General features: G+C 43.8%; 2 protein-coding genes across 4 annotated transcripts; both read right to left on the bottom strand.

The window, feature by feature from the left end:
* Nucleotides 1–4,630: 4,630 nt before the first annotated feature.
* On the bottom strand, nucleotides 4,631–5,828 carry LOC146275281 (uncharacterized). The gene is made up of 2 exons (XM_084703705.1): nucleotides 5,200–5,828; nucleotides 4,631–4,885 (listed from the first exon to the last, which is right to left on the bottom strand). The coding sequence occupies exons 1-2, from the start codon at nucleotides 5,826–5,828 to the stop codon at nucleotides 4,870–4,872; spliced, it is 645 nt and encodes a 214-aa protein (XP_084559831.1). The 3' UTR covers nucleotides 4,631–4,869.
* Nucleotides 5,829–7,303: 1,475 nt separating this feature from the next.
* Nucleotides 7,304–38,645, bottom strand: acvr2ba (activin A receptor type 2Ba). 3 transcript variants are annotated; one of them, XR_014766281.1, is made up of 12 exons: nucleotides 38,228–38,645; nucleotides 21,401–21,608; nucleotides 17,184–17,296; nucleotides 16,940–17,088; nucleotides 16,194–16,337; nucleotides 15,933–16,076; nucleotides 15,641–15,789; nucleotides 15,240–15,354; nucleotides 14,973–15,111; nucleotides 13,936–14,066; nucleotides 12,261–13,793; nucleotides 7,304–12,140 (listed from the first exon to the last, which is right to left on the bottom strand). XR_014766281.1 is itself a non-coding variant. In XM_084702808.1 (11 exons), exons 1-11 carry the CDS (start codon nucleotides 38,277–38,279, stop codon nucleotides 13,599–13,601), a joined length of 1,539 nt encoding a protein of 512 aa, XP_084558934.1. In that variant the 5' UTR covers nucleotides 38,280–38,645; the 3' UTR covers nucleotides 7,304–13,598. The 3 variants fall into 3 exon arrangements, 2 of the variants coding, with proteins under 2 accessions (XP_084558934.1, XP_084558935.1); XM_084702808.1 differs by having other exon boundaries at nucleotides 7,304–13,793; XM_084702809.1 differs by having other exon boundaries at nucleotides 7,304–13,793; nucleotides 17,190–17,296.
* Between the last annotated feature and the right edge of the window lie 22,670 nt (nucleotides 38,646–61,315).

The following is a 61,315-nucleotide window of genomic DNA, read 5'->3' as shown; positions in this document are numbered from 1 at the left end:
CACCTCTGGGTCTCCTATTGGAAGTTTGATAGTCTCCTTTGTAGGAAGATTTATCTCCTTTTCCCACAAGAACTGGCGGCCTGTAAGCCAATTGGATGACAACAGTTCATTCACTGTTGTGCCTCTTGACGCCATGTCAGCAGGGTTTTCACTGGTAGGTACGTAAAACCATTGTTGTGGTGTGGTATTATTGCGGATCTTTTGCACTCTGTTAGCAACGAACGTGTGGAAGCGTCTTGCGTCATTACTGATATATCCCAGAGTGACCTTTGAGTCAGTCCAAAATAATTCCTCTACGTTGCCATAAAGTAGCTCTTCCTTTAGCATGTTGCTTACTGTGACCGATACTGTAGCTGCAGTCAGTTCTAAATTCTAAGTTCTAAGAACTAAGTTCTTGGAATTGTGGTGACCTTTGTTGGAGAGACACGTGCCTTGCCCATAACAAAGCTACAGTGCACGTCATTGTTTTTGTGTATCAGTCTTAAATAAGTACATTGTCCATATCCTGCTGTGCTTGCGTCGGAAAAGTGATGCAATTCCTTATTCACTACATCTCCAAAGGTTGTAGGAACGTAACATCTATTTATTTGGAACTGTTTTAAATTGTTCAAATCTCCTTTCCAGCTCTCCCACCGTGGTTTGAGATGATCAGGTAGCGGGTCGTCCCAGTCTGTTCCTTGACGACACATTTCTTGGAGGATTCCTTTGCCATGGAGAATGTAAGGAGCAACGAATCCCAAGGGGTCGTATATTGCTGCGACTGTGGATAATATGCTGCGTCTGGTTGGGGGTTGGTCTTTTGCTGTGATGTTGAAGGTGAAACAATCCTTTTCTATGTTCCAATAGATGCCGAGTGCTCTTTCTGTTAGTGTCTCACTAAACGTCAAATCCTTTGTTTTGGTGTCTGTTGCATGCTCTGATGCTGGAATGCTGTTAAGAACAACACTGTTGTTAGACACAAACTTGTGTAATCTCAATCCACCCTTTGCACATAGTTCGCGTGCTTACTTTGCTAGTTGTACAGCCTCTTTCACTGTCTCCACACTTGTTACTCCGTCGTCGACATAGAAGTCTCTGGCGATGAACTGTGAACCTAAAGGATACTCAAGGCTGTATTCTTTGGCTAAGTGTTTAAATCCATAGTTTGCACAACCAGGCGACGAAACGGCACCAAAGAGATGTACTGTCATTCTGTATGTTCGTGGTGGTTTAGTCACGTCACCGTTTTTCCACCATAAGAACCGTAAGTAGTTGCGATCATTTGCATTGACTTTGAACTGGTGAAACATTTTTTCAATGTCGCACATTAAAGCTAATTGATGTTGCCGAAAGCGTAAAAGTACACCAGTTAAGTTGTTAATCATGTCAGGGCCGTTGAGTAAATGTTCGTTCAGACAGGTACCTTTGTGCTTAGCTGAGCAATCGAACACCACACGCAGCCTCTCTGGTTTCTTTGGATGATAGATGCCGTGGTGCGGTATGTACCATGTCTCGCCTGCTGATCCATTATCATCAGTCTCCTCTGCATCACCTCTTTCGATGATGTCATTCATGTATGTGACGTAGTCTTTTTTGTATTTCTCATCACGCGTGAGTTTTCTTTTGAGCTGATTGAGTCGGTTCTCCGCAAGTTGTCTGTTATCTGGCAATTGTGGCCTTTCTTTAAAGGGCAATGGCATTTTGTAGTGTCTATGCTCAGTTTGTGTTATGCCTTGCTCTAGTTTCTCGAGGAACATGAGATCGTCCTGAGACACAGTTTATAATTTTCTTCATTCTCTTTGAAATCCCTTTCTAGAGCATGCACTGCATCCATAGGAGTGGATGGAGGTATTTCCTTGACAGTTACTCTGTGACAGAGACTACTTGTTGTGTCTGTTTCGTTGCAAGGCATTGAGTTACCAACTATGCTCCATCCTAGATCAGTGTGGATAGCATATGGCTCATTGTCTTTGCCTAGGAGTACTTGTTTGGGTGCTAACGCTCTGGGACAAGTATAACCGATAAGAACACTTACTTCACAATTGAGGAGTGGAGGGACGTCATCTACAATGGGTAACAAATGACTCCACAGTTTGGCTGTTTCACATGTTGGTATGTGTCCTCTGTTTGCAGGTATGTAATCCTTTGTGTAAGCAGTGGGGAGCCTTATCACTGTTGCTGAATTGTAACCTCTCACAAGAAGATCACACACCTTTCCGCTGCTTACGACTGCATTTTTTCCCATCATTGTGGTCAGTTTGAGTTTTACTGGGCACACATCTGCCTGCAGTTCACGTGTTACATCCTGATCAATAAAGACTGTGTCACTCTGAGTGTCCAGTAACGCATAGACTAGTTTCTCTTTTTGTGGGTTAGTAGCAGTCGACACCCACACTGGAACTATCATTGAGGTACTGACTATGTGCTCTGCTCTAGCAACATTCAGTGACATGGCTATTGCTGTTTCAGGTGAGTAATCTTGGATGGCATTGTTTGTACTCACATGACCTTGTGTATTTCTTTGCAGGCCGCTACTGTAGTTTTCGTCGTGAAGACAGGTTGGGTGTCTTTTCGAGCAAGTTTCACAAGTGAGGCGGCGTCTGCAGTCCTTGGCATTATGCCCTTGTTTTAAACAGCCATAACAAAGTCTATTGTCTTTTACATGTTTCTTTCTGATGTCTAGGGTCATCTGCAGAAAAGTTGGGCACTTGATGAGTGGATGTGTCTCTTGACACAACATACATGAAGAGCCGCTGTATGTTTTAGTCTTCGACTGTTTGTCGCCTTGTTCCATTGCGTTTGTGTTAAACACACTTGCTTTGTTCCTTTTGATTTCCTTTGTATTCCTTCTATCACCATTTGTTTCAGTTGAATGAAGTGCATGAATGGAGGTGACTGGGTTGCACGCAACTTCTGCTTCTAACGAGAGGAAGGAGGCAAATTCACTGAAGCTGGGAAACTCACCACCGTTCATGAGTGTCTTTGTCACATGTCTGTTCCATCTTGCATTCATCCAGTCTGGTAGTTTGTGCAACAGTCTCTGATTTTCTTCGCAGTCGTTGAGTATTTGCAGTCCCTTTACATGAGGTATAGCAAGCATGCATGCATTTACAAAGTCTGCAAAGTTCCTTGGTCCATCCGCATCTTTAGATTGTATTTTTGGCCAATTGGACAGTTTTTCTCTAAATGCCCTTTGCATCACGAATGGCTGGCCGTACCTTTGGTTCAGTTTTTCCCAGGCGTCTCTATATGCCTCTTCATCATTTCTAAAGAAAGTCCCTTCAAGGCATTTTCTAGCTGGGCCGGTCACATACCTTTTAAGATAGTATAGTTTATCTGCTGATGAGATGCCATTGTTCAATAAGTGACATGAAAGTGGATTTCCATTCATTAAACTTTATCGGTTCACCACTAAACGTTGTTGGTTCTGGTGTGGGAAGTCTGTTTATTCTGATGCTGTCTTGTACAGCTTGTGCAAGCTGTATGACACTAGGGGAAGATGTCGGTGTAATCTGACTGTGTGTGCGCTCTGGGCTCACCTGTTCACTTTTAACTGACTGTGCAACATCTAACTGTGATAACTCTCTGTTGTAGGCTTCCAACCTGGCACAAGCTCCTTCCACATCCTTCTCAGCCTTTAAGCGTTCCAGCTCTGATGTTTGGATTGCCATTTGTTTCTTGTGCTCCTCTTCTAGAGCCTTGATCTTTTCCCTTTGTCTTTGTTCCTCTTGTGCGATCTTGTACTCCGCTTCTCTTGCTGCAAGTTCAGCTGCTGCTTCAGCTCGTTTTGAAGCAAGGAATGAAGATGAAGAATGTTGGCTGTGATCTGGTGCTGCGGTTGAGCCATATATGGACTGGGCATAATCATGCTGTAATAGTCCACGTAAACGTTTTCTTACACACTCTGCATCAAAATCATCTATACCACTTAACCTTTCCAGAATGATTTTCATAATGTCCTGTGTCACTGCTAAACATGCATCAGTTTTTCTTCTTATATCAGAGGAAGGTGCCATGTGACTTCTCACATCATTATAAAGTTTTAACAGATCATTTCTCCTTTGTTCCAGTACGTCTGCAAGATCTGCCATTTCCTTTTCTGGGATGTCCAACTTTAGCCTTTCTCTTATTACACGCACTTGCTCCTTCCATTGCTCATATAGAGTTAATAGCCTTTTTTCCTTTTTACTTGTTACTTCTTTCTGATAAGTTGCCATTTTTTCAGTTGGTGCTTTGACTCTTTCAGAACGTCTTGATATTGCTAATGTGCTATGGACCTTGTTTAGCAACTCACTCAATATTTGTTCTTTACTTGTGATTGCATCCTTTATGTCTTGTCTATTCTCACTTTCGTTTGGAAGCGAGTCTTTTAAGACATTTAATTCTTCTTGCAAACTTGTAATCTGATCCTCAATATCCGTTAGATTTTCAGCTTCTAATTCCTCCATTTTGACTTTATTTTACTTACACGTTCGACTGTTATATTCTCTGACCAGCTTCTGCCATTTGCTGAACGTTGCGGGTATTGCCGTGAAACCTTGAGCCCTCGTGGTGCCGCAAAACGGCGGCGGTCAAGCTCTTACTGTAGCATCCAATCGAACTGAGAAGGCCAGAACTGATGGTTAAACAAACTTTTATTCTTTCTGTCCTTGTCGTTCAACCAACGTAAGAGCTAGACAAGAACAAATAAATCGTAATTACCATTTGGTACATTTTCTCTGTATTTCTAGCTAGATCTTACATTAGCAAAACCGTATTAGCATACGTTCCATACATTACACATTTCAAATTGCTCAAACGACATACATTTATATCACAAACCGCACAACTGAACCAACTCCCTCTGGGTACAGCCAGTGGACAGGTATGTCAGTAAGAGGAAGAGCTCATCTATTGGCAGCAGTTTCTGGGGGAAGGTGTTTAATGAGTGTTAGTTCAAAACCACCCTTTTATGAGGGGAATCTAAAATACAGTATTACAATTGAAGTAAGTTGTCTTGTCATACAAACTCAAGAATAACATTAAAAATCCCATGACATGCTGTTTTTGTATGCTTTTATATAGGCCTTAGTGGTCCCCTAATATCTGAAGTCTCTTTCCTGAAATTCAGCCTTGGAATTAAATAACCTGCTAAAGTGAACATTTTATGTCATGAGACCTTTAAGAAAAAAATAGGAAATAATCAGTTAATAGAAGATGTTGATATGATAACTAGCTAACCTGGTGTAAAATCTGATGTCTTCAGGAGACGAAGCAAACCGTTTCAGTCCAAAGTTGGAAAGATGATACGTTTGGACCTGCTCTCTCAGCGCCTCGAGTTCCCTCAACATATCCACATACTGCTCCCTGTCCACACATACGGTACCGCTGGCCCCATAGTCGTGGTCCACGACCATCGGGACCATGGCGGGTTTCTCGCTGTCCTCCTCTGGCTCTGCCGGGTCAGGTTCCAGACTTGGTGGTCGAGATCGGCGCTCCCAAACACCAGCCCGTGACTTACTGGTATATTTGTTCCACTCAAATAAAGAAGGAACAGAGCCTGCTGCCAAAACCCGTTTACCCTTAGCAGTAGTGACGTTTTCATGGTCTTCGAAATGTCGACTGCAAACCTTGGTGTGTTGGGTTACTGAAAATTCCACACTCCTTACTTTGTGCAGCCACCGCGCACAAAGGCAGGTGTCCTTCGGGAAGCAGTGGAAGGTCAAAAGGCTGTTATAACGACTTGAAGCCGAGCAAAGTGGTACACAACAGTGCTCCTTAGACCCATGCACAGTACCTTGGAACCTAAATGTATCACGTACATTATATTTATTTTTACTTTCTTTTTTCCGTACAACCGCAACACTCATCTTGTTGTTCGTTCACTAATGCGGATGAGGACAGGAAGTAAACCGGAAGCCGATTTGCCCTATTGCGGCTACAGCGGAAGTTCGTCAGTACGATTGTGCACAGAGCCTATATCACAACGTAATTGGTGCTTGCATTACGTCAGTCGTTGTTGGCTCAAGTCATTGGTCGGCTCCAGTCAACGCTCAAATATCATGGCAGCTGCAGCAGAGTCCGACTTGGTTCCGAAACCGGACTCCCCAAATACCCGAGGCTTCAAAAGTATGGGAATACTTCGACTTAACGCTAACCCAAACAGACACAAAAACACAAGCTCCGTGTGGGAAAATTATGTTTTTTTGACTATAATACACACACACATGCTCAACGAAGCATTTCAAAAGTTTGAAATTGAAGCACAAGTTGTATATCTGAACATAAAAAGGTAAAGTTGAGATATAATCAAGCTATTTACAAAGAGAGCAGGTCTATCCATATACACTGTTTTGTGCCAACAATAACTGTCCAAAATATTTCCAAAAATATTTTTTGGGTGAGGTTCCTTTTTTTCTCCACTAGATGTCAGACTTGGCTCATTTATAACTTTCTCTTTGACCTCCGTGGCAATTCCCCATGGCAATTCTCTTTATTCCCTGTATGTCAATAAAACATGTAAAAGATTCAAAAATCAAGATGTTCTAAGGCATTTGTACTACAGTGAAGTAGAATAGAATAATATAATAAGATAGACGAAAGCAATAAATGTTTTTCTCACCTCTTGGTGTCAACAACAAAATCTTGGTCGTCAATCTTTTTTTTTTTTGCTCTCATGTTGAAATAACAAGTCGACGGCATGTTGGATATCGTGTCCGCCTCATTTAAGTCCAAATGTACTCCTAAACTACTCATCTCCTCAAAAAACTTCGAAAACTAGTCATAATAAACCTAATCCGTTTTTTCTTAGACGTCTCTTTGTCCTCTCGCTTTCTCGTGCATCCTATAGCTATGAGTCAGCAGAATCACCCGTTTTTCTCCGTTTCATTTTTGGACAAAAAACGTTAAAAAAATATTCAAACACGCGCATAAAAGAGCGCTTTTTTACGCACTTTTTTAATGGAATTGAAATAATCGTATCTTAAGTTTTACTTGGCGTATTTACACAAATCAAACACTGAAATGTAGCTTCAGGTCTGCACTTCCGCATGAAATCGACGGCAGCCCTCTGAGTCACTTGGTTAACATGCTGCGTGGTTCCAAAGCCGACCAGCGCTCTGATCACGCCGGCGTGATCGCCGACTCGAGAGTCTTCGATAGCACTGCATTATACTTAATTATTATAGAGCCTATTTATATTAAGGAACTCTACACAGGTCGCGGGCCGGTCTGCGTTTCAAAGTCCCGGGCTGTTTTTCGGTCCCATCCGACCCTGCCAGTGGCGCTATGGTTAACAAGACCAAGTTCCCACTGACAAGCAAAAAGAGAACACGCAACAAAGATAGTACTTTAATAGTATTTTATTGTTTACTTTAATATACAAAAAGATAAAATTAAAATTCCTTTCTAGTATTTTTTTTCTGTACTTGTGGGGATGTGACTGTCTTCCACTGGGGAGGGACACTACATTCATGTTCTGGCACGGCGTGCTGTCGGGCTGCAGCCGCGCCCCCACCACTAAGCGGATGTAGCGCGACTCTGGAAGCAGAGCTCTAAGAAGACCACAGCATAAAGAATGGATGATCCACGGTGATGATCATGTGGTTGAAAAACACCCTCTCAACACCAATAAGGGTGTATGGGGGGTATTTTATATATATAAAACATTTTTTTTCATCGTCCTCTTAGATCGGAAGAGGTATTACTGTGAACCTTATCTCCTATCTGTAGACACCATCTTATACAGATTCTTTTTTTTTTTTTTCATATGTTTATCATAAACCAGTAGTACAAGTCTGTTCTAGCTACAATAGTGAAACATCTCATACAACAATTACATTTCACAACCCTACTTATTCTGGTGATAAAACCCCTTGAGAGGACAGAAGCCAGCTGAGACCCAGTAGCACAATCTGGTCTCCGCTGGGAGGGTTTGGAAGAAAAAAGACTCAATCAGTACTTTCAGTGTGTGTTCACGGTTTGGTTTGTCAATGCAGGGGCTGACAGCTCTTCAGAGAAGATAAAAAAACTAAACTAAACATTCATTATTGATATAGTAACAGAGCATGGTATGGATCAGGGTTACACTGCCAGACTAGGGGCAGGGATAAAAAGAGAAGTTGGGTTAGCATTAGCAGGTACCGCTTGGCATTCTGAATAAATGAATATCTCCGTAAAGAGAAGTTTTAATACTATATCAGGGCTCGGCTTATTGATACGGTCCTCAACATTGGACCACAACAAGGTACGAGGTAATTTGGTCAGTCCAGCACATAATAACACATTCACGACTAGAACAGACCATCAGACCATCTCTCTGAAAAGCTGAGACTTGGAAAGAGCAGTACACATAAAGATGAGAGACACGAGGGAGACACGAGAATGGCAGAGACCAAGAGTGATAGTGAAGTGGCGCAGATGGCGAAACTGAAGGTGATGTTCAACCAGATTACCAGTGTTGAGGAGCAACTCAGATGAATCTGCCTCTCTGACTAATAAAGATGGAAAGATATCTCAAATAGGTGTGACCATGCCTCTTCTCTGCCTGTCTGAGGGTTTAGTCTGTGACTAGATTCTCTTTCTCACAGATTAGATTATAATGCCAGGAGTGGGTGTGGCCTGAGTCGGGTATACTGGTGCAGGAGACCATATGACACACACACAGGAAGTGACAGAGGAAGCACTGGCAGTGATTTCCTGTCTCCAACCCCCAGAAGTTACCTTTCCACCACTAAACTTCAAACTAAAAGAAGAAAAAGGAGGATTGAGAGAAGGTGAAAGGAGGAAGTTTTCACATTGTCAAGGGGTGCATCATACATGAGAACAGCGAGAGGTCCCCTGTTGCTATGACAATAACGTACAAGAAATATAGTACTGTCTCTGACTGTTCTGCTTTAACAACACTGTTCCACAGTGGCTCAGAGGTAAACACTTAATTAAGTACCTGAATCAAAAGACGGCTAACAGCTTTGTGTTCACATCATGCAATGTTAGTCATGTTTATCAGTCCACTGCTGACAGAAGCGCAGAGACCAATGAAGCATGCAGCCAAGGTTCAGCTCAGAACAACCACAATGATGACGAAGATGACAATGATGAAGACCAAAAGAAAGGCACATGAGAACACAGTCATTCAATAGTCAGAGAGTGTTGTGATGCTGATGATACTGGTAACATTCCCGGAAACAATGTCACCGGAGCTAGATCACCCTGAGCGTCATCATGATCCAGTGTCAGTTTTGGCCAATCAACATCTACCCATGGTTCATCCAATCAACATCTACCCAGGTGTTATCCAATCAACATCTACCTAGGGTTCATTCAGCTAACACCTACCCACAGCTTATCCATTTAGAGAGAGGGTGATACACCACTCACTCATCAGACAGACAATACCAGACTTAAGTCTGTTGCAGAGTTTTGATGCAAGTCATTTGGCTACATGGTTATGTGGCAAGAGAGCATCTATCCAGTCTGCCAGTAAATAAGTAACCCTATGCAGAGCTGCAGCATACTGGCAACATCACATTCCAGCTACTGGCAGGAACACCAGTTTGCCAGGAGACAGGCCATGTTTTGGTTGCTGGTTTGATAGATGTCTAGTACAGTGGGGTCAGGAGTAGAAAGAACACAGCTAGGTATTGCTTAACATATTGCTTGCTACATGAATGAATCAATTCTAACTGTTAATTAGATAAATCCTGTCACTGTAAACCATACATGTGTTCCCTGAAAAGATAAAGACACTAACCTGACCGTTTCACACAAACACACCCTGATTGACTACCAAAAAAAGGCTTGAATTCTGGATCCCAGCCAGTGGCAGGCAACATGGGTGATGACTGCCCAGAGACATGGAGAGCTGAACCCACCTTCTTGGCCCACTGGCAGGATTTAAAGGTGACATGACATGAAAACTTCATTTTATGAGAACAAGAACAAGCCCTGCGTGTTCTTCTCCGCCTTTGACAAAATGAAGGCTCAATTGCGCTGTTTGAAAATCTCCCCCTAGTGACGTAGATAGGGGGAAAGTTACCTCCCCTCTCTCTGCTTTGCCCGACCAGATCATCTAGCCCGCCCATGAGAAACTGAGCTACCACCGTGCAAGGGCGAGTGTGATATCGGTTTTTCCTGGAGAGACATCATGGCGAGCAAACAAACAAAGCTTAACAGTTGCTCAGTGCTTGGATATACAAATGCAAGCACACATCTTTTTTTCTGTTCCTTCATCCGAGCCTCTGCACAACCCATATCTTAATTGTATTTTCGCTGGAAATGCGCCGACACAACTTCCCAAAGTGTATGTCTGCTCCAAACATTTCCTCAACTTGAGCCAACTCAAAGCTGGCCTTGCTGAAATTAAATTCTGGATCATTACTAAATCTCCTTGGTCAAGCTACAAACCTTGGACATGTAAGTTAACTAACGCTATATCATTTTGTTGCTTTACGGTATATGGTTACCTAGCTTGCTACCCTTAGAATGTGGCTGTAACATTAGCTCTGCAGCTAACAACTGAGTTACTGTTGTTAACGTAAAGATAAATGGCATCAAGTGTGTGTGTGAAAACAAACGCTGTAACGCAAGTGTTGTACACTTCTTTGTTATTTGGATATCCGTTCTGCTGTTGGTGTTATGGCTCGCGATATCCGCCTTTCTCCACATTTAAATGACTGAGTGTGCACCTCTGCAAACCAGGGTGATCAGAAGAGAATGGCTAAATTCGAGGCATTTTACAGCAACGGGGGCAACGAGCCATTGCGATACATCCTGTAAACATTAGCGCATGTTGCCGCCCCTCTCTTCCTCATTAGCATTTTAAGCTACAGACACAGAAACAGCGCGTTCTGAGGAAAGCTGATTGTGGGACTACTTGTAGTGGCTATATTGCTGCACCATGGCTGAATTTCGGGAAAGAGACTTCAGATACAGTATTAGGGGACAACTAAGGCCTATATAAAAGCATCCAAAAACAGCATGTCATGTCACCTTTAAGTCAAGTCAGTGATTCTTGATGGACCTACATGGAACACTACCTCAAACAACTTAGACCAAGAAGACATAGGTCTGATCTATCTGTGGCATTCAGCTTGTCTCCAACAGCAGGATCCAAACCTCCACTACTAGAGTGACTTGCTGGTCTGGACAGACCTCAGAGTTATCTGGACCTGGCCATGGACACTGGGTTCATGGTAACAGAGCAAGAGACTCTGAGTCTATCAGTGCATGCACACATACAGTTAAGGTATACTGCATGGAGAGACAATACCTGAACATCAAGATGGTATTTATGGCACCATTGAATATGTAAAATCAGCAGTGTATTTCCTGGTGTTGCTAGACACTCGGTGAAAGGAGCAGTGTATTTACTGGTGTTTCTAAAGCTGAAGCCATGGCTCTGCTGCCTCTGTCAGTTGCTGTGAGAAATAAGAGGAAAAGTGAGACAGACACGTCCTTCGGGGACATACAACACCTCTCCTGTTCTTCCTCTCCATAGAAAAAAAATAAAATAAAAAGATCACTTTCTGTTTTAAGTTGTTAAAACACTTTCAAAGGCATGTTGGAGTTTTTTATATAAAGAAAAGTAAATGGTTCAGCTCATGTCTATTGGCTTTTGTTTTGATAACTTAATGGTTTATCTCTTTTCTTTCATTGTCTACCAGGACTTGGACGCTATGATGGCTTCAGTGTATGCTGGAAGGGAAAGGGTAGTCTATGCAGGCTGTCCCAGGAGGAGATTAGACCAGCACACAGAGTATGTGGAATGCGCAAGGACTGGACAGGCAGGATCCCATATGTATATCTATTTACAAAAGAAACCCCTTCTCACCACAGGAAACATGGTACCACTTCTTCTTCGAGTTGGGAATTTGTTACTTTTTCCAAAAACTCCCTCACCAATCAATTCATCATAAAAGCAAGAAAAAAATCAAGTTAAAATAGTTACTACAAGTTAACACAACTAACAGAATACATTACAGAAGTACACAGAAAATAGTCTGAGGTATCTCTGGTCTGAGGTGTTCTAAGGTTGATGAACAATATTGTTTGTTGTTAATTTAGTGTTTGCGTTGTCTTGTCTAAGTTCTTGACGTGTTGACGCTGTTCTCTCACCTTTGGAGAGGGTGTCTCTACTCAGCCTTGCAAACACTCCTGAACGAGTCCACACGTTGCTTCCTTTACTGAGTTGCATGTGTGAACGCAGTGTATTAAAGGAACATACAGAATTATCTTCATCTTTGAGTCGAAGCAGCAGCATATTAAACATTCACTGTTACACTATGGCATACAGAAATACAGACCTGCGTTGCCACAGCTTAAGACAACAGGAGGGAGAACCCCTTCTCACGCTCAATTAAATCAACCAGGGTTGTCAAGACATCACCTGCTCTGGGTGCTCGTTTGGTCCAGTTGAGAAGTACAAAAGGATGGGATCAAAATCAAAAGTCACCAGTTCACCTGACCCACCCTCCCACCTCACCTCTAAACCAATCACATTTCCTCACGACAGAGGAAAGCCCACCCTACCTTGGAAACACCCCCTTAAATAAGGAGCACAACTGACAAGATGAATCACAAGAAATCTACTGAGCTCGTCCCCCACCGCCTTCTCTCTCACACACACACACACAAACACACCTGAAATACGTAGTATGCATCTCCATGGCAACATCCACCTGTATGTTTCCTGGTTCTACATGTTTGGGGCCTTCCCACATTTGAATACTTCCACAGTCAGCTCTGTGGTATGTCATAGTTTCTCCCATCATAGTCCAGATCACCAATCATTGTGGAGGGGTCTCCACCCTGGTTACCTGAGAATCAGTTCTGTACCAAACCAGGTAATGACATCACAGATCTTGACGTAGTTTCTTTTCCCCTGTGTCAATTCCTTGTTACAAACATCCTGAAGAAACCAGCTGTAACGTTTGACCCCCAACCCTCTGACCCAGAACAATATCCACTTGTCCCCGTGCATCACGCATCAAAATAACCCGTCCAAACATAGTGGTGTTGCGTTTCCTGTTTCCTGTGTTTGAAGACACCCGTTGGTCCGATGGTCAGTAGCACTGTGGGAGACGGAAGTGGCGTCATAGAAACGTTAAAAAGTCCTTTGAGGAAGCTTGGTTGTGTGTAACAGTCTAAGAGTTCCTCTGCAGGGTTGCAGCATAGTGGCTGAGATTGACGGAGAGGCTGCAGGGTTGGGGTAGGGTTGCTAAGCGGGCTTGTCTGGGCGGAGGTCTTGTGGCCCAGTAGACAAGAGACTGTGAGAGGTCCTGGACCAGTCAGCAGTCTGAACCTGAGCACTCATACAAACGACGTCAGCTGCCCTTCTACCCGTCTGTTTTAATTTGTAGTATGTCCTCGCGTCATTGTATAAAACAGTAGAAGAAGTCCAGAAATGTGCTGGTAGTCTTGATCCGTTTTGGAGAAAAAAAGTAACATTAACAGAACCAATAATAATAATAATACAAATAAAATAAACATGTCAGGTTAAAATAGCAGCTGTATCCATGTGGCGTTTTCCGAGATTGACAGGAGGGCACGTTTGTTTCACTTGTGTGTGGCGGTCCTGAAGAGGAGCCGGGGGGGGGGGAGGGGGGTCGAGAAAATGGTGTGGGACGCCCCTTACCTAGGGCTCAGATACTGGACTCTTTGGGGGGCAAGTCCACGTTGGTGACGGAGGTCAACATGGAGACCAAGCAGTCTGAGGTAGGGGGCCCAGCCAGACGGCGGATCTGACAGATGCGCTCCTCCACACAGCCTGCAGAGAGACGGGCCTCGGCGTCGTGATCCCAGCACTCCTCGATGGTCTCACACATCTGCTCCAAGCCCTGCAGACCAGTAGGGGGCGCTAGGTCACCAGAACACGCACTACACCGCTATTCATTCACATACGCATCATACATGTTGTTAGTGGTAGTGGTAGTGCTGACTGTGCTGTTTGTGTTTGTGTGTGCCAGTGTGCTAACTCACAGGGTGTTTGAGCCAGCAGTCTTTGAAGACAGGCCTCATCTTCTTGTGAACCACAATCTCCTGCAGCTCCTCCAAGGACGGGTGCTGCCCAATATCCTCCTCGAATGGCAACATGTACTCATCCACAGGACCTGCACACACACACACAAGCCCCTTTTAAACAGAGATCTCCCTCTATTGCCGTAAACAAGACCCCTCACTGAACAAAACCACGCTGGCATAATGATACCTGTGTGTGAGGGTAAACAGAATGCAGGCGTTTTGGAATCAGAGGGACATCAGTGTCTAGCATGTGTACTCCCTCCATTACAGCTTTCTCTTTGTTACACAGACGTGAGCCCTGTGACTATCTGCACTGCCGTCTCAATTAGAGCCTGACCGATATATTGGTGGGCTAATATTATTGGCCGATATTTGGCATTTTCCATACTATTGCTATCAGAATTTATAATGGCAATAAAAATCATAATACAAATATTTTTATTATGCCTTCACAATACAAACAAACAAACAAGGTTCAAAATCAAGGCTCATAATGGCCGATAAATTAATATATATATAACATATTTTTAAAAAACGGACAAAACACCCTTCAACAATGTTATGAGTGTTGGTGTTGCATAGTTTGTCCACCAGGGGGCTCTTCAACGTCCCGGTTAGCAACACTCGTGTTTAGAATGCCCAAAACCCAACAACCAGCTGATCCAGCTGGTTGAGTCGGGCAGAGTGTTAGGTAAATCTGTTTGTTTTGTTACACGTTTCTGCATTTTTAAAAGCTTTTTATAGATATCGGCCGATATATCGAAATATCGGATTTTTAAATCACCAAATATTTGTATTGGTATCGGCCTTAAAAATCCTTTATTGGTCGGGCTCTATTCTCAATGCGGGTACAACAATGACCCCCTGTTCTGTGTAAGGAATAAAAGCGCAACATTCACGCCTTGAGGGTGAGATGAGAGTGTGTATGTGTGTGTGTGTGTGAGAGTTTGTGTGTGTGAGAGAGAGAGAAAGAAAGAGAGTGTGTATGTGCTCACCGTCAGCAGCTTTACAGCGTGACACAAGCTCCCAGAGCACCAGGCCCAGTGCGTACATGTCTATCCTCAGGAAGGCGTCCCTCTGGAAGTTGATGGCTCCTTCAAGAACCTCGGGAGCCATGTAGCGACGGGTCCCCACCTACACACACACGCACAAACACGCACACACACATGTATGCACGAACCGTTGATGATCCACACAAAGAGTAGTCATGGTCCCGAACACACACACCTACACCCACACACACACACTGGGTTGTAACCCACCTGGCCGTGTGTGTCTCCTGGAGGCTTGCCTGGTTCAAACCGTACCGCCAGACCAAAATCTCCAATGATGGCTGTTAGGTCTGTCCTCAGCATCACATTCTTACTCTTAAAGTCCCTGGAGAGAGAAAGAGAGACAGACAAGAGGAGGGGGTAAAAGAGAGGGATAGAGACAAACAAGAGGAGGGGGTAGAAGAGAGGGAGGGAGAAAAACAGACAAGAGCAGGGGGGTAAGACAGAGGGAGGAGGTATAGAGATGAGAGGAGAAGGGAAAACAAGGAGAGAGGTAGGAGGTATATAGATGAGAGGGTAAGAGAGAGGGAGAGAGGTAGGAGGTATAGAGAGGACTGAAGCTACTTAACTCAGACGGGGTTGTGCATGGTGACTGTGGGTCAGGGTCTCACCTGTGGGCAATGGCTGGTTTGGGCCCTTCCCCCTTGCAGTGAGGGACGTCTTCATGGAGGTAAGCCAGGCCGCATGCCATGGTCTCTGCTATGTGGCACAGTTCAGGCCAGCTCAACACATTCCCCTTCAAATAGTCTGTTAGGGAACCCTACACACACACAAAACATCAGTCTGGACTTCTTGCCTTTATGCCCCCCTCCCCCTCTCATTTCTCCCCCCCCCCCCATGTCTCCCCCTCCTTCTTCTTCTGTATCCTTCCGTCCTACCCCTCTCATGTCTCCCTCTTCTCACCCTCTCATGGAACTCAGTGATGAGCCACAGTTCCATCTCTAGGTTGGTTCCTCGTTTCTCCGCACCAATGTAGTGCAGCAGGTTGTCGTGCTTCATTCCCGGCGTGGAGAACACATCACGCTCGTTACTCCATGACTGCTTGTCCTGAAGAACCAGGTTGAGAACCGTGAGGAGACGGTTACGTGGAGCAGAACCACCTTTCACTGCACTGGAGAGCTGACGTTCTACATGGACGGCAGTCTGCCATGTGGGTAGCCATACCTGGATGGGGAAGATCTTCACAGCCACATATTCATTCATCATTTGGGCCTTCCACACACAGCCGAATCGCCCCCTAGCTTTGATCTCCAACAACTGCAGCGGCTTGAGTCCCACCAGGGGCGAGGGGGGGGGGAGGCCATTGTCCTGATGGATTGGGGAACACAAAAACACATCTACGTCAGGTTTAACAGCGCGTGTTGTTTGGTCAGTGAAGATGTGACAAACCACAGTGCTGCCCAAGCACCTCTAGATGGTGTCATACTGTCACCAAGATGCCTGGCCTGCTTGGTAGACTGGAACAAAATGGCATCCGTATGGAAGACACAAGAAAGGGCCATGAGAGAGAGAACAAGGGAAAAACAAAGGGAGAAGAAAGATGGTCAGATGGCTGAGTGGTTAGGGAATCAGGCTATGAATCAGACAGTTGCCGGTGCGATTCCCGGGGCAAGGCACTTCACTTGCCTCGGGGGAATGTCCCTGTACTTTAGCGTCTGCTAAATGACTAAATGTAAATGTAAAGAAAAAACATAAATCATAAAGCGAGAGAGCGCTAAAAAAGTGAGAGAGCAGCAGCGACAGAGGGCTTTAAAGAGCGATGAAGACAGAGAAAGAGAGAGAGGGCTGGCATGTTAAAGAGACTATCCATTTAGACAACCCTTCAGGAAGACATGGAGAGACAGAGCAAGAATGAATACAGAAACACTGTGTGTGTGCCTGCATCTGCATATGTGTCTGTATTCATATACCTCATTGACGTCGACGTGGCCGTAGGGAGGCTTGCGGTGACGGTACATCCAGAGGGCCAGCAGCAGGGCCAGGGACAGCAGGGTGATGGGGAGGAGGGAGTACCCCAGCACGCTGTACAGGTGGGCGCTGGGTGCCGGGGCCTTGATCACTGGGAAGGCAACCAGGGGAGCATTACCACACTATCCTGTCTCTTCAGTATAGGAACACACACAGAGACACACACACACCAACAGAGACACACACCCTTACTTGGTCCGTTCATGTCAGGCAGGTGTGTGAAGTGCTTGTTGCACAGGTTGCCCTCACAGCAACAGAAGAACACCTGGGGATTTTCTTCTGTCGCCACACACTCCTGCCTGAGAAGGAGATAGGAAGGGAGACACAGAGGTATGTGAGGAGGGAAGAGAAAGGGAGGTAGAGAGGGTAGAGAGAGAGGGAAGCAAAGAGAGGGGGGGAAGAAAAAGTTAAGAGTTAAGGAGGGAAGAGAGATAGTAAGAGTAGCAGGGAGAGAAGTAGGTAGGAAGGGAGAAGGGGTGGAAGAGAGAGGGGGGGAGAGACCACCATCAAACCCAGTGTGTGGACCAGTGTCATTTTTGGTCTAATGAGACTTTCAGATGGCTCACCTCTGAGAAGGGTAGGAGCTCTGTCTCTGATGTGTGTGTATGTTTGAGTGTAGGGGCCCTATTTTAACGATCTGAAACAAAAGTATCAAAATAAAAAGCGCAAGTAACTGTGGGCGGGACTCCGGCGCGGTTGCTATTTTGCCGGTGGGACAAATGACTTTGCACCTAGTGCAAATCTGAATAGGGTTGGTCTGAAGTAGCTACATTACTAGCTGGTGTGATTTGGGCGTAAAGTGCAGTAAACCAATCAGAGTGTCATCTCACATTCCCTTGAAGAGCAGGCGCGCTTGTTACATGGCGGATTGCTATTATAATGACGGATTTGCCAGGCGCACGCCAGGAGCAGTTCACAGCCGAGGAGACAGATGTAGGACGAGGAGACAGGGCAGTAAAAGATAGAGAAGTGACATTGTATGGGAAAGGCAGAGCAGTTTTCTCATTGCACTAAATTGCCCGATCATGCTGCTCATTCAAATTATTAGGGTTCCTCCGGTAAGAGGGAACCTATTGTTTTTGTTCGTGTTCTATTATTATTTTTCTTCTCCATCCAGCCCAATATCTCAAAAAGTCCCCGGTCATAAATGTTCTAATTTGGCATATCCAAGTGGGTACCCCCACACCAAATATGGGCCACATCAGACCATAGGGGGCGTCACAGGCCACGCCCAAAAGTCAAATTTTCTAAGTGATGGCATTTCCACCCCATTGCTCCAATTGTTCTGAAACTTGGTGTGCATGCCTCATTTTTCATGAAAAACTAAAAAGCCTCAAGGACCCATAAGGTCCGCCATGATTGATTTTCCTGTACAGTGATAATTTGGTAAAACCTTCAAAATTCCTCTTCTCTTGAACCAAAGGTCCAATTGACTTGACATTTTAAACAGATATGTAGAATTTATGTATTTAAAAACGTTACTTGGGACAATGGAATCAAATACAAAATGGCCGAAAGAGGTATATTTATGTAAATGTACACATTGCCTTAATTTCTTTGTGTCAATAAATCAATTATCATTTTGACCGATGGTTTTTCAAACCTAATAGGGTTCAAGATGACATCTCTCTGAAGTACCATAAACTATTTCACCTTGGTATGTCAAAATATGATTGAATTAGAGCTGTTTCAACCTTGGCTGAATCTAACAACACTTATCACAGGAGAACAGCTTACTTTTTTGTACCGTAACTGAACATAACAATATTCAACACTGAGAATAGCTCAATGAGCTGGGACCTGCAAAGTACAAGGTCGTAGATTAGAATTCAGCCACAGTGTTTGAGTCTGTCTTAAATTTGAATATCTGTTTAGTTAAACAGGATGACATAGTTCTGAAGTACCATGTGCAATTTCACCTTGATATGTCAAAAGATCTTTGAATTGCAGCTGTTTAAACTTTGGCCGACTCGAAAAATACGAGCTACAGGAGAAACGACCTTCTTTTTTTATACAGTAACTGACCATATATTCTCAGCCTTGCGGCTAGCCCAATGGATTAAAACGTTGTCCTGAAAAGCGCAAGGTCACGGGTTCGGATCCAGGCACCGTCTTTTGGCCTGTCATAATTTTGATTACTTGTTTAGTTAAACAAGCAGACATCATTCTGAAATATCATGCGCAATTTAATGCAATTTCCCCTTGAAATGTCAACCGTTTCTTAACTTTTGTCCCAAAGATGACCAAAGCTAATACTCATATCACACAGTCGGAGCACGGCTAGGAATTCAGCGTCAGCGCCCTTGGGTACCCACCATGCAGTGCGGCATGTCCAAAAACGCAAAGACTTGTGGAAAATTGTTCGGTTACAACAGCCGTGCGAGGGATTTCAGTTGTTGTGTTCGTTCCGTTAGATGTTTGTAATGTTATTGTTTGTTAGTTAATATCTTGTTGGTCACCCTGATTGTGCATGTTGTGAATTTTAATGGAACCAGTAAGTCGGCTGCTGTACCCTCACAAGCTATTCTCGCATTCTCCCCGTTGCCCACATGACTACTGTTAGTTGTGCATTGACTGAGATTCTGGAAAGAGATCAACTCAAGAAGACTTTCAATATCCTATAAAAAGCTAATACTCTGCCCTTTCTATTCATAAAATCTCAACGGTTGGTGTGTAGCAGAGAGGATAGAGAGACTGAGTAGTTTTGCTCTCTTGTTGTCCAACTCTTGACCTTATACAATGTACATTTTTATAATATTTTGCCATTTTGCGGAGGAACCCGCATCGCTGCTTGCAGCTACATTTATTCTTATTTTTATATATATATTTGTTTTTTAATTGTTTAGATCTTAATATTAGTTTAACTATTGTACTTTTTAACTTCATTTAAGACCCGTATATGTTTATTGTTTGCACCTTCCTGCCACAGTAAATTCCGTGTTTGTGTAACATATGCTACATGGCGAATAAACCTGATTCTGATTGAGATGGGAGAAGAAACCCACACGAATTTGCTTCAGTTAAACAGGCATGGGAGGAAATTGCCACAATTGTTACAAATCAAGTTCACATACCTAGAGATTTCTCATGAAAATCTTTTTATAATCAAGAAATGTAACACGCCATAAATCAAAACAATGTAACATAGCTTCGCAGAAAGAAGACCCTGGCCTCACCAGCAATGTTTACGGGCCAAGCTTGCGGCATAAAAATAGCATCTGAATAACGCACCATTGACTTTAGACTAAGTTTTTCCTGGTCAGTGGCGGAATAGCACCAGGGAACGTTTGCGCTGGAACACGTCTCCTTTTTTTGCGTGTAGTAGGGATGGGCGTGGTTAATCGAATATCCGGATATCCTAAAGTAAGTTAGTATTCGAATACTTTTTTCGAATACTTATGAGCGTAGTTTAATAAAAAAAAATGTTTTAATGAAAAACCGTTGTGTTGTGAATTCTAATAGTTGTGACGTTAGAAATGATGAAAACCATCAAAAAAGGTAGGCTACGCCTGCGTTCTGCTGCGAGTCTCCTTTCATTTCATTTGGCGCTACAAGAAGCATTGTGTCCTGGCTAAGCAGTAGGCTACCTCGCAGCAACCTCAGTTCATGCAGTTTTTTCTACGCCGGCCTGCTCGTAAATCGACTCCGTACTGGCCTCTCCCCTGAGCATGTTTACATGCTCATTTTCCTGAATAAAAATGCGTATGGCTAATGCAGTTGTGGCTTATTTATTTTCTTACCAGTAGCCATGTAGAGCTAGCGTAATCCGCTGTTTATGTTTGCATTCTGTGGTGGCGCACCGTATCCTATAGGATTTCGGTTCCAAGTTAATATCCAAGTTAATATGCAATATTTCTCCATGTGTGTGTTTCGTTTTTATCGAGGATAGCCTTCCCAATGTGTTTAATTTAGTCCAATGTAGCCTACTTTTTATTTCACATAATAGGCTAATCGCTTTTCCGCCAAATTAAGAGCCTACGTCTGAAGACGCAGCGTTTTTTCAAGTTCATTGTCTTTTCGTCATGTTAATAAATTGATCTTTCATTTGTTTTCTTTATTCAACCCTTATTTAATCTAATAGCTGAATAGTCCCAATTATTGCCAGAATGTGTGGTGGTTCATGTGTTTACTGTATGCTTTGCGTCACGGCAGGCTAATTAACGGAACCACATTAACAAAAATAGATTATCCGGATATTCGAAAATAATTTTGGATACTATTCGAATAGTGAAATCAGTTCAAATCTCCATCCCTAGCGTGTAGACGACCTTGTCTAAACCGACCTGAGGTGTTTCCAGAGCCATCAGATCTGTCAATCTCCCAGTGGAACATTTCCAATGTGTGGAACGCAGCTACCAGGGGCCAAAGAGCTTGTCTGCGCACACACACACACACACACAGACCTGTCATAGCAGTTGAAGTCATCCAGCCAGCAGCCTTTCTTCACCAGCTCGATGGTTCCGGAGCTGTTCCTCCAGGAGGCGTAGCAATGCGAGCGCTTGTCCTGGTCCCCCTCGCAGCTTTCCACGCCACTGAGGTTGGTCCTCTCCACCTGGTAGTTGTGGTTGTAGTACAGACACTCGCGCGTGTCCCGCTCCGCCCCGCTCCATCCTGTGGGAGGGGAGAGGGGGTTTAGAGCAGGCACAAAGTCGCACGTGTAACCAAGGTGAATTGGTAAAGCCTCTCCTCAGTACAAGTACAGCCCACCAGTGCCTGTGAAGAGCTAGCTTTTTGGTGGCGTCACTGGTTAGCAGTTACGGCATGCTTGTGTAACCAAGTTTAACTGGCTAAACTCACCGCCCACCGAAGCCATCGAAGAGCTGGCTTTTGGTGGGGTTGCTGGTTGAAGCAGTGTTTGTTAAAGGTGGTGGTCAGATGACCCAAGTTCCAGTCCCAGTATGCAGAAAGATAAGGAGGAAGCGGCACTGATGAGATTGCAACTACCCGTTATACTAACTGAGATCACTGAGTATGGTGGTGAGTAGCCTGGGTGTGGTGGCCAGCGGGTCTCCCAGTACTGGGAGAGGGGCAGTGGGACGGAATAATGAGCCCAGATGTGACCTGTGACCCCAGCAGAGTGAGGTCTTGGTGAGAGGCTGAGCTGAGCTACCCTCAATACGCACACTTGCCACTGTGTGTGTTTGAGGAGGAGTGTGGGTGTATGTTTTATGTGCATGTGTGTTTTTTATGTGTGTATATGAGTGTGTGTTTGTGTACCTTCCCAATGCTGGACACAGTAGATGTTCTCACCAATCTGTGCATTACGGTTGCTAGGTGATGGGCAATGAGGGAGTTCAGCCCCCCCCCCCCCCCCCCCCCCCCCCCCAGAGAAAGACCTATTCAACCCCTTGTTTACACACACGCACACACACACAGGGATGTACACAAAGGCATGCACATTCAAGTGCACACACAGGCATGCAGACACACACAAGCCCACAGCTCTGGTGTGTACTAGAAGGTGGAGAGAGGAACAACAACTCACAATGTGGTGGGGGTCTATACATAGGAGCAGGACATACACACACACACACATTATACTGGACAATCAAGGACTAGATGAGAGAGAGTGCAGTACTGTCCTTTCTGTCTGGGTTGAGACTGTGTGTGTGTCTGGTTTTATCACTTCCAGATAACTGAAGCCTCCCCTCAACCAATCGAACTCCAGAATATTGTTTTCTCCACCCATCAAAAAGCGTTGAGTCGAGATCCATAACGTGGCTCTATTATTGCAGACTGGAGTATATTCGGATTCATAATGACATGGAGCATTCATTAGCATTTGTATGGAAGTGTGTATGTCTATGTGACCCTTTATGACCCCTGTATGTGTGCTGACGACAAAGAAGGTTAATGATATGGATCTGGTTATTTTACATAATAATGTTCACACACACACATACACACAGGCCTCCACACCCAGGCTGGAACATCTCCATATGCCAGCTCTCATAGTCCAGCACTTAGAGGATCCCATCAAGCAGACAGGACGGGGGTCTCTTGATCAGGAAGAGATGATCCCAACAACTACTATCAAACACAAAATATCTGCTACCTGATAAACTAGGGAGGAGAAAATACCTAGGGCTTGGTTTACACCTATCAACATTTCTAGCCACTGCGGGACCAAAGGCATGTCATGGGACCTTTAACTGCCTATCACAGTCAAATAGAAACAAGAGACACTAAACAGCAAACAGGAATCAAATGTAAGCATATGAATCGAAATTTGATTAAAAATAGAAAAAATATTCGTCTCGTCTCGTCTCGTCATCTTCCGCTTGTCCGGGGATCGGGTCGCGGGGGCAACGACCTAAGCAGGGAGGCCCAGGCTTCCCTCTCCCCGGCCACTTCCACCACCTCTTCCTGGGGGACCCCGAGGCGTTCCCAGGCCAGCCGAGTGACATAGTCCCTCCAGCGTGTCCTGGGTCTTCCCCGGGGCCTCTTCCCAGTGGGACGTGCCCGGAACACCTCACCAGGGAGGCGTCCAGGAGGCATCCTAATCAGATGCCCGAGCCACCTCAGCTGGCTCCTCTCGACGCGGAGGAGCAGCGGTTCTACTCTGAGCCCCTCCCGGATGACCGAGCTTCTCACCCTATCTCTAAGGGAGAGCCCGGACACCCTGCGGAGGAAGCTCATTTCGGCCGCTTGTATTCGCGATCTCGTTCTTTCGGTCACTACCCATAGTTCGTGACCATAGGTGAGGGTAGGAACGTAGATCGACTGGTAAATAGAGAGCTTCGCCTTTCGACTCAGCTCCTTCTTCACCACGACGGACCGATGCAGAGCCCGCATCACTGCGGACGCCGCACCGATCCGACTGTCGACCTCGCGCTCCATTCTTCCCTCACTCGTGAGGGAGAAAAAATATTGATTCTAAAAAAAATTGAATCGATTTTTAATTGAATCCTGACCCCAAGAATCGAATCGAGAGGTACCAAAAGATTCCCACCCCTAGTTGTCAGTCACAGTACCAGAATTTAGTAGACGGTACACCAGTGAAATTTCAAGGTACTCAATACCATTTTGGATACCAAAGGAAATTTTTTAAATTGGTTACTGTTACTGCCTTTTTTTGACCACAATTGTTTAGGACAACAATCTGTGACAATTTTGCAACTTTACAGATATGAGAAACTTGTTTTTTCCTCGCAAAATTTGTCGGTTTTTCCTGCAAATTTTTACTTATAATGTCAGAGAAACTCTGTATATGTATTTTTGTATTTGATATGTTTTTTTTCCAAATTTAAGAGTTAAATCTCAGAAATTCTGAGTTTTTTCTTGCCAATTTGTGACTTTATGATGTCAGAGATTTCTTTTGACCTACAATGGCCCCAATACGCCATCGTAAAAACACGACCACAATCAAGATAGTTTTTTGATTGCTTTTGTAAATGTTGTTAAAAAATGCTTTGAAAATCGATTTTCAAAGCTATAAATAATTATTCTGTGTCAACAACCAGTTTTACACGTGAAAATGTTTATGACACTAATTTATCTTCATAGTGAAGGTAGATTTATACAATCACTATTCATACAAATCATTGCCTAATTTTATTGTACAATGGCATAGCCAAAGTGCAGATCTCAATCGGATTGTGGCACTATTTAAAAATTGCGGTGCACAAGCATTGTCCACAGAACCTTAGGCAAATCTGCCTTGAAGAATGGAAGGTGAGGCATGGGGCATTATACTGGCGGGATAAATGACTAAAATCTAAAATGGGTTGGTCTGAAGGAGCTATATTACTAATGGGTGTGGTTTGGGCGAAACGTGCAATAAACCAGATCAGAATCAGCAATAATCAGAGTGTCATCTCACATTCCCTTTAAGAGCAGCGCTTGTTCCATGGTGGATTGCTATTATAACGGCGGATTTGCCAGGCGCACGCCAGGAGTGGTTCACAGCCGAGGAGACCGACGTTCTCCTCTGGGCCGTATAAGATAGAGAAATTACATAATTGTATGGGAAAGGCAGACCAGTTTTTCATTGCACTAAATTGCCCGCTCATGCTGCTCATTCAAATTCTTATTTTTATATATATTTTATTTTTTACATTTTTATATTTTTAAATTGTTTAGTTCTTAGAATTAGTTGAACTTAGGGATGGGCATAATTAATCGACATGGGCATAATTAATCGACATTAAGAATTTCGTTGATTACATTATTTGTTCATCGATAAAACTAATGCGTCTTCCGTTGCGTAGTGTGAGTCTTGAAGGAATGCAATGGATTTTGCTATGTGGCAGGATTTAAAAATTTTACCAAACGAAGCCAATGTTTGGAAAACAAAATGCCACAAGCCTACTTAGTTACTGGCGAGTTTCCATGGATTTCAAAAGTAAACATGAAGAGGTCACGGCGAAGTGTAGCGAAATGTACCACTTGAAGAACGTACATCCAACCCTGATTAGTGGCGGTGCATCCTGCTCTCGGTGTTAGCACGGAGGACCTGCGATGCACAACGAGCAGAGAAAATTACCCAACGGATCTGCAAGTCCCTCGAGATGGATATGCTACCCTTAAGTATTATTGAGGGCGAAGGTTTTTATGAAGCTTTGTTAATTAGCCGGAAATGTCAGATGTGTTCGAGCACCGGCTTCTAGCTGTTGGCTCCGCTTCTAGGAGAAGAAATAGTTGTTCTTCTTGTAATACAGATCTCAATGCGAAAACACGTTCTGTTTTTTCTATTTTCACTGCATTTTGATATAGCCTAAATAGTGAATATGAATATAAAAATGTTAATGATTCATCGAAAATCGATCGTTAATTCTCCCGACAATCGATTAAGACAATTTAATCGAATGCCCATCCCTAGTTGAACTGTGGTACTTTTTTACTTAATTTAAGAAACGGTAGGCCCTATATGTCTATTGTTTGCGCCTTCCTGCCACATTAAATTCCGTGTTTGTGTAACATAGGCTACATGGCGAATAAACCGAATTCTGATTCTGATCCTGATGGAGATGGGAGAAAAAACCCACCCAAATTAGCTTTGGTTAAACAGGCGTGGGAGGAAATTGCCACAATTGTTACAAATCAAGTTCACATACCTAGAGATTTCTCATGAAAATCTTTTTATAATCATTGAAGAAATGTAACACGCCATAAATCAAAACAATGTAATGTAGCTTTGGAGAAAGAAGACCCTGGCCTCGCCAGCAGTGCGCACGGACCAAGCTTGCGCCCTTGAAGTAGCATCTGAATAATACGCCACTGACTTTAGACCACGTTTTTCCTGGTCAGTGGCGGAATTGTTTTTCGGAAACCGCAAAATAGCACCAGGGAACGTTTGCACCAGAACACGCCTCCTTTTTCTGAACCGCCCACGGGATTGCAAAGTCGTTTCAACGTCAACTGTGGAGGGAAAAGTTGGCTTTGCGTCGAGTGCAAACTAGGAATGACACTTGTGTCGTTGACTAAAGGCCGTTATATGCTACTCCGTACTATACGATTACGGACACATGGGAAGGGCCTACGCATAGTTGGAACGCCCTGAAACGCCCTCTCCGTCGTCTGCGGGGCCGACGGAGACCTTTCCCGTGCACCGTTTAAATTCCTGTCGATCCGTCGTGCCGTGCTGTACGCGACGGATACCCCTTGGCCGTAATTGGTCCGCTACGACATCATTTCCAAACAACATCATTTCCGACTTCGACAGAAAGGCGTTTTCTCTAAGGTCGTCTTTTTGAAAGACGTCTGTGATGAGAACTTCTTGGAGAGAAATTTTATTGTGAGCTAGATTATGCTCTACTCTAGCGAATTCAGAAACGTGAGTTTGTTGTCTGTGCACTGACTGCCACAGTTTAATGACCTAGAGTAGTACATTGTAGTTTTGACTGTAGCCTACATACAGTTTGTATGGATCATTTTGTTTCCAATTATATCAGTCTTTTTGTTTATCATTTTTCACATTGGATTATACACTTGGTGGAGAAATGAATTCACAAAACCAGAGCCTTGTCTATATCGCAGGGGTGTCAAACCCATTTTCACCGAGGGCCACATCCGCATGGTTGCCGTCAAAGGGCCAGTTGTAACTACGATGTAACGTCAGTAACGATGTAAAAACATGGTGTTTTTGTTGTAGCTTTTGTGAACATAGGGCATATTATGCTGCAATTTAAGTCCGCCTTTTCATTCTTGGACAATCTGCTGTTTTTCTTGGAGGATACATTTGCAAATTGTTCTCAGTGTTTGGTGACAAAATGCAAGCGCGCATAGCGCAAGAGCAAAACTAGTTTTGCCCTTCATCTGAACGCAGAATAGCTTTTTGAGCTTTATGTAAAATAAACATTGCCGTTTTCCAATAGCCTAGGTAAAACCTTGTCTAATGAAGGTGATGTCTTCATCATTGCTGGCTCCAAATTGTCGATAAGGGAAGCAGACACATGCTAGCTTGGCTGAGTACTCTAACCAAGTTCGAGAGCGATACCAACTTGGGTTAAATGCCCGAGGACCTTGGCTGAAAATGCACATGGGGTACGTTCGCAGAACCGGCTGCATTGGAGTGCTGTCATTCAAACCATGCTCGCCTTCACCCAGTTAAACTTTGCGTTTAACACTGATGTGCATACACTGCTTTCTAGAGGCGGGATGTCTCACTTTGCCGTAACACAATTGAAATGCATGGTGAGAGATGTTGTTTATGGTCAATCCACGCTGTAAAGCAGCGTAGACTTATTTCAATAGCCCATTAATCTTCCGTGGGCCACATAAAATGACGCGGCGGGCCTTGAGTTTGTCTTTAATATAATATTATGTGACTGCACCTGCTGCACTCATCGTCTGACTAGTGACAGCTGGTAAGAGTGTCACACGTGTGATGAGAGGTGGGAGATAAACAACGACAATTTCTAACTTACAAAGACGCAACAAAGCAACGTGTTTTCGACAAAAAAACGCTTCTCCACCTACTGTTCTGGCGGTGAATTGTTTTCAGCACCCCCAGACTTCGGAGAACCATAAAGGCAACAGAAATGCTAATTAATCCGTCCTATCCGGCGGCCCGCCCATCCGTAACGGAGTCGGAGTACCATACTGGCACCTTTAGTCAATTGCGCTGGGTGCAAGATAGGGCCCTTAAATTCAGACCTCCCTCCACCCCTTTAAACCTCCTCTGTTTCTCACAGTTCTCAAAAAGTGACGAGGGACTTCTTATTGCCTGTTCACTGCTGTGCCTCAGTGTTATCCAATTTCCTGTGGCATCTTATTGAATATAGGGAGTTCTGCAGACCTAGCAATACCAGACAGTCTTTGTTAAAAAGACACAAACACCACAAATAGCTGGCTAGTTTAACATCACAATACCCTGCCCTCCTTGACCCTGTCTGACTCCCTGGCCTACTCTCACTCTCTCACATGAACACTGAATTGTGGTCCACACATCTCTAAATCTATTGATCTGTGATTAAAAGAGGTTATATTTGAATTGGGTTTTTTCTTGGTTGAATAAAAGTTAAATAGAAATAAATACACACAGATGGGGTGGAGAGAGACAAGAGGGAGAGAACAGTAAAGTTATGTTATACTGTAAAGATTATGTTATACTGTCCTATCACCAAAATGATGTAATACTGTAGATAAGATTTGCACTGTCTGGTCAAAATACAGACCACTAACCACTGTAATACTGTTAAATACCGCCTAAGCAACACGCCTGCCGCCTTAACGTAATTTTTTTTAAATAGCGATATCCGCCGTGTTACTCTGTCCTGGGTTCTCCCTTTCATTCCAAACTGTGACAAACGGCAGTCTCCCTTCTCTGCAAAACGCATTAGTCTATTGCATTAGTCTATCACACAAACTAGCCCCCCCCCCCTCCCCTCCCCGCAAAACCCCCACCCTACCACCTTAACTAACAGATTTTCTGCGAGAAACCTTGATTAAAGTATCTGCTAAATGCATTTTTGGGGGTAAAAGAGAGAGGGATATTGGTGGAAAATCTGAGAGAGAACGAGTGAGAGATACATGTAATCACCAGTGACCTTTGGAAGCTGCCTAACCCTAACTACATAGAGTTGTTCTGAAACCCACCCACCACCCCCCTCTGAGCCCAGAGCCTCAGCCTGACACCTCAAAGCACAGATGGGGAGCATGGGGGAGCTCTCCACAGGGGCCCAGACAGAAGGGACTCCCCTATTCATACACACGCCCTCCAGACAGGCCCCCACTTCCAGACGCAGGGCCTCTAGGGGGGGGGGGGGCATGGTCCTCAGGGAGTGTCTTTAATCCCCACAGTGAAAACACTATCTCCTCCCTCCCCTCGCTCCATTCCTTCACCACATAGGGGGCTGACGTTACTCTCTGGTCTGACGAGGAGAAGAGTAAAGGAGGCCACCCCAGGTCAGCAGCTATATGGTAATAGCTTTATTCTATAATCTACTGGAGCAGTTTTCACCTCTCCACCTTCTCACCTCTCTCTAACCCACCTCTCTCCTCCATCCCCTACTTTTCCTCCTGCCAGACCCTGACCAAGAGCTGACATACTACATACTGATGTACTCTCTGTACTTCTGATCTGAAACTAAAAACATGCTGGAGTGAATACTGGGGGTCTGTAACCATACACACACAGTGTGTGAGGGAGGGAGGGAGGGAGGGAGGGAGGGAGGGAGGGAAAGAAAGAAAGAAAGAAAGAAAGAAAGAAAGAAAGAAAGAAAGAAAGAAAGAAAGAAAGAAAGAAAGAAAGAAAGAAAGAAAGAAAGAAAGAAAGAAAAAGAAAGGCTGACCTGGGCCTAACCACTGTGGTTTTTATATGCCACCACTTGGTCCCGCAACAACATGAGAATGGAGTAGAAGTTAAACAAAAACATGCCTGTGCAAACAATCACACTCAGGTCTTTGAAATGAACCTTTTTACTTGGTGGCACTGGTGCTACCAACTTTAAAAAGTTAGGAGCACCAGCAAAAGTTGACGAGCACCCATCGATTATTCTGGATCACCACAACTACAATTGTGGTAGGCAGCACTTGACATTAACATTTTTGCTCACCAGCCACTGTGGATAGTTGTTTTCCAAAGTTACTAGCCACTCAGCAATTTCACTAGTCTTACACTTTTTATCCTCGAGAGACATCATGGCTTGCAAACGAAAGAAACATTACATTTGCTCAGTTCGGATGTACAAGGAAAACAAAATTATTTTTACAGTGAAGACCCAGTGTCTTAATTTTATTTTCTCTGGAAATGCGCCGACACAACTTCCCAAAGTTTTGTGTGTCTGCGCCAAACATTTCAGCCACAACTGTTTCCTCAACTTGAGCTAATAAAAAGCTGGCCTTGAAATAAAATTCTGGATCAGCACTAACTCTCCTTGGTCCAGCTACAAACCTTGGACAAGTAAGTTAACTAACGCTATATCATTTGTTGCTTTACTGTATATGGTTACTGAGCTTGCTACCCTCAGAATGTGGCTGTAACATTACCTCTGCAGCTAACAGCTGAGATACTGTCGCTAATGTAAAGGTAGGTAGCCTCAAGTATGTGTGTGAATACACATGCTGTAACACTTCTTTGTTATTTGGATAACCATTCTGCTGCTGTTATGGCGTGCGCAATATCTGCCTTTCCCCTCATTAAAATGACTGAGTGTGTACCTCTGCAAACCAGGATGATCAGATGAGAATTGGGAAAATTTGAGGCATCTTACAGCAACAGGGCTACGAGCCATTGCAATACATCCATTGTAAACATTAGCGCATGGTGCCGCCTCTCTCCTCCTCATTAGCATTTAAAGCTACAGACACAGAAACAGTGTGTCTTGAGGAAAGCTCATTGTGGGACTGCTCGTAGTGGCTGTAATTATGCACCAAGGCTGAATTTTGGGAAAGAGACTTCAGATACAGTATTAGGGGACCACTAAGGCCTATATAAAAGCATCCAAAAACAGTATATCATGTGACCTTTAACATGATTGGCTGCTATGACAAAGGATTGGTTTTTTTGCTGCTGCTCAACAATGACACCAGAGATAAAAAAAAAAAATAATGGAAAGTTGCTTGTCTAGATTTGTCGCTCGTCGCTAGATAAGATTTTTTGTCATTAGGGAAAGTTATACACTACACTCCCTTTGTCGCTTTCTCTCACAAAAAGATTGACTTGCTTTTTACGGCACTCGTCACACACAAAGAGATGGTGCAAAAGGCATCTTACAGCAACGGGACTCTGAGCCATTGCAATACATCCACTTTTTACGGCACTTGTCACCAGTGACGTGCAGTCAGGGTAGGCAAGGTAGGCACTGCCTACCCTGCCAAAATTCAAACGTAAAAATGTTTATTAAATAATTGTATTTAATAAACTTGAATTTGTATTTTTACAGATTATTCTTGTGATTTATATATGCAATATGTGTGTTATTCCAATTGTTTAGACGTTACGATGACAAATGTAGCAGTTACGCATAATCAAATACAACAAAATGTTAGAATAAGCAGTGCTTTTACTGTCCATTCATTGCGGACGACAACGAAAAACTCATGTTGCGCATGCGCACTTCGATCTTGTATTCTTTAACATGTACGTCGAAAAGCACACCTCTGCTGTGCCTTTGCACGTAAATGTTATGCCAGTAATCATCAACGTTACGTATCAAACATGGACCAATTAAAATCGAGATATTACTGGAAATTTGCGCAGCTGACGTCATTACACCAGCTAAACGTAATCCCCGCGAAATTCAAAGTCATTACACCAGCTAAACGTAATCCCCGCGAAATTCAAAGTAAAAATGACGGCAGCAGTATCTCCCCATATTGTAGAACTAAGAAAAAAAGAAGCTCGATTTTAATGGTAAAAATGAGTTGCTAGCAAGAGGGAGGCCTATGCCAACCTTGCCTGAACTACACCAGCAAAAGAGACTAAAAATTGTCCGCTCGTTTCAAACGGACTGGTATGCCAAAAAAGATTGGCTATGTGGCTGTGCTAGCAGTCAGCGGCTGTACTGCCATCCCTGCCTGCTTTTTTCAACGAGTCAGACGGTTTGGACTTTAGCTGGATACTGCGATTTGAACAACCTGCCCACAGCTTTAACCAAGCATGAAAAGTCATCAGCTCACATCCAGTGTCAAATTATGCTGAAAACCTTCGGTAAATCACGGATTGACCTTGCACTTGACGAGCAAAGGAGACTGAATATAACCTCCCACAACGAAAAGGTTAAGGAAAACCGAGAGGTGTTGAAGGATCTGATAAATGCGACCTGCTTCCTTGCAAAGCAAGAGCTTGCTTTTCGTGGCAATGATGAGAGCGCTAGCTCTAGCAATAGGGGCAATTACATTGAGTTGCTTGATGTGCTAGCTGAGAAAGACGAGAGGTTGGGTAGACATCTACGTACATCTACTGTATTTTCTGGAACATCTAACAGAATACAAAATGATCTGATCGACTCAGTGGCAGACGTGCTCCTCGCTGACATTAGGAGTGACATAAATGCGGCCCCCTTTGTTGCTGTGGAGGTGGACGAGTCGACTGATGTGACAAATAAAGCCCAAATATCTGTTGTTGTACGTTATGTATGTGAAGGTAAAGTAAAATAAGCCTTTCTTGGCTTTGATGATGTTAGCAACGACCGGAGAGCAGCAGCTATTTCGCAGTATGTATTGGGCTCATTAGAGAAATACAACTGCTGCGATAAACTGGTTGCACAGACATATGATGGAGCCTCTGTCATGGCCTCCGAGCTAAATGGGGTGCAGGCAAAGGTTAAAGAGAAGGTGCCCGAAGCTATATTCACACATTGCTATGCACACAAGCTGAATTTGGTTCTAGCCCAATCCACGAAATGCATCCCCGAGTGCAGAACCTTTTTCAAGACAGCTGAGGGACTTTCTGCTTTTTTTAGCAAATCATCCAAACGCACCCATCTCCTGGATGAGACTGTCAAGCGCCGCATCCCAAGAGCAGCAGCAACCAGGTGGAGCTCCAATTCAAGGCTGGTCCAAAGGATTTTATTTCACCTTCCAGATCTACGCGTCATGTTTAACGTAATCGGCGACAATCCCAACAACTGGGACGGAGAAACATTGGCAATGGCTGCTGGGTTTTAGTTGTGGCTTTCAAAACGGTCAACTTGTTTCCTACTGATGGCTTTTGAAGGGATCTTCAATGACACCGATGCTCTCTTTAGCATCCTTCAGTCCAAAACCATGGATATCGGATTCTGCTGTAATCGCATCAAAGACACAATGAAAGTGTTGGACAGCAAGCGACAGGATTTTGACCGTTTTCATGCACACTTTGAGGAAAGATGTGATGAGATGGAACTCGTTCACCGCGAGACACAAGATGGCCTGTCAAACAAAACAGAACGAGCTCGCATCTATTATTGCATTCTGGACAATGTCAATGTTCAGATGAAGACCAGGTTTGTGGATAACTTTTCCGATCTCGATTTCATTGGACTGGTAGATTGCAACAAGTTTGAAGAGATGTTGCGCCAGTTTGATGACAGCAAACTGGAGAAGCTGTCAAAGTATGCAAGGTACTTTGACTTCGTCAGGCTAAAAAGTGATCTTGTGGGGTTGTATGGCTCACAAGAACTAAGGGGCAAATCACCGACACAACTTCTTGACTTTTTAAAACAATACGACTTGGAAGCAACCGTTCCTGAAGCAACAAAGTTGCTGCAACTGGTCTTGACAATACCAGCCACTACAGCTTCGGTGGAGCGCACGTTTTCCACCCTGAAACGGATAAAAACATACAGTCGGAACCGGACCGGGCAAGCACGTCTCTCAGCCCTTGCCATTCTGTCAATTGAGAGCCAGAGACTGTGCACACTGAAGGCCCGTAAGGAGGAGTTTTACACAGCTGTGATCGACGTCTTCACGAGGAAAGAGCGGCGGATGGATTTTATCTACAAATAATCTACCGATTGGTGAGTCAGAAACGATTTGGGGTTTAATTTTGAATTGGTTGAATTAATGCCAACTGCAAGCCATTTGCCTTCATATTCAATTGAGCAGTGAGTGTTCTCATTGTTGCTGACTGACAAACATAATTGGCCGCTGTGCAATAATTAAGGATAAAGATGGTTGCATTCTGATGCTGGACATTGGTGTTTGTGTGTGTGCGTGCGTGTGCGAGAGAGAGAGACTACGATATGTAATGTCATGAGAGTAAGATATGTCATCCTGATTGGACATTTCTTGATATCAACCGTGCATGTGTGCCGCTTGTGCGTATACTGTTTTGACGTAGCCTATTAGCCTAAACAATAAATTAGGTAATCTGGCTTTCATAATTTAGTGCCTACCCTCTTACTGACATCACCGCACGTCACTGCTTGTCACAGTCACACACAAAGAGATGGTGCAAAAGGCATCTTACAGCAACGGGACTCTGAGCCATTGCAATACATCCACTTTTTACGGCATTTGTCACACACAAAGAGATGGTGCAGAAAACACTTAATCATTTTTTTTGTTATCAAGACAATTTAAGATTACTGTTCCTTGTTGAGCCTCCAGTGCCCAAAACAAAATAACATCAGATGTCCGCAGCAGTCTCACATCCTCACGCCTTTCAGACCTAATCTTCATTTTAACAGAAGGCCCAGAGCTTCAGCAGTATGATGCATCATCAGCTGTGGAGAGGTGGCTGAAGTCAAGTGGCAAGAGAAATCCTTTGGCCCAAAAATGGTAGATTAATCCATATGCAACATAAAGAATAATTGAGACAATGTACTTTTTTTTCAGTTGCATTGTTCATGCATTTCATGTAAAAAGTCTGGCGAGTAAAATAAAAAATTGACGAGACAATGGCGACTCGAGCTTCATTGTGTCCGTAGAGAGTTGGCGCTAGTTGGCTCCTTGTCACGTGACAAGGAGTTGACTGACGGCTAATATTAATCTAAAATCTACATTAAAGTTTAGAATGAAACTATGAAGTTAAATCGGTTATGTAACATTGCATAGAACGGTGGACCGGTCACTGTATCTGTTCACAGCAGGCACATACTGTGTAGTAGGCTAATTAGCAAACGTTTTGTACAGAAATTAAAACCGGTTGCACAATTACAATTATTTGCACTCCCACAAATGCTTTCAAATATATACATTTTTGTATTTTTACATTCAAAAATGGTTGCAATTTCAAGCCCTGCTCACTCCTCTTGTACTCTAATCAGTCCCAACTCCACAGTACACGGAGAATAACACATTTCAAACCACAACAGATACGGCCATCGTATGTGTGTTTAACAGTAGGGGATGAAGTTGTGTTGGGGTGTTTATGTAATATATTCACACACAAGGGAAAAAAGGGGAGGAGTGAGAGAGAAAGAAACAGTGTTGAGTGAGGGAAATAAATTGAGAAAGGGAGAGAGAGAGATAATAGACAATTTTTTAAATTGTTAACATTCGGGATGCGTGCGCAAAGTGCTGGCAGAAAACCCGGAAAGGATAGCATTTATAACGGCAAAAGGACCACACGGATCATACAAATAGATTTAAAGACCAAACAAGTTGAGGAGGACAGCCTTTAAGAGAGAAAGCAATTCCCCATTGATTTGTCGCATCAGAATTTTAATTTGGGTCACGAAAGTCTTGAAATTTGAGTGAGAATGTCGCCCGGTACAGACCGCATAGTCGAGCGGCAACCATTATTTCACGTCATGTCAGCCTCAGTCAGACTCGTTGCTCACTGGCAGTGTGCACAATGTTGTATTTCACTCCATTCTACACCAGAAACGTCATGGAGGACTGAGTTTGGTAGATACAAGCCTGCTGAAGATAGCCAGCATTTTGGATTTTTTTTTACCCGAGCCTGTTTCATTCGTCATTTGCCTGAGAAAGCGACCTCCGTTAGCCAGGCTAGTTTTGCCCGATCACTTGGTCAGGCTATTTAAAGGTATCGGGGTCAAGTGACTTTTGTGCATTGACAAGTGAAGGTACTTGTCCAAAGGACAACTGCCTCAAAAAGTTAATGTCAAGCCCTGTAATCCAGTGGACAGAGATATATGATGACCTGATCGACACTCCAAGTGTATTATACCTGGGAGAAGTTCGTCTTTTGCAACCAACATGCGCAGTTGAGCCAGCTTGACAGTCGTGTGACGTATGGTGAAAATTGGTCTATTAGACAGAGGGAACAGAGAATAGATACATTTCAGGCTGGAGGGCAACTCAGGAGTTGTGCAGCTGTATTCAGGCCCTCATAACCAGCTCCTTAGCGTCTCAGGAGAAAGTAGTTTAACTACATAAACTGTTTTCAAGAAGTTTCACAGCTATGAACCTTGCATCTCTTTTTACAGCAAGCAAGCCAGAAAAGAAGTCAGTCAGACAACCAGTCAGTTGCTCAGTAAGCCAGCCTACCAGTCAAATAGCATGCCAGCCAGCCCTGTTTGTGGTCACAGCGAGGGTGGTTGTGGTTGGGATGGTGGTTGTGGCTGTGGTCATGGTGATGGTTGTGGTCGTGGTTATGGTGGGGGTAGTGGTGGTCAAAGTTTGTGGTTGTTGTCGTGGCTGTGGTGGTGGTCATGGTGGTTATGGTCGTGGCAGTGGTGGTTATGGTTGTGGCAGAGGTCATGGTGATGGTTGTGGTCATGATGGATGTAGGGTGGTGGGGGTTGTGGTGATGGGGTGGTTGTCGTCGTGGCTGTAGTTGTGAGAGGTGATACAGAGTTGTGGTCGTGGCTATGATTAGCACACATAGGATATGTAATGTAAAATAACTATATAGGAATGAGGTTAGACTGGTACAGAGAGACAGGAAAAGAGAGTGTGTGTGTATAGGCTGTGTGACTTGAAGGGTCAGCTGGAGTACATTGAAGGTTTGGATTTGTGATTGGTCTAGTTTCTACCCTGCTTCACAGACATTACACTCCCCATTACTAGGTGCCCTGGAGTCAAATGCCAATGAATGCGTCAACACTGAGAACTGACTAGCAGATAAGGTTTGCTTAGCTCTACAGAATGGAGCCACTCGAATGCTACATAGATTGTAACACTGTAGGCTACACAAAAGATCTGGGGTTGAATATACTTGCATTCATTTAGCAGATCACCTTAATCTAAAGAGATATACTAATAGAGAACGCTGTTCTCACCACCAGGTGACCGTTTACAGCTGAAACAGATGAGGTTGTACTCGTGCAAAGCGAAAACATACACAATAGAGCCGCTGGCACCAGTACCCCTCTCCACACACCCCTCCCCCACGCCATACAAACAAGGGGGGAACTGGAAACACAAACTGGGCACCCTACATAACACACCTACCGTATAACGGCGGCCTGTACGCTTGAGAGCACAATACTCTAATCAACAACCTCATACATTAGATTTAACGAATAATAACACACACATACAATGTTGCCAGATAAACTCAATTTAAAGCCCTAACGCTCGTAAAGTAATTATAACGTTGTAACAACATGCTCGACATGATCAGGTTGGGAAACTTGAAAAAAATTCCGAATGACAGAAATTATATTAAATAACGTGGATTCATCACAACGTAGATAAGACGTTACAACCAAAAGATCTTCCAAAAGATCCACAATCACTGATTATTTCAAGCGGAATTATTTTTTAAGAACAACTATGCTATAATAACAACTGACATAACTATAATTATGTTATATCAACAGTGTTTACGTGAATTCCACACACAATATACAATAGTTGCCTGATTCAAAATATTGTAGATTTGTTCCAGCCCAACATCTTACTACTCGAGCTACCTACACAGTACGACCACATGACCGTTTCTTCATTCATATTCGCGAGATACGCTCGTTTACACACACACGCACGTACGCAAGCACGCACACAAAACAAAATAGTCTAAAAGTTTATGAAATTATTTAACCACTGAGCATTAGAGATTTCTGCAGATAGGTCGCATACATTAAAATGTAGGTATATGGCAGTCAGCTATAGGCTATTGATCTCTTGCCTACTCGCGACCGAACGAGCGTCCAAAAGGACACGAAAGCTCAGAGGAGAACAAAAATGTGCAGCTAACCATATTTGTTAAATTGGACTGTTCGGTTGCCATTTGAACCATACATTTACAAAATGATAACAAATAGCAGTAGCCTACACTGCAAGAAAGCCAAGCGTGGATACATCGGTGTAGCCTATCCTACAGCAAACGGTAGTATAAAGGCATATAGTATAAAATCAGTAATCTCACTTCGAATCCACATTGGATACATTCTCCAACAGCCCTGTGTGACAATTCCAACTCAGTCAGCAGGGGATATTGCATAAACACTCACCTGCACACAAAGTTCCCAGAAGAAGAGCAGAAGTCAGCCAAGAAGCAAACATATTCCTTTATTTAAAAAGAAACACACCAGATTTTCTCCGTTTCAGTCTCTTTTCCTTTGAAAACATTTAAAATTATGATCAGCACAACACACACGCGAGCCGAGAAGCACCGAGGCCCTACGATGTCCACGAGAGTTGCTTTTGTGTGTTTAGCTCTCTAATGCTACACAATTGCCCGTGCTAAAAATAAGTTAAACATATAAACAAATCCATTGGAGAATGATTGATTTAGTCCCGGGCATAAAACCAGCTAGGTCAAATAAATCTGACGTCTAACAACAAGCATGTAACGTCTAGCTCCCAGCGTCGCGCGCAACCTTTAAGATAGTGTGCTCGCGGCTGGCTGAGTACACAGTAAGGGATTCTCATGCAACCAGCTGAACCAGCTGAGTCCAAAATGGCTTCTGGAGAGGGGTAGCTACAGTAAGCGCAGTCGGTGGGAAGGCCCGGATGTTTAAATACAAAGACAGGAATGCAATCAAAGAGCCTCGAAAGGGGAGGGGAGAGGCGAAATGCTGTCAAAATACTTAGGTCGTGGAAGAGCCGCCTGGAGGAGAGGGGATGAAAATGGATTATCTGATAGCGGGTAATTGGTACTTAAAACGGAGTATCAAATGTCTTTACCCCTAAAATGCAAACTTTCACTGAAACATTTCTGTTTGAATTCTGCCACATGCCATAACTAAATTAAGAAATTGTTATTTTTTCATCAAATATCTGATAAAGTATTGTTTTGGCAGATATTACAATGGAAGATTATTTAAAGGTGACATGATATGAAAACTTAATTTTAGGAGGTTATTTAACATTAATATGAGTTCCCCTAGCCTGCCTTTGGTCCCCCAGTGGCTAGAATTTTCGATAGTTCTAAACAAAGCCCTGGGTGTTCTTCTAGCGCCTGGCGTGCGCGATATCCGCCTTTCCCCTCTTTGAAATTATTATGAGTGTGCACCTCTGCAAACCAGGGTGATCAGATGAGAATAGGCAAACTCGAAGCATTTTACAGCAACGGGGCTACGAGCCAGCTGAGTTACTGTCTAATGTAAAGGTAGATGGCATCAAGTGTGTGTGTGAATACAAACGCTGTAACGCCAGTGTTGTACACTTCTTTGTTATTTGGATAACTGTTCTGCTGTTGGTGTTATGGCTCGCGATATCCGCCTTTCTCCACATTGAAATGAATGAGTGTGCAAACCAGGGTGATCAGAAGAGAATGGCTAAATTCGAGGCATCTTACAGCAACGGGGGCTACGAGCCATTGCCATACATCGTAGTAAACATTAGCGCAAGTTGCCGCCCCTCTCCTCCTCATTAGCATTTAAAGCTACAGACACAGAAACAGCGTGTTCTGAGGAAAGCTGATTGTGGGACTACTTGTAGTGGCTATAATTCTGCACCATGGCTGAATTTCGGGAAAGAGATTTCAGATACAGTATTAGGGGACCACTAAGGCCTATATAAAAGCATCCAAAAACAGCATGTCATGTCACCTTTAACCTAAAATGACCATAAAAAGGTCTACTTGCCTGTCTGACTGTCTGCCGGTCTAACTGCCTGATGTCAAATACGTGTTTTTGGTTTCATAAACTCTCCATCAACCTCTTAAACGTAATATATTTCCACAACTCAAGAGGATCCTTTATGTAAACAGTGTGTTCCCTTGCAGCAACTACAGTACATCCAAAAATGACTGATTAGAACCCTGGATCAAAAGCAACATTTAAACCCTACAGATAACCCTGAACATGAAAGAACCTCACCATATTGGTGTTTGATTTGTAATGTTATGAATTAACATTATCTCCCGCCCCTTTTTTCTATCTTTTTCTTTCTTTTTTTCTTCGGATGTACACAAACACATCTCTGTATTTGTGAGATGTGGTAGAGGATTCATTCCATACTGGCATACTTAATTACTATGTACATACACTGCATTGTGTGTGTGTGTGTGTTCGTGTGTGTACGAATGTGTGTGTAGGTGTGTGTCTTAAAAAGTGTGTGAAGACAGGCACGCTCCTTCCTTTCCCTCACGTTCCTGCTGTTCAATATCCTCTCCTAATGGTTGCCATGGGAACAGAAGTGGATGCTGAGGTTTCTCCAGGAGACTTGGTCTGGTCCTTCGGTGAACCCTGGCACACTCTCTCTACCAGTGTTTGTCTGTACCCATCCCAATGTATCCTGGTAAAGTGTTGTGTGGCAACATATTGTGTTGTAACTTAGCATAGTGTAACATATCATGTGGTAAAGTGCTGTGTATAACGTGTCTTGTTGCAAGGTATCGTGTTGTATCATAAGGCGCATGACGTATTGTCTGGAAGCGTATTGTGTTGAAGCGTATTGTGTTGTAACATAACGTGTGGTAACATTGAGTGGTAACATTACGTGGTACCGTATCATGTGATAACATGTCATGTATCCTGTGGTGATGTGGTAACGTATTGTGTGGTAACATGTCCTGTGGTAATGTGTTGTGTGGTAATGTGGCGGGTGGTAACATATTGTGTGGTAAAGTGACAGTTTTGCCCATCCTATACTCACACCGCTAAAAGTCATCCAGTCTTCTTTCTCTGCCTTTCGGAGTGTAGATATCCCAGGCCTCAGGACACAACATGAGTCACCGGGACAAGTTTCTCATGTATCATTGCTGCCACTGGTATCTCTGACTGGAGGGCAGTCTTGGTGTGGGTTTATGCCCTTTGCTATACATATCACAGACAGACGCATGATGTGACATTCAGAACATGAATATACAGACATGTCACCCTCACAGTTGCTTGTCTCTGTGGGAAAGAGGAATTTGCTGTGCGCACATGTACAAACACACAGTCATAGCTCTAATTGAGATGTAGATTTTATTCTGAAAATTTCACTGACGTAACAATGACTGTCAATGACCACCGTGGATATCATGGATCAAAAGGGAAGCACTATACCAGGATCGTCATCTGTTCAACATCAACCATGATATCAGAAGGACATCTAGGGTAGTGGTTCCCAAACTTTGTACAGTCCCATACCCCTTCAGACATTCAATGTCCATCTACGTACCCCCCCGTTTTTTTTCTTCATGTTTGTAACCGCCGCCGCCACCCCCTCCCCCACGCTCATAATCAGCCTATAACACTTGAAACAGAAATTGTCAGGGATTTCAGGACTCGGATGGAAGTTTAGATCAAACAGAGTTTTATTAGAAATACAACCAGGTAAAGGGAAATGAGAAACAAGGAGGTCGAACTAACTCACTCAATAGTTCAACGGGAATAACTATTTAACTCAAACAAGGCAAAACAGTTGAAAACCAATATACTCAGCGTCAAATGCCAGAAGAACACAAACTAACAGTGTTTAACTATAAGGACATAAATAAACTAAACAGTATGCAGAAGTGTGTGCGTTGAATTTGTAAAGGGGGGCGTGGCCAGAGCGGAGTTCAGCCAGAAATAATCACCATAGTAGCTGTTTTGAAATGTCCTCTGCCTCACTGATACGCCGTGAAACAGTGTTGTTTGATGAAGGCATTGTCTGTATAGTTTTTTTTTTGCCTTTTCCCCCAGCATTGCCCCAACCATATCAGACAGCAATTTGAAATTTGTTATTGTTTTTCTTCTTTGAAAACGCAAATCACATTTTATCTCCGCTTACCCGCCGAACCACTTTGTGTACCCCTGGGGGTACACGTACCCCAGTTTGGGAACCGATGATCTAGGGTGTCCCGGTTGTTTTTTGGGTTCAGATCTCTTCGGCATCAAGGACACATCCAGGTGTGCTTAGTGTTTAATTATGCAAATATAGCTCTAAGAACTAATAAACATGACTCAATCAGACCATTGTATTTGTGTCTTATCCAGTGCGACACACATCTGGAACTGTAAGGAAATATTTGATAGTGTTTTAAAAAGATTATATCATCCTATTTCAGGCAAACAGAGGGCCAATCATTGCTTTGTCTACTAAGTTAAACACATAAGCTACATCAGGGACAAACAATAGTTCCTGATGTCCAATGGCTGGCTGAGCTCTGGAATAGATGGTTTAAAAGGGGATTGTTCCACAGAGAGAGAAATAAAGAGAGACAGAGAAATAAATATAAAAAGAGAGGCAGATAGACAGATGAAGAGAGAGGGGTGTTCTGGCCTGTGGCTACAAATACTAAAATTAAAGCTGCTCTCTTTCAGAGTGGGTGAGATATTGGTTGGTTGTTTGTGGATGGCTGCGTCTGTTACTGTCTAGTAAATGTGTGTTAGTAAGTTGGAGTTTTATAGACAGGGGCCATGATGTGTGATGTTAGATGTGGACTGGATGGAGGGAGAAGATGAGGAGTGGACGAAGAGGCAGGGTGGATGTGATTAAGATGAGTAGGGGCAAGGAGGAGGAAAGGTTTCACAAACAAAATAAGGCTGATCAAATGCCTTGGTGTAGCAGTGTTCTAGAACATTGTGGTTCTCCATTGTTCTATAACGTTGTGGTTATGTAGCCTTCTAGAACACAGTTGCTATTCAGTTAGTGTTTAGTTCTGTATATCAGGATGATGATTCTTATGGTTAGTTAACCCCGTCATCCCAATAACTGGAGACAGATAATAGAATCAAATTTAAAAATGTTATTAAACTCAAATCAATCGGATCATTCCAAACTAATTCCTGAGAGATGTGTCAGAAGAGAGATAAGATCACAGCTCATCTGTCATGCTACACAGAATGTACTTTGTCAAAGCAGTGTGTATGTATGTTTGTGTTATGTTTGTGTTGTCCCATGCCAGGGGAGTGACAGGTGAACCCAAGTGTAAGACTCTGATGCTGACGTGATGCCAACCAGGTTTATTGCAGACACAGAGGGTGTTGATGGCGAGGTCTGTGGGTGCCAGACATAAATGAGTGAGGAGGGAGCCGTAGATTGCAGAAGATGGAATTAGGTAGCCGTTGATGTCTGTGGTACACAGGGGCACATTAAGAATTTTCAAGGCAAGGCAACAACCAACTACCTTCAAAGTAGCAACGTTGAACTGGCAACGAGTCTGTGGGAAGCCAGGGTAGAGGAACTGTGCAGGTAATGATAGATGGGTAACAGGTGTGTCTGGTTGGGAAGTGAACCAGAAGATGTGGACTGGATTATTGGGGTATGTGACCTGGAACACAGACTGGACACACACACACAAAACCAGGACTGGACAAGATAGAAACATAACAATTTGAGTGCATAGTTCTTTAAGTGTGTGTGTGTGTGTATCCAGCGTGAAGTCTCTGATCGACCAGTGGGGTGAGAATGGGAAGAGACAGATGTTCAGGCAGTGTTGCCCATAAGACTAGAGAGTGAGGTATGCAAGGGGTTGAGTGTGGGGGTCAAAGGTCTAGAGAGCTCTAAACGGAAGAAGGAGATGGAGGTTGGGGAGTGGTAGATGAGGGGGGAAGGAGATGGAGGGTCGGGGGTGACAGATGGGGATGTTACCAAATGGCCTCATGCATAAAAGGAGAGATACAAAACCACCTGAGCGTGGTGGTGCTCTATTTCCTCTGTCATAGTGAGTGTGTGTGTCTGTCTAGACTCTGTTGGATAAATGTTTGTTAGTGGTCCACCTACTGCTCAGAATGTGTAACTACTAGAGCTGTCAGTTTAACGCGTTATCAGTGCCGGTCCAGGCACATTCGGGTGCCCTAGGCTCCCCCCCTCCCCGGGAGCGCAAATCGGGATGCCACCCCCCAACCGCAACACGGATATGTGACTTGGCGCCCTTTGCTGGTGGTGGGGGACGGTTAATTAATGGATGAAATTCTGAATTTGCCGCCCCCCTCTTGATGCCGCCCTAGGCGGCTGCCTATGTCGCCTATGCCTAGGATCTGCCCTGCGTGTTATTAACGGTGTTAACGCAAACCCATTTTAACGGTGTCAATTTGTTTAACGTTCTTTTTGGCCAAGCAAACTTTGTAGTTTTTTTCACATGCTGTTGCAGCAACTACTGACGTTAGAAAAACTACAACACCACACCGGATCTAGCTAGACCGGAAACAAAACAACAGGCACGCCACACACACATGTTGGCTTGCGGGCCAGCTAAAGAATAGTCTGACGTTGTCATACTCTCAATTCTAGTCAGAATATGAGTCTGAAACCTCTCTGTGTGAGTATGGGGCATGTTTCAACCGAACTCCTAAAAAAAATGCCTCTTCGCTCAATTGGATATACCTTCAACCAATCAGAGCAACATAGTATGTTGTTTGTTGAAAACAAATTCAACCCAAGCGCTCTTTGGTGACGTGGATGATTACATTACTGTTGATCACCTGTCCATCATCGAATAAAACCCGACCCGACAATTTGATTGGTCCGAACAGCTCCTGTTCGGACATACTTTTTCCCAAACCTAGCGACCCCAGACCCAACTTCCCAACAAAAAGTTTTTGTGGGTGGGGCTAAGTTGGGCTGGCAGCCAGGCTAGCTAAAGAGTAGTAGGCTAACGTTACATTTTGAGTTGATGTCGAGTGTGAGACGCCGAAATGGATGCCAACAAAATTCTGAATGGAACATTTACTTTTAAAAGGTTGCCAAATGGTTCCAATGACAAGACCAAATTGATCTTTGTGTTTTGACATTGTGAACTGAGCTATCATTGCAGCAGGTCCAGTCTGAAATAGCACTTGATGGCCAAGCACACAGCTGATGCGAATTCTCTGAATCCCCTGGTCAAAGCCAGGCGATTGCAATGTTGTTTTTAATTTAAAAAAAACATTTGCACTAAGCAATCCGATCCACTTTTAATTGTGATTAATTGCGAGTTAACTATGACATTAATGCGATTAATCGCAATTAAATATTTTTATCGTTTGACAGCACTAGTAACTACGCCCCAGCAAGGGAACACTTCAGTAGTGAAGACACATCCAGCATCACAGGCTCTCTGTGATACCTGGCCCTCCTTAGGGTTTTGGGGGAAGCCTGGGATAGGCCTGAGCTTGTGGCTGGAGCCTAGGCCGGGGATGCACTTTATCTCTCAAATATGAACCCTATATACCCCATATCTCTCGATATGAACCCTATATCTCTACATCAGTGGGGGCTGTTGACACCAAAAATTGTGGAGGACAGTAGGAAAACCAAACCACTGCATCAGTGTTTCCTTTAGCATTTTTTTCTGCAGCGTGAGGAGGGGCATATTTACCTGCGTGGTGTGCGCATGCAAAAAACTTTAGAACATGTTTAAGGTCCCAGCCTGATTTTGGGCTTTGTTTCCTCCACTGTCATCTCTTTCTTGACTCTCCTGCTTCACTCTGCTCTCCTGCCCCACTCGCCTCCACTACTCCTGCCTGTCTATTTTTCTAAAAGGTTATATTTAACAATGAGTAACGTTAGATAATTCTTACAGTTTTTCAAACAACCAGCAGTTACAACATTAAAATGTTGTAGGAGCCACCACTGACGTTTTATATTTTATAACATTTTAGGGGACGGTGCGCTGCTGACTTCGACGGGGGACGTCCTGGATCGGTGGAAGGAATACTTTGAAGACCTCCTTAATTCCACCAACACGCTTTCCGACGTGGAGGCAGAGTCTGGGGACATCGGGGGGGGCCCTTCTATCTCTGGGGCCGAGGTCGCCGAGGTGGTTGAAAAGCTCCGCGGTGGCAGGGCCCCTGGGGTGGACGAGGTCCGCCCGGAGTTCCTTAAGGCTCTGGATGTTGTAGGGCTGTCTTGGTTGACACGACTCTGCAACATCGCGTGGACATCGGGGACAGTGCCTCTGGACTGGCAGACCGGGGTGGTGGTTCCCCTCTTTAAAAAGGGGGACCGGAGGGTGTGCTCCAACTTTAGGGGGATCACACTCCTCAGCCTCCCTGGGAAGGTCTATTCAGGGGTCCTGGAGAGGAGGGTCCGCCGGATTGTCGAACCTCGGATTCAGGAGGAGCAATGTGGTTTTCGTCCTGGCCGTGGAACAGTGGACCAGCTCTATACCCTCCGCGGAGTCCTGGAGGGTACATGGGAGTTCGCCCAACCAGTCTACACATGTTTTGTGGATTTGGAAAAAGGCGTTCGACCGTGTCCCTCGGGGGCTCATGTGGGGGGTGCTGCGAGAGTACGGGGTACCGGATTCCCTGATCGGGGCTGTCCGGTCCCTGTACGACCGGTGCCAGAGTTTGGTCCGCATTGCCGGTAGTAAGTCGAACTTGTTTCCGGTGAGGGTTGGACTCCGCCAGGGCTGCCCTATGTCACCGATTCTGTTCATTACCTATATGGACAGGATTTCTAGGCGCAGCCAGGGTGTTGAGGGGGTCCGGTTTGGTGACCTCAGGATCGGGTCGCTGCTTTTTGCAGATGATGTGGTCCTGTTGGCTTCATCGGGCCGTGACCTTCAGCTCTCACTGGAGCGGTTCGCAACCGAATGTGAAGCGGCTGGGATGCGAATCAGCACCTCCAAATCTGAGGCCATGGTTATCGACCGGAAAAGGGTGGAGTGCCATCTCCGGGTCGGGGAGGAGATCCTGAACCAAGTGGAGGAGTTCAAGTATCTCGGGGTCTTGTTCACGAGTGAGGGAAGAATGGAGCGCAAGGTCGACAGGCGGATCGGTGCGGCGTCCGCAGTGATGCGGGCTCTGCATCGGTCCGTCGTGGTGAAGAAGGAGCTGAGTCGAAAGGCGAAGCTCTCTATTTACCAGTCGATCTACGTTCCTACCCTCACCTATGGTCACGAACTATGGGTAGTGACCGAAAGAACGAGATCGCGAATACAAGCGGCCGAAATGAGCTTCCTCCGCAGGGTGTCCGGGCTCTCCCTTAGAGATAGGGTGAGAAGCTCGGTCATCCGGGAGGGGCTCAGAGTAGAACCGCTGCTCCTCCGCGTCGAGAGGAGCCAGCTGAGGTGGCTCGGGCATCTGATTAGGATGCCTCCTGGACGCCTCCCTGGTGAGGTGTTCCGGGCACGTCCCACTGGGAAGAGGCCCCGGGGAAGACCCAGGACACGCTGGAGGGACTATGTCACTCGGCTGGCCTGGGAACGCCTCGGGGTCCCCCAGGAAGAGGTGGTGGAAGTGGCCGGGGAGAGGGAAGCCTGGGCCTCCCTGCTTAGGTCGTTGCCCCCGCGACCCGATCCCCGGACAAGCGGAAGATGACGAGACGATAGACGAGACGAACATTTTAGGGGTTAAATAATCTGAGCCCCTCACTATCTGAATCATACGTTACTAGTGATATCTTCCTCATTGAGGCAATCAGGCATCTTTCTCTTCTTGGAGATTTTTTTAACAAAGTCATCTGAAAATGAAATCGAAAATATCTTAACACCTACCAAGTAAACATGATTGGAATTTACTTTATTTATTGAATAAATGTTCCCGGTATATTCACTGAGTTCGCTAGCTAATAACTGAAAGGTCTAGCTGGAACATTATTTCACGATAAATTAAATATGAATAATTAGCTGGCCATGAACATCAAGAAATATTACATTGCAAATGTTAATTTAAACTGTAAAATATAGAGGGGCGCTCGAGAGCCGCGACATGTGAGCACGCTTTTTCCGTGACCTCTGCATGAAATGACAATTTTGTTAAATTTCAGCCTCTATAACAACCCAACAGCCAACTGAAGTGTATTCCTAACATCTTATGTCATAGTAGCTGCAGTCCCCTTTTCCTTTTTTCCCTTTCTTTCCTCATTTCTCTTTCTTGAATAACGTCTGCACCCTTGTCCAGCAAACCAAGGCCGAAGCCGACGGCTAAAACCTTGGACTTTCCTGTGGCGGGGCCACCCACAGACACGCTGGCCGTCGCTACCATAATGTAAGCCATCAGAGCCTACAAACAAACGGTCATGGCCAAAATCGAAGACACTGATTACACTGTCGACAGACCTGCACGAAAAGATAGAGAACCTCTCCAAAGAGCTGCGTGGAGAAATAGCCATAGTTCGCTCCGATACACGGTAAGCTCTGGAGACTGCTAATCAGGAGCTCAAGCGACAGGCTTCATCATTACATAGCCCGGAAGACAGCGCTAACCACTACTCCGACCAGGTTGAACTAGAATTACAACTCTCTTTGCTGTCCTCTCAAGTCAAGCAGTTGACATCTAAGCAGGGGGATCCCCCGCCACCAATCGTTGTTAAGTTTCACTACTTTACAAAAAAGATGGACATCCTGAGGAAAGCATAAAGCCAGCAACAGAGATAATTTGTCTGCCCTGCTGAAGCTAAGCAGTACATTATCGAACACTTACAAACCAAGGATACAGGTAACTGAGGGACTGTAAACCTCACACCCCCTTACTTATTATTTATCCCATAAAATGTCATGTACAACCAATCCACCTCTCAGCCTAACGGCAAACATGGCAGTTTTGAATGTGCATTACCCATTATGTCAGTCTTCGTTCAGACAGGGGGTTTACTTGGCTACCCATCACGGCCCGCCTCAGATTCAAGACCCTGGTCCTGCAGCCCTACACCCCCACCCGCCACCTACGGTCTTCTTCAGACAACCGCCTGGTGGTCCCACCACTCAAGACCGCCCGGTCCCAACACAAGCTCTTCTCCTGCCTGGCCCCCCAGTGATGGAATCAACTCCCCACCTCCATCAGAGACACAGACTATCTCTCCACCTTCAAGAGAAGGCTCAAGATGCACTTGTTCCGGGAGTACAACAGTACTTAGGAATGGTTTGCTTGACCAAATGTTAGTTTCCTCAAGGATCACAATGACTCTTGCTTAGAGACTTGTTGCTCTTGTTGGTTAGTGGTAACTGATTTAAACTGTTGTATTTGCTGCAACATATTCTATTTTAGTTCATCTTATTTTTATTTTACTGTTGCTTGCTTTTCTACAGGTACACTTGCACTTAAAGATTCATGTTGTTTAATTATAACTTGCTTAACAACATGCTCTCATGGTTCTTCCCTTTGGCATTTATTTTTTGGTTGTTCACAATGTGTGCTTCTTGTTTTGGCTATCAGCAATGCTTTGGGGCTATCTTGTTGTTATTATCAGTGACCCATGCACTTTGGATAAAAGCGTCAGTGTGCAGACTGACTGTTCCTTCTTTTCACCCCTCTCCAGTTCCACTGTAACTCTATTTTATTTGTAATTTATTTCATATATTTAATTTGCCTTCCTTCATTTATTTACGAAACATTATACAAACTTCACTCAGAGGGATTGATACTAACTTACACTTTCCTATACTACACTTCATTTTTCATTTTTAGGATTCCTCCGTCAGGAAGGAATCAAAAGATTGATGTATACAACTTGCTATACATAATGATAACAGTAACATACATAACCAGCATCACTGTATTGCTTTATAAATGGTCACTCTAATATACAAGGGGGAACCACTATCCTCAGGCCTCCAGGGAAACCTGTCCCCTTGTGTTCTCAGTGTAAAAGACTAAGACTAGTGTAAAATATTTGAAAAATATTTTCTACATTTTTGAAATGTTGAAAATACATTTTTTCCAAAAATAGGTTTGCATCATTGATGAGTACAGTACATTTTTTCAAACTTCACTTCAACTGTTATAACATGTTTATACATGGTAAAGGTGTTTTGAAATAGATATTCTGTGTTCCTAGTCAGTAAAGTCATGTGCATTTTACTAATTCACATTACATGACAGTGCTTAGATTTCAGCCTAAAACAGGCCACAGTAAAATCATGTGCATTGTACTAGTTCACATTACATGACAGTGCTTATACTTCAGCCTAAAACAGGCCACACTAACTCAAATCAACATTATATCCTATTGTTGTGGCGACTGCCTCACTGATCCTCAGTCGCCATTTCGAGCAGTGTTGTGACTCGTAGGGTGAATAAGCACTCGCGGAGATCCAGATGTTTCGTTCATGAGTTGCAGTATTTATTACCTCCAAAAGACAAATGATAATTCCCCGACGTAATTAGGAGGAGGAGCCGGGGATGCCATATTCTGGTTAGTCCAGTTTCAAAGTCCAATATCAATATCAAAATCCAACAATACAGAAAGAAATAGAATAAAATAAAAATACAAAGACTCTTGTAAATAAATAAATAATACCAATAGACTGGTTATGGCTCCAACACCCCGGCCCCTAATTGTTGCCACTCTCGCAAAACAATTACAAAAAAGGTCAATGGAGCAATGATATAGTAAGTACATATCTATAACAAGTACACAGCGTTTAACGTTAGGCTCAAACTAGGAATCAAGTCCATCATCTTTACATTGTCATGCCCATGTTCTTCCATGTCAGAGTCGATCTGTGAGGTTGTGTAGAACGTGTGTGTGAAAGTTCCTCAGTTCAATTCAGTCTACTGCCTCCATGAACAGACAGAGTCTATCTATAGGCCTTTACATGATATTGGTCTTGGTTTTAACCAAAACACTAACAAATCCTTTGTAGTCCGGGAAGGTCTTAACAACACGGCCCATGAGCCATGAGTTCCTCAGTGCTGTGTTGACAAGATCCCGATGATGACAAGATCCCCAGGGCGAAGATTCCGCTTAATGCCTTTCCACTTGCTTCTTTGTTGCATGATCGGGAGATACTCTCTTGTCCAACGCATCCAGAACAGGTCTTCCAGATATTGTACTTGTCTCCATCTTTGTCATGTCCCCGGCCTAGGCCATACCAGGTTCTAGTCTGTTTCTTCCAGGTCCAGTCATCCATTCCGCTTCTTCACTCCCTCCCGGTAACTGAACTCACCTGCGGCTCATTCCCTCATCAACACTACAGCTCTTAAACCCTGGATTGTCATCCACTACTCGCCAGTTTGTTGAATCACCGACCCCACGTCTGTATTCCTGGCTTTCGGTGTTTTTGGTTACTCTATGTCTGTGTTTGTGCTGACCTTTGTTTCCGTTCTACCACCAGATTACCGCTTCCGGTCCTCCAGTCCTCCTACCGGTACCCCGCTCCACCATCCACCCTCAACCGTCCTCCCCATCTCTCCCAAATAAAGTCTGCGCACATCCAGAACCTTGTGTGTCGTGCGTTTGGGTCCTCAGTACAGCCGTGACAATCTTCTTCTTGAGTAAAGATCTCTCTTCTCAAAAAGTCCTGGTGGCATAACTGCTTTAGCTTTCAGCTGAAGTAGATGGTTTGGGGTGAACGATTCCAAATCATTAGGATCACTTGAAAGAGTGGTTATTCAGGTCGTTCAGGATAGCCTCTACTTCACACAGCGCCGTTTCCAAAATCTCGTCATCAAGTGTTTGTTGCTTTAAAACTGACATTAGGATCTTTTTGACCAATCCGATCAGCCTTTCCCACACTCCGCCGTGATGGGCTCCCAGAGGGGGGTTAAATGTCCATTTTACTTCGTCAGAGAGTAGTGCATTCTGGATCCTCTGGTGATTCAGTTCCTTCAGAGCCTCCTTCAGTTCCCTTTGTGCACCGACAAAGTCAGTACCATTATCGGTCCTGATGCTTATGACTGGTCCTCTTCTGCATATGAATCTGCGTATCGCGTTTATGCAAGAATCTGTGGTTAGGAAGTACGCCATTTCCAAATGGACCGCTCAACTCACAAGACAAGTAAAGATCCGGCCCCTCGTCACCTCTATGGGACCGAAGTAGTCAATACCAACATGACTAAAAGGTGGCAGGATACACCCGATCTACAGGTAGATCTGCCATCTTTTGTTTTCCAGGTTTTGCCTGCATTTGTCTGCAATAAATGCAGTCTCTGATGATCTGTCTGGTTCGAGTGTTTGCATGAGGTAGCCAAAACCTTCTTCAGTCTTAAGCTGGATAACATATGGCGTCTTCCAGAGTGTCCAACCTGGTGATGGACATGTCGTAGAATCAAATACGATGTATTAGAGGTTTTAGGCAGAATGATCGGATTCTTCTGTTCCACTGGCATCGCGGTTTTGTTTATCCGACCTCCCACTCTCAAAATGCCTCCATCAATGAATGGATCCAGTTTGTAGATGGGGCTCTTCAGACCAAGCTGTTTTCCTTTCTCCAGTTGATTGAGTTCATAACTGAAGTATTGTCTTTGCTCAAAGCAAATGATAGATTTTTCTGCTTCCCTAATTTTTCCCACAGATAGAACTTGCTTTCCATCCATTCTTCCCTTTGGGGGGTGTTGGATGTCTGATACTGTCCAGACCCATCTTTCAGGCAAGTCTTCCTTCTTTGACTCAGCAGTCAAAGTAGTTTTCTTATCTTCAATATCCAAGTTGTGGCCCTCTTCAGGCGGTTCCATGATGAGTGGCTCTCAATGAATGAACAAGTCGGGTCTTTGAATTCAACACTTACACTGTTTACTGTGATACTCCTCTTTACTTCAGGATCATCCGCACTTTGTGCAGTTTCTGGCCACTCCCTTTTGGTTCTTTCCGAGAATTCAGGACCTTTTAGCCATCTTGATCTTATAAAGGCTTCTACATGCAAACCACGAGATGCATCATCGGCTGGATTGTGTCTTGAATTCACATGTTTCTATACGGGAGAGGTCATGGATTACTGCAACCTTGTTCGCCACAAATGTGTGAAATCTTTGTCTGATTATGGATATATTTTAATACAGATGTACTATCTGTCCATAAAGTTGAGTCTTGGAGTAAGAAGTGCAGTTCCTTTCTTAGCATCTGATCCACCTTTACAGCCAGTGTAGCTGCTGCAAGCTCAAGTCTGGGTATTGTGATTTGCTTGAGAGGAGCTCCTCTGGATTTACCAAATATGAAGGCTGCATGGATGTTGTCCTGATGATTTGTGAACCTAACATTGCTTGCTGTGCCATAGCCGGACTCATTTGCACCACAAAAGTGATGAAGTTCGGCTGTCTTCACAGGGTCAAAGTTTTCAGGTTTCATAACACCTCTTCACCTGAAATCCACTCAGCAGGTTCACCTCCTCAAGCCATCTCTGCCAAGGCCTTTTGAGTTCATCTGAGATAACTTGATCCCATCCACATTTGGATCTACACAGCTCCTGGAGGATTTGTTTGGCCTTAAGGATAAAGGGGGACAGAAACCCATTGTATCATAAATTGAGCTGACTTGAGAGAATACCTCTTCTTGTTGCAGGCCGATTTTTTACAGCCACCTTGAGGGAAAAAGTGTCACAGTCAGTGTTCCATTGGATCCCAAGAGCCCTTTCAATTGGGGATCCTTCCTTTATCTTTACTTTATCCAAATCCACTTCTTTTACTTGTTTGGCTTTGTGATGCTCAGGAATAGTCGCCATGACCTCACAGTTATTACTGATCCACTTACTCAATGTGAAACCTCCCCGGTCGCAGGCATCCCAAAGCTCTTTGGTGAGCTTAATGGCCTGATCCACTGTTACCACAGACTTGAGGCAATCATCAACATAAAAGTTGGATGTAATACTGTTAATGACCTCCTTGTCATATGTATCCTAGTTCAGTGGTTCCCAACCCTGGTCCTCGGGACCCCCTGTCCTGCATGTATTAGATGTTTCCCTGCTCCAACACACCTGATTCAAATAAATGGTTGTTAACAGGCTTCTGCAGAGCTGGATAACGACCCAGTCATTTGAATCAGGTGTGTAGGAGCAGGGAAACATCTAAAACATGCAGGACAGGGGGTCCCGAGGACCAGGGTTGGGAACCACTGTCCTAGTTGTCTTCAGCAGTTTGGCGCAGAGAAAAGTTAGCAATGCTTGGGGATGGAACAGGGCCAAAGAGGTGGACCTTCATTCTGTTGACTTCAAATGGTTGGCTGATATCCCCATTGGGCCACCACAAGAATCTTAAAGGTCACATGACATGAAAAATAACCTCCTAAAATTAAGTTAACATTAATATGAGTTCCCCTAGCCTGCCTTTGGTCCCCCAGTGGCTAGAATTTTCGATAGGTGTAAACCAAGCCCTGGGTGTTCTTCTCCACCTTTGATAAAATGAAGGCTCAAAATGCTCTGTTTAAAAATCTCTTCCTAGTGACGTAGATAGGAGCAAGGTTACCTCCCTTCTCTCTGCTTTGCCCACCCAGATCATCTGGCCCGCCCATGAGAAACTGAGCTACCACCGTGCAAGGGCGAGTGCAATATTGTTTTTTCCTGGAGAGACATCATGGCGAGCAAACAAAGGAAGCATAACAGTTGCTCAGTGCTTGGATGTACAAATGCAAGCACAAATAATTTTTTAGTTCCTTCATCCGAGCCTCTGCACCACCAGTATCTCAATTGTATTTTCGCTGAAAATGCGCCGACACAACTTCCCAAAGTTTTGTATGTCTGCGCCAAACATTTCAGCCACTACTGTTTCCTCAAGTTGAGCCAACACAAAGCTGGCCTTGCTAAAATTAATTTCTGGATCATTACTAAATCTCCTTGGTCAAGCTACAAACCTTGGACAAGTAAGTTAACCAACGCTATATCATTTTGTTGCTTTACTGTATATGGATACCTAGCTTTCTACCCTTAGAATTTGGCTGTAACATTAGCTCTGCAGCTAACAGCTGAGTTACTGTTGATAATGTAAAGATAAATGGCATCAAGTGTGTGTGAATACAAACGCTGTAACGCCAGTGTTGTACACTTCTTTGTTATTTGGATAACTGTTCTGCTGTTGGTGTTATGGCGCGCGCGATATCTGCCTTTCCCCTTATTGAAATTATTGTGAGTGTGCACCTCTGCAAACCAGGGTAATCAGATGAGAATGGGCAAATTCGAAGCATCTTACAGCAATGGGGCTACGAGCCAGCTAAGTTACTGTCGCTAATGTAAAGGTAGATGGCATCAAGTGTGTGTGTGAATACAAACGCTGTGAGTGTTGTACATTTCTTTGTTATTTGGATAACCGTTCTGCTGTTGGTGTTATCGCTTGCGATATCCGCCTTTCTCCTCATTGAAATGACTGAGTGTGCACCTCTGCAAACCAGGGTGATAAGATGAGAATGGCTAAATTCGAGGCATCTTACAGCAACGGGGGCTACGAGCCATTGCGATTCATCCGTTGTAAACATTAGCGCATGTTGACGCCCCTCTCCTCCTCATTAGCATTTAATGCTACAGACAGAAACAGCACGTTTTGAGGAAAGCTCATTGAGGGACTGCTCGTAGTGGCTGTAACTATGCACCAAGGCTGAATTTCGGGAAAGATACTTCAGATACAGTATTAGGGAACCACTAAGGCCTATATAAAAGCATCCAAAAATAGCATTTCATGTGACCTTTAAAAAGTCCCTTTGATTTTCATCCATCTGCACTTGGAAGAACATCGCCTTGATGTCCGCCATGACAGATCTGTTCCTGGCGAAACCTTAGTAAGTAAGACTTTATTTATATAGCACATTTCATACAAGAATTGTAGCTCAAAGTGCTTTACATAAAATCAATAAAAACAATAATACAAGTGATAAGTCATATTTAAATAGCAACAATAATATAACTAATAAAAGTAGTAAAACCCTTCTGAGATAAAATTACTTAAATGCTTCGGTGAAAAGGTAGCGTGTTTGCTTCCCTAATATTTATGGGTAATTTGTTCCATAGTTTTGGGGTGTAATTAGCAAAGGCCGAATGACCAATCTTCTTATGACTGCTTCTGGTGACCTCTAATAGGCCTGCATTTGATGATCGCAGTGTTCGAGCTGATGTGTAGTTTATAAGAGAGTTAGCAATGTAGCTAGGTCCTTGTCCGTGTAGAGCTTTGTATGTGAGGAAAAGGACCTTAAAGTAAATTCTGAAAGTGATAGGGAGCCAGTGTAAAGTAGCTATGACAGGACTAATGTGTTCTCTCCTTTTAGTTTTGGTTAATAATCTAGCTGCAGAATTTTGAATGAGCTGTAGTCTTTCAGTGGTTTTCTTGGGAAGACCAGTAAAAAGTGCGTTACAGTAGTCCAGCCGGCTGGATATAAAAGCATGAATTAACTTCTCTGCATCATTTTGGTTTATGAATGGTCGTACCTTTGCTATATTCCTCAGGTGAAAGAAAGCTGTTTTGGTTACTTTATTTATGTGAGTTGAAATTCAAATCTGAGTCCAGGATTACACCGAGACTCGTCACCTCTGGTTTAAGACAGGGGGTTAAGCCTCCTAGATTCTTAGTAAGCATCTCTCTTTTGGATTTGGGGCCACATAATAGGACTTCGGTTTTGTCTTCATTTAATTTAAGAAAGTTATCATTTATCCATTTGTTTATTGCCAACAGGCAGTTGGTAATGGAATTGATGGCCGTTGCATTGTTGGGTTCAGTGGATATATATAGTTGTGTGTCATCCGCATAGCTATGGAAATCTGTGTTATGTTCTCTTATTATGTCGCCAAGTGGTAACATATAAAGAGAAAAACGTAATGGACCCAAGCAGCTTCCTTGAGCAACCCCATAGCAGTTCTCATGTTTCTTGGACCTATGGTCTCCTAAACTAACGTAAAACTTCCTTCCTGTGATATATGATTTTATCCAGTTCAATACACTATCTGTGAACCCAATAAGCTGTTCCATTCTATTGATTAGGATGTCTTGATCAATGGTATCAAATGCTGCACTGAGATCTAGCAGGATAAGGACAGAGACTTTATTTGCATCAGAGTTTAGTCTGAGGTCGCTAATTATTTTGGTGAGAGCAGTTTCAGTACTGTGATATTTCCTGAAACCTGATTGCGAGACTTCCAGGATTTTATTTTATTCAAGAAAATAATTTAATTGGACTAAAACTATCTTTTCCAGTACTTTACTAATAAATGGAAGGTTTGATATTGCTCTGTAATTTGCAGGTAGACTGTTATCCAATTTGGGTTTCTTTAATAGGGGCTTTACAACAGCTGTTTTGAAAGCATCTGGGAAGACGCCAGTTCTAAGGGATGTGTTTATAATCTCTAGCACCGGACCTGAGACACTATCAAACACTCGCTTAAAGAATGTTGTGGGTATAGGATCAGTATCTGAGGTTGTGGAGTTCGATTCGCTGACAATTTTGGAAAGTTCATTAAGTGTGATACAGGTAAATGTGCTCATGGTTATGTTGCAGAATCTACTGATGTCACTTTCGACTCCACTTTTAATAATACTAGCTCTGATCAACGTTATTTTGTTCTTGAAGAACAAAGCAAGCTCTTCACATTTAACTGCTGAGGATGGGGGTGGGACAGGGACAGTGTTTAGCAGCTGGTCAATGGTGGAGAAAAGAACTCTGGAATTTCTGGCATTTTCTGTAATAATGTTGGAGAAATATTCTCTCCTTGCTAGACAGATGGTTTTGTTATAGTTGGTTAGTGTATCTTTGTAGATATTGTAGTGGATAGTGATCTTTGTTTTCCTCCATTTTCTCTCTGCTGCACGGCATTTTCTTTTCGTTTCACTAACATTTTTATTTCTCAGCCATGGGGAGGTTCTGCTTGTGCACTTCTTTTTGGTTTTCAGTGGTGCAACAGAGTCTAACACAGATAAGTGCATCATTGAGGTTCTCTACCATTTCATTCAGAGAGCAATCATGACTTGTTGGCTCATATAGAGCAAATTGTTCAGAACATTTAATCATTGCTGTATCGTCTAAATTTCTTCTTTGGACTAAGAATTGTTTTGTCTTTTTTATTTGGATAATTTCCACATTAAAAAGTATATAATGGTGGTCTGAGAGGGGTAGATCAGTTATTGAAATATTATTGATATTTAGTCCAGTTGATATCCACTAGATCTAGTGTGTTTCCGTGCCGGTGTGTTGGGTCTGTTATGTGTTGAATTAGATTGAAACTGTCAAGGAGATTTAAGAGCTCAATAGTTCTTGGGTCTGCTTTTTTATTTACTTGGATATTTAAGTCTCTGTTTAAAACTACTATCTAGTGACACATTGATAATAGTTCAGAGAATTCTTGTATGAATATTGGCGAGTGCTTGGGTGGCCGATATATAATAACAAAAAGTATTGATTTGGTTTTGAGCTCTATAGCAAGATATTCATATGATGTGAATTCACCTAGCTCAGTAATTTCGAACAACAGTTTAGAGGAGAAAATAGTTGCGACTCCTCCACCTTTTTTTGATTTCCTAGAAACTTGGTGAAAGCTGTAATTGGGTGGACACGCTTCTATCAGAGTTGCTGTTGCCGTGTCATTGTTTAGCCAGGTTTCTGTTAGACAGATGCAGTCTAAGTTGTTTTCTTTGATCAGATCATTAACTAGAAATGTTTTTTTTTTTTTGTGATCTCACATTTAGAAGGGCCAGTTTCATCTGTGGGGTATTAACAGATAAAACAGGGGTTGATAAATCTGTTGGAAGAATATGGATAGTTCTGTGACTTCTAACACTAGTTTCAGGTTTGTAACCATGCATTTTACCATGCCATTTTCTGTTTGTGATGATGACCGGTATGTCTAATAAAATAGCATAGTGGCTGTCCTAGAGTACCGTTTCTTTGAGAAAGTCTATGACACTGAGCTGTTCCATCACAAGGGAATTCATCCGTGGGGTACAGATCTGTGCAGGGCTCATGACCTTGCAAGAGGCTGTTTGAATGTTCTGTTCTGTTCCATGGGAGGTTGATTGGGATGCATCTGTCAGCTTAGACACAACAGGGATAGGGAGAGAAACTTGATTTTTGGTCAGGAGCATGTGACTGATGTTTGCTGTTAGTAGTCGAGATCCTCTACGGTTTGGGTGGAGTCCGTCAGCTTGAAAACGGTCTGCACAGTTCCAGAACACATTGAAATTATCGATAAATCTCAGTTTGTGTGCCAGACAGACAGATGCCAACCTTGTGTTGAAAGATAGTACTCGACTGAAGGCTTCTTTTCCTCTGCGAAAGCATGCAATCCGTCCACTGATGAATACATCTTGATATCTGTTGAGTGTGTTCAGTAGCTGGGTGAAATGTTTCTCAGTGCCAGTTTTCTTGTGTAGGATATCAAACGAGCCAGTGTGGATGATAATCTTAGGGTTGTTTGGTTTATTGTTGAGGATTGTTTGTACCTCTGACGACAGTTCCTCGACAGATGTGTTGCTAAGACAAATATTTTCTGTCTTTGCCAGTTTAACATGTGCTGTCATGGCATCTCCAATCAAGATAGTGGCCATATGTGGTGTTGGGTTTGCATTTCTAATGTTTGCCTTATCAGTAGCTGCGGAGCCAGTTCTTAGCTTATTTGGCTTAGCAAAGATAGGACCTTGTGCTAGACCAAGGTTAACCACTGTGTCAGTGCAAGCAGTAGATTCTTTAGTGCTAGCAGTCTTAGCTCTTCTAAGTGCTGATGGGCTGTGGGTAGTCTTAGCATACCTTGGATCTTGATAATCCTGTGGTATTGTTGTCTGATTAGGCTTGATAGGGGGTCGAACAGCGCCCTGAGTGGTCCTAGAGGGGTTTGGAGTGAAATGGGGGACTCCTGGTCACAGCAGACAATGATGTGTTGGATTTGCATGTGTGTAGTAGTTACCATCATGGTGTGTCGGCAATCTGGACCCTTCACGTTTGTAAGCTGCGTGGCTAGCACTCCTGTGCCTCTTTGCCTTGGATTCCACACACAAGGGAGAGAAAGTTCCCAGTGGTTCGAATCTGTTTCTGAGTGGGACAGGAGGAGAGGTGATGTGGGAAGAGTCTTTGCCTCGCTTTTTGTCCTTGGTGACAGTCCCAACTCCGATGAAGGTAGAAGCGGGGCTGGGCCTCTTTGGTTTAGAGCCGAGAGCAGGCCATGACTCATCCGGTCCACCGGCCGGTGGAAAGAAAGCTGGTTCCAAGGACTCATTAGCCGGTAGCTTAGCCTCCGGGCTAGGTAGCATGGAATCTATAAAGTCTTCGGTCTCTCTGATATCTCTGAGGGCTCTGACTCTTAGCTCCAGTTCGACTATCCTCTGAGTAAGTTGTTTGCCGTCTTTGCAAGCCATAGTTCCACAAGGAACAAGCTTTAGTTTGCTTGCCTGTGGTCAGTCTGGGAGAATAGCCCAAAATACCTCTGCTCTCCTTGGGCTTCAGTCCCTCAGGTTGTTCGTTTTAGTGGTTGTAGTCGATCCACTTTGCCCCAATCAGAAGTATTTGATTTTGAGTAATATCATCAAAAACTATCCAAATGATTGAAACTTCAGAGCATTTTTCCGTGAATAGGACAATAGACAATAGGATAGAAGCCAAGCAGGGAAGCAAGCAGGGAAGGTTAGGGAGAGGAGAGGGAAAGAAAATGCAACTGCCTTCGCTGAGAGCCAAAAGAAAAATGTGTAAAACTCCAATGAGGGTGTTCCGTCAAGTCAGGACCTTGGAGGAGCTCTTTGTTCAAGGATGTACCCCTGTAAGAGGAGGTACAATCAAACACCACTCTAAGCTTGAGCTTTTGCTTGTGGTACACACCATGATGTGGTATGTACCAAACATGTCCATCATCTCGGCCAAGCTGCTCCTGCGGTACCTTCTCTGCGTACCTTTATTCAGAACATCCTCCATGAAGTCTTCATATTCCGCAGTATAGGCAGAATCCTTCTTGAACTTCTTCTTCAGGCTGTGTGTATGCTGTGCAGCCACTTCAGAATTGTCAGACATTACTTTGTCCTTGTCCCGAAAAGGTAAGGGTAAGTTGTATTGACCATCTGTCAGGGTTATTGAACTTGACACAATGTTCATAAACCTTTTGTCATCGATTGACAATCTCTTTTCTTTCATCATACTTGTTTTCCGAGAAATCCTGGTTATATTGTTTGACCAGGAGATCATTCAGCTCAACAACAGAAATCCGGTTTGCTGACACTGCAATGGGTCCAGAGTGTTCTGCAATGGTGCCAGCCTCAAGTGGTCCATTCACTACCCATCCTTGCAGGGTTTTTACTCCATATGGTCCGTTGTTTTGGCTGTTGATAACACGCCAGGGTTCCATTGCTCTCGGGACATCGGTTCCTATAAGTAGTTCAATATCGATCAATGTCGATTTATTTTGGCTGGATCTCGCTGAGATGAAATTTTTCCAGATCAGCAGTGGTTACTGACCTCGTAGGTTTTTGTGGGGTTTTCTTGTCCCATTGTTTGCAAAAGTATCTCTGTTTTGCGTCCTTTGGCATTCAGTTGGTTCATAAGGTTCTCGGTACAGAAGGTTGCTGTGCTACCCGGATCAAGGAATGCATGTGTGAGAATATACTTGCTCCCCTTTGCCATCTTGACTCGAACTGGAACTATAGAAAGTGCAT

The sequence above is a fragment of the Hypomesus nipponensis genome, chromosome 8 (genome assembly GCF_054491055.1).
Source record: "Hypomesus nipponensis isolate SF chromosome 8, ASM5449105v1, whole genome shotgun sequence".
Lineage (NCBI taxonomy): Eukaryota > Metazoa > Chordata > Actinopteri > Osmeriformes > Osmeridae > Hypomesus > Hypomesus nipponensis.
Note: the sequence above shows the minus strand (reverse complement) of the source record. Positions and strands in the feature narration are given on the sequence as shown.

Bases quoted from the DNA above. Each gene is read 5' to 3' on its own strand.
- LOC146275281 (XM_084703705.1), bottom strand. From the start codon at position 5,828: ATGAGTGTTGCGGTTGTACGGAAAAAAGAAAGTAAAAATAAATATAAT.
- acvr2ba (XM_084702808.1), bottom strand. From the start codon at position 38,279: ATGTTTGCTTCTTGGCTGACTTCTGCTCTTCTTCTGGGAACTTTGTGT. The intron at 17,089-17,183 runs GTGTGTGTCTCT...TTGCCTTCCCAG, and splicing joins CATGAACGGACCAAGTAAGG to TGATCAAGGCCCCGGCACCC. The intron at 16,077-16,193 runs GTATGGCTACCC...CTGGTTCTTCAG, and splicing joins TGAAGATCTTCCCCATCCAG to GACAAGCAGTCATGGAGTAA.